Below are 71215 nucleotides of genomic sequence, written 5' to 3'. Positions count from 1 at the left end.
ATATTGGTAGAGAGCCCACCTGCAAAGCAGAAGTTTCAGGGTTCCATTCCAGGCCCTGCTGCTACTGTGTCACCATGAACCTCCAACTGTGATAGAGGTCACATAGGAGGAGCTAAATGTTTCCCCAGGATCAACTATATCTAATCATAATTAATGGGTGGGGGTGTCTACAAAGTTTTAAAGACAAATTCTTATAAAGAATAATGGAGTGTTGGTCTGAATTAATCAGTGGTTCTCAACCAATCCACATAGGTAGAAGAATAAAAGTCTGCACACCGATTTATGCTCCCAATGATAAAAGTTTACTTGTGGTAACATTTCGAGCCTAACGGCTCTTCATCAGACCTTCACAATAGCAGTGTAGACATGCATTTATCTAGTCAGTGTCATCCCACACCTGTGGGCCATAGACCAATCAGTCCCCAATCAGTGTCCCATGTTCAATGTCACCAATACATATTACATGTCTTGTATTTGTACCTCATACATCGTATACATTATATACCCAATTCTGTTCCCAAGAATTACAAATATACAAATACAAAAGGACTCAGGCCCTTAGGCCATCATAATGCTACCTAAAAGAGGCGCCACTTGTCTATTGTAGAGATTAGTAAACATGGGACAAAAACACCTTAATATACTAGTAAGACACCTCAGGGTCGCGCCAATTCTTGACTATCTGGCCAACCACAGTGTTTCTCTGACGATTCTAGTTGTTATCATTCTGGGGGGAGTTTGTTCATGTTTTTCTGAGGGTATCAACCCTAGGAGACACGGGGAGAACATGCAAACTCCACACAGAAAGGCCCTATCGCCAACCCCACCGAGGGTGTGAGCGATGGGGCCTAAACATGGAAATGTGGAGAACACTATATATGGAGATAGTCCAGTCCATCATGTCATAATGGGACTACCGTCATAGACAGTAGCCATTGTTAGGCCGGAGTCAATGGCTGTGTCTATGACGGTAGTTCCATATGACATATTGGACTAGACTATCTCCATATATAGTGTTATCCACATCTCCATGTTAGGACTCATATATGGGCATAAAAAGTATGTCATGTGACATCACTTCCTGTACAGACAGTCAGCCATTGACTCCGGATTAACAATGGCTACTGTCTATGACGGTAGTCCCATATGACATATTGGACTAGACTATCTCCATATATAGTGTTATCCACACTCCACATCTCCATGTTTAGACAGCCAATGACTCCGGCCTAACAATGGCTACTTTCTATGACGGTAGTCCCATATGACATGATGGACTGGACTATCTCCATATGCGTGTATGTGTCTACAGGAGAGGTTGAGGCCGATCGCCCCCCGCTACCCCCGCCTCCCCGTTTTTTGCTCCCAGACCACGCCCCCGACCGTCGCGATTGGCCGGCTGTACTCTGCTGTACTTCCTGGCCATGTCCTGTGTGTACTGTTGTTGTTGTCGCGTCGCACTAGTGCTGTCACGCGTAGAAGGATGTTTGAGAGAGATGAGATTCAATTTATTGTCAGTGGACAGTACAAGTACAGTACAGTACAGCGAAAAGTATTTTCACATCTCATACGCGGAGACGTTTGAATACGCGGAGACGTTTGGACTTTTGTCAAAATGAAAATGCGCGTGATTTACAACGCAGCCGACCGACCGATGACAATATTGTTGTTGGACCGTCGCTAAATACCATCTAATGATTTAAAATTAGCGTGGCATTACTGCCCACAGAAAAGCATGATATCGATGTTGCTTCATGTTTGGGGTTTATTTTCAGACAACAGAGTGTGACTGCAGGTTTGGGAAGAGAGGGAGAGGGGGGAAAAACGTCTGGAGACTGATGCTCTAGTCTAAAGTAGCCAGCGTGGAATCAGACTATTTTGAGTTCATTTTATTATTGTTATTATTAGTGGCCAAGGCCACGAAGTGGCAAATGGCCACTCATTGATATTGGACTTCATCATGTTTTTCTTCCGCCACTTTTTCTCTAGCGGCTAGACCGTGCAGTTGCTTTTTAAGAAACTCGGCAGTATGGCAGAGGACTATGCCAAACGGCTAAAACGCGAAGCTCGCAACAATCGGCCAAAGGGTGGCGCTGTAGGAAGCCTTCGAAAGTGCAAACTTTGAACTGGTGTAGCTCATGCCCTGTTTCAGGTACAGCAATGAAACCTGTATACACGTATGCGTCTCCTCATGCCGAACAACTTTTACGCTCTGACTTTTGACCTCTGACCTTTACCTCTCCCACAATTTTGAATTATATGAAAAACAGTCAAAATCTATCTCCTCCTGGGATTTTCGCGTAACGTGCGCGAAACTTTTTTTACATGAACTTTGGACCAACACGGTCATCGCACAGCGGCCGGATTTTCTTTAAAGCGAAACATTATTTTTTAATAATTCACTCAATGTTGCAGTTTTATGCAAATTATTCTTCTGCCTCTAAATCATACATGCAAAGTGACACGTTCATAGCATTTGGCAAATATGTAGAGGGTTAGTCCAAATATCACTGAAAGCAATCTTACTCCAATTGGCCAAAGGGGGGCGCTATACGAAGCGTTTGAAAACTCAAACTTTAAAGGGGCATAAGTCATGCCTCGTTTCGTTTGAAGACATGCAACTTGCTTACACGCGTGCCTTGATTCAAGCGGAAGACATCTGTGTCTTTGTTAAGTAAGCTCCGCCCTTAGATTTTCCGCAATTTTGAGCAGTTTGTAAAACACTTAAACCCGCTTTTATTCCGGAACTTTCGCGTCACGTGCACTGAACTTTTTTTACATGAACTTTGGACCAATATCTAAAGATCTGTCAGATCGTTTTTTTTTTATTGAAACATGCTTTTTTAATAATTCAATCAACATTGCAAGTCTTATGCAAATTATTCTTCTGCCTCTAAAACATACATGCAAAGTAAAATTTCATGATGAACTACTATAGAGGGTTAGTCCAAATATCACTGAAACCAATCTTACCCCAATTGGCCAAAGGGGGGCGCTATATCATTTTGAAAGAAGGCGTCAAGTACATTACATGAAACTTTTTTTTTTCTTATCTTTTTTTTTTAAATGACAGGTCCATTATGTGTGACTGCCGTAGTGTAGTGGTCAGTGCCTGTGCCTGATATTCGGATGGTTGTGAGTTCGAACCCCACGTTGGGTAGAGTTGATGTTAACATCCTGGATGCCCATGGCATGTGCGTATGTCAAACTCTTTAATGTTGACACGTCTGATCTAACTCCAGATCACGTTCATGTTTAAAATGAGCCCTTCTCTACCGGCCGTTTTGAGTAAAAGAAAATATGATCACTCGAAAATGTCAGAAATACTCAGATTACATTTACTCAGATTGATTTCACCCCAAGCCTCCAAAATATAAAAAAGAAATCAATAAAATCAAGGCACTCAGCCTACATAGAACTTTTTTTTTAAACAAACATGGTTAACAGATCCTGTGGCTGCCTAGTGTAGTGGTCAGGGCACATGCTTTACATGCAGAAGCTCGTTGGATCGAATCCCACCTGGGGCTTGTATAAGCATAAAACCATGACATAAATTCTGAAACCTGAAACAAGCATTATAATACAAACTGTCATGTCTACACCTATGTTGTGATTTCCAAGGATTGCAATGATACCATGTACCAGCTCAGTGGTCTAGTGGTTTGAGTGTCTGCCCTGAGACTGGGAGATCTGGGTTCAAACCCGGGTCGCGTCATACCAAAGATTCTAAAAAATGGGACCCAGTTCCTCCCTGCTTGAAACTCAACATCTAGGGTTGGATTGGGGGTAACTCCCTGCGACATACTAGTGTCATGACCAGGGGGTGTACTTGTACAACAAGTTACCTTGCGCTACAGAAACAGGAGATAGGCTCCTGCCCTATGAGATTCATAGCCTGGCCGATTCATATGGTCTTCATAGCTCAGCCAGGCTTACTATGTACATCATCAAACTGTCCAGGTGCATAGTATCACAGTTTTTTTTTTATGTCTGTTGCATATAGGCCTACAGTCTTTTGCATACATGTTGTGTAGAGGCCAATTTGTGCTTTTACCTATAACCACCGATTAGTGTAAAACTTTGTATGCATGAAACTTTTTTTTTTTTTTTTTTTTTTAAATGACAGGTCCTTTATGCGTGACTACCGTAGTGTAGTGGTCAGTGCCTGTGCCTGATATACAGATGGTTGTGAGCTCAAACCCCACGTCGGGTTGAGTTGATGTTAACATCCTGGATGCCCATGGCATGTGCGTATGTCAAACTCTTTAATGTTAACACGTCTGATCTAACTCCAATTCACGTTCATGTTTAAAATGAGCCCTTCTCTAACAGCCGTTTTTTTTTCTGTTCTGAGTAAAAGAAAATATGATCACTCGAAAATGTCAGAAATACATACAATAGATTACATTTACTCAGATTGATTTCACCCCAAGCCTCCAAAATATAAAAAAGAAATCAATAAAATCAAGGCACTCAGCCTACATAGAACTTTTTTTTTAAACAAACATGGCTAACAGATTCTGTGGCTGCCTAGTGTAGTGGTCAGGGCATATGCCTTTCATGCAGAAGGACGTAGGATCGAATCCCGCCTGGGGTTTATATAAGTGTAAAACCATGATATTTGGTACACTTCACAGTTTGGTTCCTTGAACAATGTCTGATATGGAGCCTTCCTAAAAATGTCCCCCAACCCCCCTTGATGCGTATTTTAATATCCGCCATTACTAAATAATGTATTTTGCATCATAAATCCTGAAACAAGCATTATAATACAAACTGTCATGTCTACACCTATGCTGTGATTTCCAAGGATTGCAACGACATCATGTACCAGCTCAGTGGCCTAGTGGTTTGAGTGTCTGCCCTGAGACTGGGAGATCCAGGTTCAAACCCCGGTCGTGTCATACCAAAGATTCTATATAGGCATACAGTCTTTTGCATACATGTTGTGTAGAGGCCAATTTGTGCTTTTACCTATAACCACCGATTAGTTTAAAACTTTGTATGCACACTTCCCAGAGGCCAAGGAAAAACCTGTGCCCTGCATTTTTCACATCTGCCATTTATAGCACCACCAGAAGGCCAACTTACAGTATGTAAAACACATTCTTCGATATTACTCCTTCAGATTTTATCCGAAAATCACACAAATCAGTACACAGTATCTCTACAGTGATGTAATCATGACGGATTTGTCAGATATCATATTCTATCTAATTGGCTAACATTGAATTCCAAGGTTTGCAGGATTGCTCCTTTTTGAACAAAATGTCTCAAATCATGAACGTAGCCTGCTATGTGTGTGAGATTTTGCACACACATTCCCACTAGGCCAAGGAACAGATGCCACCCTTCTCACATTGGCCTGTTATAGCGCCACCAGCGGGTCAACTTTAGCAAAACCCATTTTTGAGACAAAATGCCTCAAATCCCGCATGCAGCGTACGATTGCCGTGAAAGGCCCAAGAACGCGTGGCACCCTTTTCACTTTGGCCTATTATAAAGTCACCACTAGGCCAAAAAAAACCTACCTGACCTGCCGGAGTCCTGTTCGGAAGAACACTGCTTCTAGTTTTTCTTTGATGTCTTCTTTGCTTTCCCTTGATGCCTTTTTGCTTTCCTGCTTTTTATGCCTTGGCCACTTTATCGCTGCTTGCAGCTATATTTATTATTATGTTTGGGAAGAGAGGGGGGGGACGTCTGGAGACTGAAGTAGCCAGCATGGAATCAGGCTATTTTGAGTTCATTTTATTATTGTTATTATTATTAGGTTAACCCTAACCCTGAAAGGTAGATATATGAGCCATCAGAATTCCATCCATTCCTCCTCCTCCTATATTATTATTCTATAGGCCTATTGTCTGCATGACATCATTGTTAGTAGAGATGCTTGATGAGGCGTTACATTAGATCAGACAAATATACTTCAAAAGGTAAAGGTACATAATGTTCGAAAATAGCAGATCTACAAGCTCACAACGCGTCGTTGCAACCCCTGCTAAATACATAAATTGTACTGTGTGAAGTGCTCTCCTGAGTGACCACTTCATCAATGCAGTGGGAGCAGTGTGGGACTAAAAAGTACTAGAATAGTATACATTGTTTATATAGCATACAAACATAAATGAGGGGACATTAGTTCAGTTTTGATACACTTTAATGTAAAATTCACAGTAAAAATGAATGTGCAGTTACAACTGTTATACCAGGGCAGTGCAACAAAAAGTTTCAACTTCAAATAAACATTACTTGTTGGGACGTGGGTGATTAAATATAGTGGCAGTAAAAGTTAAAATGAATGTGCAGTTACAACTGTTAGTCAGTAGTCTAATACACCTACTGTAGTCTAATAGGAAATATACTATTACAAGTAGAAGTACTGAATTCAAAATGTACAAAAGTATAAAAGTATTGGCATCAATAAGTACTTAAAGGGCCACTTCACCTCTGGGACAACCCTATCTTATTTTATTGTTGTTTGGGACACGATCAACACAATCCTGAGTTATTTTTTTGTGTTCAATCTGTGTTTTTAGATATTTTAGTGTTTCAGCATGACTAGTGATGCATTTTGCATCATCAGTGATGCGTTTTGCATCATATGATGCAAAACCCAAACAACAATAAAATGATATAGGGTTGTCCCAGAGGTGAAGTGGCCCTTTAAAGTACCGAAAGTAAAAGTACAAAATGTTTGAAAATAGCAGATCTACAAGCTTGTAGAACGGCTATTTTCAAACATAGCCACGGTATAAAATAAGGCTAAAGTGGTTTATGTAGGCTATGTTTTATAATAATAACCTCAATGTTGAGCTTCAAGCCGAGTTTGGTGCCAACTATGTATATGCTGCTGCTGACAGAGCCACCTGCCCTGACCTTGGGTTTTCCCAGAGGTAAGCATTCTGCACATTAAAAGATTAAAAGTTTACTTAACCCTCCATTTGGTGTGAATGACAATGAACAGATTAATAACTTTTAGTCAGGCTTACTCAGTATTTCAGTGTCTTTCAGATAAATAATAAAATAAATATTAATATGTAATAATCATTACACATTTTTTTCTACAGGCTGCACAAAACGATGTATACAGCGGAATTTGGCATGAGGACAGGGCCAATCATGCTGGCTGCCCTTAAGAAACAAGTTGAGCAGTACAACGACACATGCAAGGAGACATGTGCCAAGCTCACCACGTCAGCTTCAGGGACCCCTATTGTTGCCATCTGCTCCCCCTTAATGAAGCGTGTGCATCAGACAGGTCACAGTGGTGAACTTTGTTTCATCGACTCCTCTGGAAATATGGACAGAGAGAACTGTCGTGTGTTTCTGCTTCTCACACACAGCTGTGCAGGTGGGTTGCCGCTAGGGATCATCCTCACTCAAAACGAAGATGAAGCAACCATTTTTGAGGGTCTTGAGCTGCTGAAAGAATTGCTGCCAGAGCAGGCCTTTGCTGGAAGAGGCCAAAGAGGGCCCACTATTTTCCTGAGTGATGACAGTGCAGCAGAGCAAGCAGCACTGCACAGAGCGTTCCCCGAAGCAATCAGGCTGCTTTGCATCTTTCACGTCCTCCAAGCTGTCTGGAGGTGGCTGTGGAACAAAGTGCATGACGTTGAGTCGCAGGACCGACAGTCTCTCTTCACCACTGTGAAGGACTTACTGTATGCCAATACAGTGGAAAGAATGGAGCAACTCTACCAACACGCCATAACCAGCACAGTTGTCAGGAGATATGTACAGCAGACATTGGGGTGCATTAGGTTACGAAAATGTAACAGTAAAATGTCTATGTCTACAGTAATTCATGCATTTCCTCACTATCTATTTGTTTTCTTATAACTGATTTCAGAAATGGGAAGTTCCTGATCTACTTTGAGAAGCTGTATAGCCGTCGGGAGTTTTGGGCTCTTAGTTTCCGGAACACCATGCTGACTCGTGGGAACAACACAAACAACTTTGTCGAAGCAGCTATGAGAGTCTTAAAGGACAAAATCCTGCTGCGTACCATGACCTACAACCTTCCAGTGCTCTTCAATATGCTGACCATCAGACTTGAGGGGCACTACATGACTCGCTTGACCAATGTTGGTATTAAGCGGTGGGGAGCCGTCCAAAGATCACGGTTCCTCCCAAGGACAAGCAGGCTCAAGGCATCTGACATTCGTAAGGTAAGTTTCCTCGTCATGAATGTCTCCTTTTTGCTAACTGTTGGCTTTCATGGTATGTGGTTTGCTTCTGTTTTTATTAATTTTAATTTAAAAATGTATGCTTTTTCAGATTGATGCAAGCCATTTTGTGGTGAACAGCTGCTCCACTCCAGGACAGACCTATGATGTGGATATGGAGTTGGAACTGTGTACCTGTCCAGTGGGGCAAACCGGGGCTCCGTGCAAACACCAGGCTGTGGTCTTAAAGACATTTCATTGCTGTTCCAATAACTTTCTGCCAGAGACAGAAGAACAGCAAAAGAAGCTGTTGAAAATAACAGGAGGTACGTATCTATATGCTATTTATATTCCCTCCAGGGTTCCCTCCGCCTATTTTCTCATTATTATTGCAAATTGTGGATATACGTGGATTTCAATTTGCAATTTCATCCACTGTTTCAGTTGATGTAACCAACTTGGGGAGCTTTCTGACTCCCATGAAAAAGAAGCCACCTGCACTCCATCAGGACCACTCCACTCCACCCCGTTCTGCTGTGCCGTTGTCTGCTCCAAGTGGTGACGAAGAGAATTCTGATCCTTCCATGGTACATGGCGAGGAAGCCGGCCCTGAGAATTCTACGGAACATCCTTCAGTGGTGCATGGCGAAGAGGGTAAGAGAAATACATTTGCTGGTTACAAGTACCTAATTACATGTAAAATATTACTATGCTATTATCAAATACTACAATATATTTAGGCTGATGGACATGTGGGAGCCTATTGTGTGTACTGGTTGTGTTGTAAAGTTTCACCTTTTTTTTCACAGAAACGCCAGACACTACACCGGACCACCACACCACCATGATGAATGATCTGCGTAGAGCCATGGCTTCCTTGGTAAATAATCCATCGATCGGTTCATCGGTTGCTACTCGCGATGTCGCTGATCTTCTCAAGCGGACACAAGCTGTTCTGGCTGCAGCTGCTGCCTCTGGCTCTCCTAAAGGAGCGACAGCCATCAGGCGAGGAGCGAAACGATCAGGCCCAATCATTAGATGTCAGCCAGGTTCATCTGGCCGTCGAGTGCCTGGTGGGTCGTGTAAGAGGCGTCGATCTCTGGCAACTCTGTCTGTGTCACAGTCACCGAGTAGCTGCAGCACTGACCATCCCTACTCTGCGAACAAGAAACGGCGACTTTTTCCACACCACAATTTGGCAGATTCTGTGGAGGATAATCACCCACATCCCAACAAGTAATGTTGTGAGGATGTGGAGTCTGAATTACAAGTGAATATGAGTGAATTATTCTGCCTGCCTTTTCTGCTTCATTTTCACATTGTGACACTGCTGCTGAAGATACTGCTAAATACACCTTTTTATTGTATATTTGTCATTTGTATTCCACTGCCCTGGTATAACAGTTGTAACTGCACATTCATTTTAACTTTTACTGCCACTTTATTTGAAGTTGAAACTTTTTGTTGCACTGCCCTGTAGGGTGACCAGATCCAAACTGTTCATTTGAGGGACAGAAGTACCACTTGTGTGGGACAATGTGGGACGGGCGGGCAGGGAGTTAATAGCAAATTATTACTTAAGTTGCTAATAAATGCTTATGCTTTGATGTCATATTCGACCATAGCCCTAATACTGCCTATTCATTGTTATTTACCCCCCTATAGGGGATATTTCTCTTGTTATTTTAATAACAGTCTTAAAAACATATCTTGCAGGTAAAAGAGACAATGAGAGATTTACATTACAATGGAATGCCCTATAACATTAATATACCCGGTAGTAGTCCAGTGTGGTCCAGTCTAGCTTGCTGTGAGCTCATGTTAAAGAGCTCTTCAGCAACAATCAGCGCACCTATATCAACACCTGCCAGTCACAATGTGGGACAGAGTCTCAATTTGGGGGACGCCTGAAAAGTCATGGAAATGTGGGACTGTCCCTCTCAAAGGGGGACATCTGGTCACCCTACTGCCCTGGTATAACAGTTGTAACTGCACATTCATTTTTACTGTGAATTTTACATTAAAGTGTATTAAAACTGAACTAATGTCCCCTCATTTATGTTTGTATGCTATATAAACAATGTATACTATTCTAGTACTTTTTAGTCCCACACTGCTCCCACTGCATTGATGAAGTGGTCACTCAGGAGAGCACTTCACACAGTACAATTTATGCATTTAGCAGGGGTTGCAACGACGCGTTGTGAGCTTGTAGATCTGCTATTTTCGAACATTATGTACCTTTACCTTTTGAAGTATATTTGTCTGATCTAATGTAACGCCTCATCAAGCATCTCTACTAACAATGATGTCATGCAGACAATAGGCCTATAGAATAATAACATAGGAGGAGGAATGGATGGAATTCTGATGGCTCATATATCTACCTTTCAGGTGGTGTAGAATTAGCATCAATACAACACCTCATTAATCATCTCTATGTATATACTAGGCTACCCATACGTTCAATTACAAGTCTTCTCTCCCAAGCTTGTCAAATAAAAAATGTAAATGCTTTATCTCTTGTGGTAGGCTATGGTGTGCAATTAGACCTATTTATGTGGTGGGCTGTAATGCCACGCCATTCACGTGGTACAGTATTTTTTTTCCCCCCACAGTTGGTCCTTAATAATAATAATAATAATAATAATAATAATAAAATGAACTCAAAATAGCCTGATTCCACGCTGGCTACTTCAGTCTCCAGACGTCCCCCCCCCCCTCTCTTCCCAAACATAATAATAAATATAGCTGCAAGCAGCGATAAAGTGTCCAAGGCATAAAAAGCAGGAAAGCAAAAAGGCATCAAGGGAAAGCAAAGAAGAATATCAAAGAAAAACTAGAAGCAGTGTTCTTCCGAACAGGACTCCGGCAGGTCAGGTAGGTTTTTTTTTGGCCTACTATAATAGGCCAAAGTGAAAAGGGTGCCACGTGTTCTTGGGCCTTTCACAGCAATCGGACGCTGCATGCGGGATTTGAAGCATTTTGCTAGTATGTCGCAGGGAGTTACTCCCAATCCAACCCTTGATGCTGAGTTTCAAGCAGGGAGGCACTGGGTCCCATTTTTTAGAATCTTTGGTATGACGCAACCCAGGTTTGAACCCGGATCTCCCAGTCTTAGGGCCGACACTCAAACCACTAGGCCACTGAGCTGGTACATGATATCATTGCAATCCTTGGAAATCACAACATAGGTGTAGACATGACAGTTTGTATTATAATGCTTGTTTCAGGATTTATGATGCATTATACATTATTTAGTAATGGCGGATATTCAAATACGCATCAAGGGGGGTTGGGGGACATTTTTAGGAAGGCTCCATATCAGACATTGTTCAAGGAACCAAACTGTAAAGCCTACCAAATGTCATGGTTTTATGCTTTTATAAACCCCAGGCGAGATTCGATCCAACGACCTTCTGCATGAAAGGCATATGCCCTGACCACTACACTAGGCAGCCACAGTATCTGTTAACCATGTTTGTTTAAAAAAGAAAGTCTATGTAGAATGAGTGCCTTGATTTTATTGATTTCTTTTTTATATTTTGGAGGCTTGGGGTGAAATCAATCTGAGTAAATGTAATCAGAGTATTTCTGACATTTTCGAGTGATCATATTTTCTTTTACTCAGAACAGAAAAAAAACGGACGATAGAGAAGGGCTCATTTTAAACATGAACGTGATCTGGAGTTAGATCGTGATCTGGAGTTAGATCAGACGTGTCAACATTAAAGAGTTTGACATATGCACATGCCATGGGCATCCAGGATGTTAACATCAACTCAACCCGACGTGGAGTTTGAACTGACAACCATCCGTATACCAGGCACAGGCACTGACCACTACACTGACCACTACACTACGGCAGTCACACATAATGGACCTGCCATTTTTCTAAAAAAAAGAAAAGAAAAAAGAAAAGGTTTCATGTAAATCTACAGTAGTTGTGGGGCTCATTTTAAACATGAACGTGATCTGGAGTTAGATGAGACGTGTCAACATTAAAGAGTTTGACATATGCACATGCCATGGGCATCCAGGATGTTAACATCAACTCAACCCGATGTGGGGTTTGAACTGACAACCATCCGTGTACCAGGCACAGGCACTGACCACTACACTACGGCAGTCACACATAATGGACCTGTCATTTTTCTAAAAAAAGAAAAGAAAAAAGAAAAAGTTTCATGTAAATCTACAGTAGTTGTGGGGCTCAATAAAAAGTTTCATGTAAATCTACAGTAGTTGTGGGGCTCATTTTAAACATGAACGTGATCTGGAGTTAGATCAGACGTGTCAACATTAAAGAGTTTGACATATGCACATGCCATGGGCATCCAGGATGTTAACATCAACTCAACCCGATGTGGGGTTTGAACCGACAACCATCCGTGTACCAGGCACAGGCACTGACCACTACACTACGGCAGTCACACTTAATGGACCTGTCATTTTTGAAAAAAAAGAAAAGGAAAAAAGAAAAAGTTTCATGTAATGTACTTGACGCCTTCTTTCAAAATGATATAGCGCCCCCCTTTGGCCAATTGGGGTAAGATTGGTTTCAGTGATATTTGGACTAACCCTCTACAGTAGTTCATCATGAAAATTTTACTTTGCATGTATGTTTTAGAGGCAGAAGAATAATTTGCATAAAACTTGCAATATTCATTGAATTATTAAAAAAGCATGTTTACATTTTTAAAAAATCCGATCTGACAGATCTTTAGATATTGGTCCAAAGTTCATGTAAAAAAAGTTCCGTGCACGTGACGCGAAAGTTCCGGAATAAAAGCGGGTTTAAGTGTTTTACAAACTGCTCCAAATGGCGGAAAATCTAAGGGCGGAGCTTACTTAACAAAGACACAGATGTCTTCAGCTTGAGTCAAGGCACGCGTGTAAGCAAGTTGCATGTCTTCAAACGAAACGAGGCATGACTTATGCCCCTTTAAAGTTTGAGTTTTCAAACGCTTCGTATAGCGCCCCCCTTTGGCCAATTGGAGTAAGATTGCTTTCAGTGATATTTGGACTAACCCTCGACATATTTGCCAAATGCCATGAACGTGTCACTTTGCATGTATGATTTAGAGGCAGAAGAATAATTTGCATAAAACTGCAACATTGAGTGAATTATTACAAAAATAATGTTTCGCTTTAAAAGAAATCCGGCCGCTGTGCGATGACCGCATTGGTCCAAAGTTCATGTAAAAAAAAGTTTCGCGCACGTTACGCGAAAATCCCAGGAGGAGATAGATTTTGACTGTTTTTCATATAATTCAAAATTGTGGGAGAAGTAAAGGTCAGAGGTCAAAAGTCAGAGCGTAAAAGTTGTTCGGCATGAGGAGACGCATAAGTGTATACAGGTTTCATTGCTGTACCTGAAACAGGGCATGAGCTACACCAGTTCAAAGTTGGCATTTTTCAAAGGCTTCCTACAGCGCCACCCTTTGGCCGATTGTTGCGAGCTTCGCGTTTTAGCCGTTTGGCATAGTCCTCTGCCATACTGCCGAGTTTCATAAAAAGCGACTGCACGGTCTAGCCGCTAGAGAAAAAGTGGCGGAATAATAATAATAATAGTGATGAAGTCCAATAACAATGAGTGGCCAAGGCATTGCCACTTCGTGGCCTTGGCCACTAATAATAACAATAATAAAATGAACTCAAAATAGTCTGATTCCACGCTGGCTACTTTAGACTAGAGCATCAGTCTCCAGACGTTTTTCCCCCCTCTCCCTCTCTTCCCAAACCTGCAGTCACACTCTGTTGTCTGAAAATAAACCCCAAACATGAAGCAACATCGATATCATGCTTTTCTGTGGGCAGTAATGCCACGCTAATTTTACATCATTAGATGGTATTTAGCGACGGTCCAACAACAATATTGTCATCGGTCGGTCGGCTGCGTTGTAAATCATGCGCATTTTCATTTTGACAAAAGTCCAAACGTCTCCGCGTATTCAAACGTCTCCGCGTATGAGATGTGAAAATACTTTTCGCTGTACTGTACTGTACTTGTACTGTCCACTGACAATAAATTGAATCTCATCTCTCTCAAACATCCTTCTACGCGTGACAGCACTAGTGCGACGCGACAACAACAACAGTACACACAGGACATGGCCAGGAAGTACAGCAGAGTACAGCCGACCAATCGCGACGGTCGGGAGCGTGGTCTGGGAGCAAAAAACGGGGAGGCGGGGGTAGCGGGGGGCGATCGGCCTCAACCTCTCCTGTAGACACATACACGCTCTCCATATATAGTGTTATCCACATTTCGTGTAGCCGCCCTGTACAGGAAGTGATGTCACAACTCGCTGACATCACACTGACATCACAGAGGATACGGAAGGACGGTCACGAGGATACGGAAGGAAGGAAGGAAGGAAGGACACTCAAGCGACACGATTCTTCAGAGTATATGCGACCTTCGGTCGCAATTACAATATACACAGGAGAGACTGTTATACTAGAGGAAATAAACAAACAGGGCAGTACTTCAATTGAAAAAAGAAAACACCAGATGTATAATTATGAACATCAGAAATAGACAACAAACACAAACACTGTGTCTGTCAGTACCCAGATCCATATAGGCCCAAATCCAGCAGAGACCCCCTATAGGAAGGGTCTAATATCGTAGTCCTCATTAAGGCCCTTAGGAGCTAGAGTCTGCAATGTGTGAATCCAAAAAAGTTCCCGTTTTAACAGCATGTTATTAATGTTTCCCCCTCTGCGTGGTAGTTGTATTGATTCGATACCTGTGCATCTAAGCATAGAGACAGTGTGTCCTGCTTTAGAGAAGTGTACAGCCACAGGGCTAGTGATAACATTGTTTCTAATTGTGCTGCGATGTTCTGCAATGCGGGTTTTTCAATGGTCGTGAGGTTTTCCCAATATACGCCAGCCCACAAGGGCACTTCAACATATATATCACATTGGCTGTTGAGCATGAAATTATGCCTTTGATTTTGAATTTCTTCCCTGTATGGGGATGGTTAAACGAGTTAGATTTGCGTGTTAAGTTACACTGTTGACATCGGCCACAGGGGTAATTTCCAGCTGGGTTGTCACTAAGAAAGTGTGAGGGTGCTGAGGGGGGGCAAATCAGCCCTCACCAGCATGTTACGCAGATTGGGGGCCCTCTTGTGTACCACCTGGGGGGGTTGGGGTAAACATTTTTTTAGCACGGGATCTGTGTCGATAATATACCAATGTTTCTTTATGGCCTTTTCTATATTGTTGGATACAGGTGAGTAGTCAAGAGCACAGAACACTCTGGGTTCGGTCTGCTTAGGCCGCTTACTGGTAAGGCACTCAGCCTGTGTAGTGCCAGAGAACCGTGATGCTGCATTCTTTATCCAGGCTTCTTTATAACCTCTCTTCCGGAAGCGTTCCTCCAAGTCCTTGGCCTGGGTATTGTAGTCTTCGTTGGCACTGCAGATCCGTCTGATGCGGTTGAACTGGGAGATGGGGAGATTCCTTTTGAGAGGGAGAGGATGATATGAGTCACCATGTAAAAGAGAGTTCCTGTCTGTGAGTTTTCTGTATAAATTCGTTTTCAGGCCATTGTTTTCCTTGATTATTAGAATGTCCAAAAAATTCATTTCCTTGACACTTGCATCCATAGTAAATTGTAGATGTCTATTTTGAGCGTTCATAAATTCATGGAATTCCTTTAGCAGGGGCTCTGTTCCTGACCAGATAAGGAAAATATCATCCAGGTATCTCCTCCAATTGGAGAAGTATCTTAAATATGGATTTACCTGGTGATTAAAGATGATGTCCTGCTCATAGAGTCCCACATATAGGGAGGCAAAGCTAGGGGACATCCTGGATCCCATGGCCACGCCTGACGTCTGTAAATAGAAGGAATCGCCAAATAAGAAATAGTTGGATATTAGGACATCTTTAATGAGACCCACTAAGCAAAGGGTACATTCGTATACAGGGACTCAATGTCCATTGTTACCAAAATGTCTGTTTCCTCCACCTGTTGGATTGATTTTATCATATTAATAAAATCCATGGAGTCTCGGGTATACGAGGGCAAAGTGGTTACTAGAGGTTGGAGGAAAAAGTCCACAAAGGCTGACATATTTTCAGTCAGGGAGCCTATATGGCCGAAATGATGGGTCTGCCTGGAGGGATCTCTGTGATTTTTTTATGTACCTTGGGAAGGGTATAGAAAACCGGCGTAATGGGAAAATCCACCTTCATAAATTCATGTTCAGCTTTGGTGATGATCCCTTGTTCTAATAAGTTATTCAGACCATCGTGGATAGATTTCTTGGTGTCTGCAATAGGGTTATTCTCCAATTTCTTATAGAATTTTTTATTTGCCAGTTGTCTCAATATTTCCCCCTCATAGTCATCCCTCTTAAGAATCATGGCACCCCCCTTATCGGCACTCTGGATAACTAATGTTTTATCCTTTTTTAAGTTATTTAGTTCCTCCAGTTCCTCTTTTGTCATGTTGTCAGCCAATTTGTATTCTTTTCTCTTACTGCAGATGGCAGCGACATCCCTTTCTACCAACTGGCAGTAGGTGTCTAGAGAAGAGTTTCTGAATTTATGAGGTATAAATTTAGATTTACCTCTCAACCAATCCACAACATCATCATATTAGAACTGGGAGTGGGGCGAAATCAGGAGAGAAAGACAAACACAAGTGTGTGCTGTAACGTAACACCATCCCCACCCTGTGTGTGTGTGTGTGTGTGTGTGTGTGTGTGTGTGTGTGTGTGTGTGTGTGTGTGTGTGTGTGTATGTGTGTGTGTGTGTATCCAAGGCGCTTTACAAAGATTGTGCATTACATTCACCCATTCACACACTGACACACATTCATTACATTCACCCATTCACACACACACACACACACACACACACACACACACACACACACACACACACACACACACACACACACACACACCTAAACGTCCTCAAGTGCTCTTGGCATGGTGCCAGACTGCACCCATCTCTCTGTGAGTCAAACCAGTCCAACAGCAACAGACCAGAGACAAACACACAGAAAGACAGGACCAAACACACAGAGACAACACACAGAAAGATAGGACCAAACACACAGAGACAAACACACAGAAAGACAGGACCAAACACACAGAGACAACACACAGAAAGATAGGACCAAACACACAGAGACAAACACACAGAAAGACAGGACCAAACACACAGAGACAACACACAGAAAGATAGGACCAAACACACAGAGACAACACACAGAAAGATAGGACCAAACACACAGAGACAAACACACAGAAAGACAGGACCAAACACAACACAGCTTTTCCTCCTCTCTAAGGCCTCCCATACATGACATGGATTCTAGTATAAAAACATTTTACTGCAAAAGTGGTGAAATTGATATAAAGTTATAAGCTAAACCCAAACTAAAAATAAGCCTTGGAGGCTGATCACTGATCACTGGCACACTGGCAGAAGAGTGAGAAAATCCTAGTCCACTCACATCTACAGTTTATACAAATGACATCCTGTAAGATGAGGGATGTCCTTTAAGCCTTGGTTCTCTAACCTTTACATGCCAAGGACCCCTAAATGTATGTTTGGCCGAGGACCCCCATCTGAAAATGATTTTGAACAGGGACCACTAGAAGAGAGCATTTGTGTTAAACACTTTTCACAATTATTCTAAATATTCTAAACATTTTCGATATGTTTTTTTTCCCAAATATTTTCAAACATGTACTGTACAAGCTGTGAGCTTGTAGCTCATGTTATTTTTGAATAGGCAACCTACCAATGGATAAAGTGGTTCAAATGATTATGATGCTATGTTGACTACTTTTCCTGGGGACCCCCTGGAACCCCCCCAAGGACCCCTGGGGGTCCCCAAACCTCACTTTGAGAACCAATGGCTTAGAACATCATTTTATGCCAAATACAGAGCCACAATAATTGTAACCTATTGTATACTTCTTCACAAATAGCAGATGTACAAGCTCACAGCACATCAAAAGCGTGTACATGTGCTATGTATATGTGCTTTTTGTATTTTGAAGAACAAAACAAAACATGCACAAACAGGCAAACTAAAAATAATGTTTTTTTGCTACATGATGCTGCACTGAGATGCCACCCTGTGGCCACATTGGGTAACTACACTTCACTGATCACAAGAATAATCAGTCAATGATGAAAGTCATGCAAACACCAACACACTGACTGAACTGAGACGGTTGGTTCTGGAGAATGAATAAATGGAAACACATGGACCTGTAAGGGTCCATTTAGAACCCACTGGAGGAACCCTGGGGGTCCCTGGTGTTGTAAGCTTGTAGATCGGCTATTTTTGGCAGAGAGGTTTGTAGAGGGAAAAGAAGAGCAGACTAAAGTATTTGACGGTTCAAGTGGTTAAATGTCTGAAACACATTACTCCAACTAAGGGGTCCCTTGCCTGAAAACATTGAAGACTCCCATGTGGATTAAACCAGGAACAGTGACTTAGATTCATTCCTCATGGATCTACTGGATCTACATGTGGATTAAAACCCTAACTCTAAGGGGCGGCATAGCTCAGGGGAAGAGAAACCGTTATTAGAGCATGAAGGGTTCCCGAAGGGTTCTCAGTTCGAATCTGGGCTCCCCCTGAGTTAATGTTGAAGAGTCCTTGAGCAAGACCCCTAACTGCTCCCAGTGAGCAGGTTGGTGCCTTGCATGGTTTCCTCCGCCACCGGTGTGAATGTGTGTTTGAATGGGTGAATGTAATGCACAATCTATGTAAAGCGCCTTGGATAAGAGCGCTATATGAATGCACCATTTACCATTTAACCCTAAACAGAGGCAGAACTTGTGTGATTCTAAACAAAACATTTACCTGACACCACTTGTCAGCAGGGTTGATGCGGTTCAGCACAGCCAATGAGAAAGCCGCGTTTTTTCCCCTAACCAGACTATGATTGGATGATCAGATTCTGACGTCTAGAAGTAAAATAAATGGACACATAGAGAAGAGAACATGTCAAAGTTAAAGCCTAAATTATACACTGTAGTTTGACCTGTCATTTGTCACCAATAAATCATTTTCAAGCTAACAACACTTTGCAATGTGAAACATTAAATTAAAGCTTAATACAGTATCTGATAAAGTGTGTAGTGAGTTATTGTAGAGTATTAGTGCTCTAGTTTAGGGGTCTTCAACAGGGGGTCCGGGACCCCTAGGGGGTCCTCAGAGTACAGGGGGTCCTCCAAATCTTTGTGTGACAGAAAATCCTTTTTTATCCTTTTTTATATTAGTAACCACTTGAACCATAGTGCCCATATTCTTTTAGCCGAAAATAGCAGATCTACAAGCTCACAACACCTCGCAGTGAGCTTGTAGATCTGCTATTTTTTTTTTTTTTGTTAACAAGGTTTGATGTAGAGGGGAACAAGAGCAGACTAAGTACAGAGTGCAAGGTCAAGTTTATTAAGTATTGAAGGTTCAAGTGGTTAAATATCTGAAAACACAAATTGACATGAATCCAAAATACACTGATGATTGTGCTGTCAAACAATGAAACTATGGAATCTATGAACAGATTGTGGGGGTCCCTTCTTCATCTCTCTCTCAACTAAGGGGTCCTTGGCCTGAAAACGTTGAAGACCCCTGGTTCTAGCCCACACAGTCTGTAAGTAAGTTTATTACTAAGTTTATTATTACTAATAATCTATATTTTACCTATTGCTGACTGTGCATACCATATGTTATCATAGACTTGGCTAAATCTGGCAACACTGTGATTACCTGCATTACACCTGCAGCCCACTAGGGGGAGAAGGGAACATATAGAAAGTGAGCGTAAGGCGGAGTTTCGCTCCAGATGACGTATTTCCCGTCGCCATCCTCGAGGGACGTCACTTATAATAATAATAATAATAAGTGCACTACAACGTTTACACAACCTCCATGACGATCCTATTACTGTATGTATTGAGATAGATTGTTGTAGGCTACAACAGTTATCATCAAAATAAACCATATCAAAGTGTGCGGGACATTTCTCTCTCAAAATAACAACTTTTCTAGTGTTATTTCTTATCCTGGTAAAGATCATGTGTCTGTCCCTTGTTCAGCCATGTCAGATATATTTTCTCTTTAAACAAAACCGTTTGCTCAATCTCATTGTAGGCTATATCCTATAGGCCTAATATATTCAATAGATATATTTTTATGACAGATTTACTGGCCTCAACCTCCCGTGTAATATGTATTAGCCTAGACACTTCAGTCAACTCTGCCACTTTACGCAGATCATCTGAGAGAGAACATTGTGGTCAAGCAAGGATCACTTTGTATTGAGAGAGAGAGAGGTGCGCTTTCTCTAATTATCCAACAGAAGAGAGAGAGAGAGAGAGAGAGAGAGAGAGAGAGAGAGAGAGAGAGAGACATGCTCAAGCCTATAATATATTAAATAGAAATATATGTGTTATGCCAAATTACAAAACGAAACCCGAGTGGCCCCGTAAATGGTCTTGTCCATTTCCGTCCCGTTCTGATTCCTTTTTTTTTTTTTTTTTTTGAGACTTGTGACATTGTCCTGAAATCCGTTTATTTCCGAGGTTCAGAGAGACCCGAGCATTTAGCTTATTATTAGGCTATTAAAAGTCCATGCGTGCCTCTGCCTTTCATGTGGTGAGGTCTACTCAATCTAACATACTGTCTGCAGCTGTGTGAACTGATTGACAGGCACTGTCAGAAGTCAGAGCGGTGTAAACTTTATCATAAATGTAGACTATTGTCAATGCTGCTGGTTGGTTGCCTATGAATCTATAATATTAACATTGAAACAAAAGCCAGGGAGAAAGGAATGCTTTTAGGCTATTTTCTATCTACAGAGGTAAGTCATTTTCCGTTTAGAGAGAGAAAGAGAGAGAGAAATGGTCGAGTGAGCTTCACTTTGTATTGTAAGACGGGACCTGTGTTGCATTGCCGATTAAAATATAATCTCTTTAGGCCTAAGCCTATTTATTAAATCACAATCGAATGTTGTTTACTTGCATAATGGGGACACTTTTTTTTAAATTGTAGGCTATTTTATATGTAGTCACTGGAAAATGTTTCAACATCTGATCTCTCAGTACTGTTGCTTCTTTTTTTTTTTTTTTTTTTTTTTCTTTTTTACTGGTCCCCCTCGGCAATGGCGCTGGTTTTGTAGGCCGATAACTCCAAATCGGCCTACAAAACGTCATACGCACGTTCCCTATACTGAATGAAGCAGTCTTGATTTTTTATTTAAAAATAAACCTACTGTATTCCTGTGTGTGTGTGTGTGTGTGTGTGTGTGTGTGTGTGTGTGTGTGTGTGTGTGTGTGTGTGTGTGTGTGTTCACATGTTGTGTTCAGATCAGCTATTATTAACAATGAGGCCAGTGAGTGTGGACAGTACAAAAACTATTTTTGGAAGAAATACATCAACAAATGGAATCAAATCTTACAAGTTACAATGTGGTCATTTATCCATCCATCCATCCATCCATCCATCCATCCATCTGATCTCACATTCATACACCGATGTCAGAGGAAACCATGCTTGGCACCAACCTGCTCACCAGGAGCAGTTAGGGGTTCAGAGTCTTGCTCAAGGACTCTTCAACACTAACCCTGGGGGAGCAAAGGATCGAACATCCGGCCACTCTACCCCTGAGCCACTGCTAAAAGGATAACACAAAAAGAACCCAGGGGGCTTGTTTCCACTGTGGTATATTGTACTCAATTCATCAATAATAGCCAGGCCTACATAATAGAAACAATACATACATACATGGAAATCTATGACAAAACATAAGCCTATGTGTAATATTAAATGAAATAAACCGTGGTATAATTTGTATATTAATATTAGTTTGTTGTTTTTGTATAGACAGAAATGCAATAATGTCTGTATTGTGTCTGTTATTGTATAGGCCTATAAACACAAGTATTATGTCTGTTGTTATGTCTGGCAGTTGTTGACTCACTGCTCTGACGGTCACCAGAACCCTGCAGATGTGGTGTCGGTGTGCCCCCTTGTGGACAAACTGTCACATTACAATACATATAGCCTGTATTACATGTTTTACATCATTTGAAATGGAATAGCCTGAATTTAAACCCTAAACACTATCCCAGCCTGTGTAGACAGACAGACAGACAGACAGACAGACAGACAGACAGACAGACAGACAGACAGACAGACAGACAGACATGTATGCATGCACATGTTCTGTAACGTAAACCACTGTGATTTGTATAGGCTGTATGTTAGGCCTTGGTCCAGGAACCATGCAGGAAGGGTTGGTAATTATGATGCATAGAGAGTGGAGTTGGTTGAAAACACAAACCTTTACTGTAGCTTTAAACAGGAACAAAACGTAAGACTGAAGGCCCCATTCCCACTGGATCAGATAACAGATTGAAGGCCCATTCCCACTGGGCCAGATAACAGATAAACAATCTCTTATTTCTCCATTCAAGTGGATGGTAAGATACTGATAAAACCATTGCACCAGCTGCTAACCCTAACGCTATAACTTGGGGGGGTGCGAGACCCCGGCTCAGAAAAGATATGGTTTGCCAGGGGCGCGCAACCCAAGACCACGGCAACACTGCTTGGAAGTGAAATATTCCTATAATGCTTTCCCAGCAAACATTTTGAGGTATATTAGACGTCTAATATGTGTTGTGAGGTGTTGTGATTATGATAATATTTTCACGTCAGTTCAAACCAGTGGTTCCCAAACGTTTTAGATCGAGAGCCAAGCATTGATATATGATATGATATAGTGATATAGTACTTTATTGTCAGTTCACACTGAAATTTGTCTTACGACACAGCAGTCATGTATTCAAAACATATATACAAACATTTGTAACACATCAAGGCATACGTGACACGCTGAGTCGCGGTGCAGCCCCTGTACCAGCGCACCAAAAATTATTATTATATTATTATTATTTATTTTTTACAATTAATCAAATTTTTCTATGGGATCTGTACTGGAGTTGTGACCCATAAAAACCCAAAACTGGGTTAAATTATTTAAAACACGTTTACTTAACACTATAGCTTTGGATATGTTGGGACATCTGGTCACCCTTATTCACATAGAATATGATTATACTTCAGGATGCTTTATAATAAAATAAACAAATATTGACTATTTTATAAAAAATCATAGTAGGGTTCATAGAGCATCATCATTAACGTCATAATGCATTTATTAAGTACACACATGATTAGACTTAATGAGCTTAACCTGAGGATTTAAGTATACCACTAAAACTGCAAAGATTCAGGGGTTCATATAAACATTTTATTTTATAAAAAATAAAAAAGATTTTCACATCAAAGGGGAATAGTCTGATAAAATATTTGGATGAAATAATTTGTTCATACAGACTGGCAGATCATATCTGATTTCAGACTTACATTATTCAGATAGAAGTTGGAGTGGTTTTACGATTGAGACACCGCCACCACTGAAGTATAAGGGAGAACTGAGTACTGCAGCTGCCAATGCAATCCTTATGAGCGACACCCCATTTGGGACACCATATACATAGAGTGACATATAACTGCATGAGTATACAAGCTACATTTACACATTGGTATTGCTGGATTCAGTAGAACCACACGTTTCACAGAGTCACTGCAAAGTAAACAAAGCATTTTACATAGATTTTAATTTCCGCCTATTGTAGGTATGTGTTGAAATGACTTTGTGATGCTTGTGAATCAGCTATTTTCAAGTCAGTGTTGATCTTGTCAGCAAATTATTATGTAGTCGTAGTCAGTCTTTTGAATACAATTCCATTTAGTTTTAGTCATATTTTTGTCATCTGATTTTATTTTAGTTTTAGTCGACTAAAATGTTATTTGGCGGCCATGATGGCATGCCTGATTTTATACTTGGTTGTGTGCTGAAAATAGCAGATCTACAAGCTCACAACATGTCGCGCTGCGTCACGTTGTGAGCTTGTAGATCGTCTATTTTCAGAGAGCAACACCCGAGCGCAACCAAACATACAATGACTTGTCTTTTAGTTCTACTGGATCTCTTCTCCACTAATAGTCCCTCCCTGACATTTTAAGAAATTGACAATTCTATATTTAGTCTTAGTTTTAGTCATCATAGCTCAGTGTTTGTTTAGCTTTTATTTAGTCAGTGAAAAAAGGAAGTCGACAGACATTTTTCATCATATTTTTAGTTGGTGAAATCAACACAACTTTAAGTACATTTTGATGCCAATACTTTTGCACTTTTACTTGGAATTCTGGACTTTTACTTTTAGCAGAGTATTTCTATGTTGCAGTATTGACTGTACTGTAGACATAGAAAATATAAATATATACATAAACTATGTTGCTGTTGGCTGGAAACCTTGGATGTCCAAAATGCTTCCTGTGTTCAAACACACATCCATAACAACCATATTGGTTGATGTCAACTCATCAGAGACATTATCTGTCCTCACAAAGACACACTGAGGAGAGTTCACCCCATAGCCTAAACCCAGGGTAGAGTGGTTCACTGAATGTGGACTGGAAGGTATAAAGGTGTTTCAGTGAGTCAGACGACACCTCATAGAAGGACAGAGTCCCGGCAGCATGGTCTACATACACTGCTACTCTGTTGGAGCCAGAGGGATCAACAGGGAGGATAGAGGTCCTACTATTGTGAAAGACCATGTAAAGGCCTCCCCCACAGTACAGACTCCAGGACAGATCATTGTCCCCAAGTCCATTAGGACCCTCTCCTCTCCTGCTGATTCCTCTGTAAGCCACTCCTATCCTAACCTGTCCACTCGTCTCTACCTCCCAGTAACAGCGTCCAGTCAGACCCTCTGTACACAGAACCTGATAACACTTATCATCAAATCTGTCCTGATGATCAGGGTATGACTGAAGCTCCTCCCCCACTGGCCGAGTCACCTTCCTGTTGCTCTCAGACAGACAGAGTGTTCTGCTTGCTGTGTTTGGATCCAGTGTGAGACGATGGAAGTCTGATGAGAGAACAAGACAGGAAACATTACAAATATTTAATATTTAAAAAGTATTACAATATTCAGAGAGAGAGAGAGAAAGAGAGAGGGAGAGAGAGAGAGAGAGAGAGAGAGAGAGAGAGAGAGAGAGAGAGAGAGAGAGAGAGAGAGAGACATTGGTTTACAGTAACTGAGTACACAATAAGTTAATGTTGTGTAGTTAAGGTACTAATACCTGAGTATTTGTATTACTGGATACTTGTGACTTTCACTACATTTCAAAGACACATATTGTACTTTTAACTCCACTACATTTGTAGGAAGAGAAAACATTTATTTATTATGAATTATTATGCCCTGTTTTTAAGTAAAAATTGCTTGTAAGAACGTCTATTTTCATTATGATTGATAGGCTATTAGTGTTGATTTTGTCTAAACTAAAACTATGACGAAAAATGTTCGTCAACTTTTTTCACTGTGGAAAACTAAATAAAAACTAAACACACATTTAAGATAATATGGCTAAAACTAAGACTAAATTTACTGACAATTTTGTAAAAATAAATAAAAGTAGACTAAAATGTTAGGGAGGGACTAGTGGAGACGAGATCCAGTAGAACTAAAAGACAAGTCATTTTATGTTTGGTTCAGCTCGGGTGTTGTGCTCTGAAAATAGCAGATCTACCAGTAAGACTCCCTAATGGGGAGATAATTGACCGTCAGGTCACATATATACACCAGGGGCCGTGGAGTGGAGCAGTAGCTTGTAGATCGGCTACCTTAGACTATTTTCCCATATGTTTTTCCAAGCGGCGTGGGGGTCTGCGGGGTCCGCCTGGGTACCCCCTAGATGCCAGCCCCGTTTCTCGCTGGAGGCCCGAGTTACGGCCTTTTTAGCGGGCTGCAGTGGCGGGGGTCCACAGGTAGGTGGCGGGGGTCCGCCGGTAGGTGGTGGGGGTCCGCCGGTAGGTGGCGGGGGTCTACAGGTAGGTGGCGGGGGTCTACAGGTAGGTGGCGGGGGTCTACAGGTAGGTGGCGGGGGTCTACAGGTAGGTGGCGGGGGTCTACAGGTAGGTGGCGGGGGTCTACAGGTAGGTGGCGGGGGTCCACAGGTAGGTGGCGGGGGTCTACAGGTAGGTGGCGGGGGTCCACAGGTAGGTGGGGGTCTACAGGTAGGTGGTGGGGGTCTACAGGTAGGTGGGGGTCTACAGGTAGGTGGTGGGGGTCTACAGGTAGGTGGTGGGGGTCCACAGGTAGGTGGCGGCGGACGGCCCCGACTTTACGGCCAGATCAAGTGGAATACGTCCTAACAACAGGGCTCGGGCTGAATTTTTAAGCTCAAACACACACTCTCACACAGACACACACACACACACACACACACACACACTCTCACACAGACACACACACACACACACACACACACACACACACACACACACACACACACACACACACACACACACACACACACACACACACTAGGCTTGGAACAGCAGCATGTTGGTTTACACAGCAGTCTTTGACAGTGGGAATGTGGGATTAACCAACGCTACAATCTTTGACAAGGAGGCTATAGCACTGCAGCCGACATGAATGACACAAGTCACTGCCATGAATACTTTGGGATATTAATTTAAACTATATCCGTGCGCGTTCATTTGGTTACAAGCAATAATTCCCCATGGCCATGATCTCACAGGCTCGCCACATTAATGACAGATATCCTGGAAACTAAAGGTCATCTGAATGCAGTGGTTGCAGAATGAATGAGGCTCTAAGCATTGATGGATGAAGACTGGCTGGTGTTGAGTGATCTCCAGGTGGCATAAATAAATCCACCGCGCCCACGGGGAAGATGGTGCTCTGTGGGCACAGGTGGAGCGTCGGGTTTCATCATTAACTCCAGCATGTACAGTAGCTACTGTATACATTGAGAGACCCCACGGTTATGTTTGGGCACGTTTGAGTGCTTAAACTATAGCAATCATGTACCGGTATTCCGCACTGGCTGGCCATCTCCCCGGTGGGCCGTGGACCCTCAAATAAATCATCCACAGTGTGCACTGGGCTGGGCACAGCCAGGTTTGGACCTTCAGGTTTTATCCTTAATAAAGGATTCACGTCACTATAAATTGGAGGCTCACAGTTCCCGAAAATGCTCTCGCATGCGTTCGTATCTATGCTTGTTCTGAGCCAGATCTGCAATAGACTGTTAGTGTTAAAGCACTTAATGTAGATTGCTTCCATATCGCTAGATTTTGATTGCTTGTCATTGTAACTTGGAAATAAAATCAGCGTACATGTCCATGATGTAGCTGGTTATATATTTTTATAAAATGTTATATTTTCACAGGATTATTTCTTAGTGTGTTAGATATGCATTTCCGAGTGAATACATGTGTCCATTGTCTGTCAGATAGTTAGACAATGCTGCCCCGCATGTCTACAATGGAATAAGAGGTGTAAGATGAATCCTACACCACCTCTGAACTTGACGTAAGATCTGATCCCACCCTACGCCAACGTCAAAGTCACGCTGAAATGATAAATGAAGAGACTTGCCTAAATTTCGGTGTACGCCAACATTTTTATCTGCACCACATTGATAAATGAGGGCCAGTGTGTTTGGGGACATTAAGCAGAATGTGTGGCAGAAGGAGGGTTGAACATTGCAGAAGGTGTGTCAGGTAGAGGGAGCTAGTGTTTTGTAAACAAGCATCAGCTGGTGTGAAGGACCAGGCCAAGAGCAGAGAAACCTCCTGCATTCACTGGAAGCTCTACTGAAGAGCTTTCAGGACAGCATCCAGGGAGGGAGGGGCCAACAGAGGATAAAACACTGTATACAAATACAGACAGACAGACAGACAGACAGACAGACAGACAGACAGATACTCACATCTCTTAAGGAGTTGAGTATTAGTCCAGAATTCTCCTCCATGTTTCACTCTGTAGGAAGTAGAACAACAATGCATCAATGTCTGACTGTCTAACACGTCTCCACTACCTGACACTACAGTGTTTCTGCTACTAGTGAAATGACGGGAATTTGCAAAAATTGTGGGAACTTGCAAAAGAAAAATATGTGTTTTGATTAGAAAAGGTGATTGAAAAGGTGACCACCCTTTTCTTAGGCTACTGTCGTATACCTTTATGAACGTGGCAAAGCTCAGTTTACAAGGAGTGCAATGAATGTTGCAATTTAAATAGTCAATATTTTAACAGAGCAGATAATATATAGACATTATGTTTTATTGAGCAAGGGAAGAGATCTTCTGCCTGCACAGTGTCGATTCTCTCACACACACACACACACACACACACACACACACACACACACACACACACACACACACACACACACACACACACACACACACACACACACACACACACACACACACACACACACACACACACACACACACACACACACAGGAGCACTGTTTTTTCACAGCACAGTTGTGTGTTCTGTGTGAACGACGGTTGAGGATGACTTTATAAACTTTATGTGTAAAAAAAATGCAGTGGTGGAAAAAGTACTCATATTTTCTACTTAAGTAAAAGCATGAATACTGCATTGTAGAAGTACTCTGTTACAAGAGCAGTCCAGAATTCAACATTTACTTGAGTAAAAGTACAAAAGTATTGGCATCAAAATCTACTTAAAATACTAAAAGTAAAAATACAACATGTTTGAAAATAGCAGATCTACAAGCTCGTAGCTTGTAGCTTGTAGATCAAATAGCCAAGGTATAAAATAGGGCTAAGATGGTTTATGTATGTTTTAACATGTTATAATTTAGATCAGCAAAGTAACTAGTAACTATAGTTTTCAAATAAACGTAGTGGAGTAAAAGTACAACATTTGGATCCCAGATGTAGTGGAGTAGAAGTAAAAGTATTGGAATTTGGAAATACTCAAGTAAAGTACAAATTCCTCAAAACTGTACTTAAGTACAGTACTTAAGTAAAAGTACTTAGTTACTTTACACCACTGTAAAAATGCAGGGTTAATGAAATCATGCAAGCCCAGCTTATTTACGTATTTTGCCTGGATATTTTACTGCAACAGATTATACACATAAACATGAATCTTCAGCAGGTGTATGACTGTATAAATGGGGTGGGAGGAGGGGATTGTTGGGGCAGACTAGCACAATAGACGTTATGCCATTGGAACATGAAACAAGGGAATCACTGCACTAACCAACATGGACACAGTCCAAGTCTACTCACTGCAGAGACTCCAGTCCAGAGAAGTTCTTCAGTCCAGACACCGGCAAGACGTTGAAGTTCAAGTCTAATTCTCTCAAATGAGAAGGATTAGATCTGAGAGCTGAGGCCAGAACTTCACAGCTTCTCTCTGACAACCAGCAGTTCATCAGTCTAAATGAGAAATAAAACACACAATGTTTGATTGTCTGCTATAAAATACATTATTCTGAGAACCTGCTTACAACCACCTATTAAAGGACCTGGTCTGGATGGACTGTCTGGGTTTTAGAATAGAAAACCAGACAGAGTAACATGAACTAAATAATCTTTACTTAATCTCGCAACAGACAGGAAACAGCAACATGTTGAAAACAGATGATCCAGCAAAGAGACTGAAAACAGAGTTTCTAAATGGTTAGTTCCAATACTTAATTCTGATTGGCTGGTTTCTGATTAAACCAGTGTCTAAATTACACAATAATCCACACCTTGAATCAGTTTATATCAAACCCAGGTGCGTTATTTCTTTCCACAGTGTTGTGAAGCTGAACTAGAGAAGGGAGCGCTTGATTTTCTCTCAAATCCTGCCGTGCGGGGCTTATGCTATTGAAAAATAGCAGATATACAAGCTCACAGCGAGGCACCAAGTGCCGCGCTGCGAGCTTGTAGATCTGCTATTTTTGAAAAGTTGTGAACATGTGTGCAAATCTTTGAATATACTGCAAGTATTTTTAAGCGAACATTTGAAATAAAATGTAGCTTTGTTTGCTAAATATTTTTAGATGGGTGGTCCATGGCCAAATACATATCATTTTGGGGGTCCTTCACATGAAACAGTTTGAGCACCGCTGACAGAAACATAGGTTTTAAAGAAACTATTGACAGACTTGCACAAATGTTCATGATTAGAAGAAAATAGAAGTTCTACAAGCTTGCAGCACGGCACTCTGTGCTGCACTTGAGCTTGTATACAGTATCTGCTATTTTTCAACAGTCAATAGCACAACATAACGTGTAATAATGCGTTCCCAGTCTAAATGGGTTAAACCCCTCCCCTGAAGAACATTCATGGGGGGCCCACAGTGAATGCTTGAACCCAGGGCCCAGGATTTGGTGCAACACCCCTGCTCACAGCACAGCTTGTCTCAAAGGGTGGCAGGGCTTTCACAGTCTGGGCCCCTCAGCTGTGGAACTCCCTACCTGTTGACCTACGACGTGTGAATTCAGTGTCATCTTTTAAAGCCCTTTTAAAAACCCACCTCTATGTTCAAACCTTTTCTAAAATTGTTCCTGCCATTTTTATATATATATATATATATATATATATATATATATATATATATATATATATATATATATATATTCTCTCAAATCCTGCTGTGCGGGGCTTATAAGCTCCACCCACACACATAGGACTGTAACTGAGTGCCTCTGGGCGGGGCTTGTAAAAACACCAAGCGCCCCTACTATAACCCATTCTGATTGCAACAGGTGTTTCTGCAGCCTGGCCGGGAACTACTTTCTTGTAGCTGGGAACTACTTTCTTGTAGCTGGGAACTACTTTCTTGCAGACCTTGTAGTGAATTATTAGTGAAATAGAACAGTTTTAGTTGGTACATGTCTATGATTTATCATGTTGACATATTGTAGACTGTTAGTGTTAAAGCACTTAATGTAGATTGCTTCCATATCGCTAGATTTTGATTGCTTGTCATTGTAACTTGGAAATAAAATCAGCGTACATGTCCATGATGTAGCTGGTTATATATTTTTATAAAATGTTATATTTTCGCAGGATTATTTATTAGTGTGTTAGATATGCATTTCCGAGTGAATACATGTGTCCATTGCCTGTCAGATAGTTAGACAATGCTGCCCTGCATGTCTACAATGGAATAAGAGGTGTAAGATGAATCCTACACCACCTCTGAACTTGATGACAAGTTTAGTTTACTTTATTTACTTTACTTGATTATGTCAACTTTGTATATTTTATACTTCTACTGCACTACATCTATAGAGGCAAACACTGTAATTTTTACTCATTAATTAGTTGAAAACTTTAGTAACCATTTACTTCAGATCTGATTTAGATTATTGCAATATACATAAACCAGCTATTTTATCACCTATTATACACTTTTTTTTATTTCGACACATTTTGAAAACATAAAAAGGGGGCATTCTGCATAATGAGTATTTGGTAATAAAGTGTATTTATTACTTTTACTAGTAACAGAGCTGCATTGTGATATTGCCATTTTTACCCTGATACAGACAGAGTCTGTGGTTTGAGTGAATTTAGTGAACATGTACATACTGTAGTTACTGTACCTCCTCATTATCCCAGTCAATGTGTGTTACTATGATATCAACATTATTCATGCCACAATATTCATATTATAATCACATGATAAATCACTGATGGAAATAATGATTGTAAATTAATCTCACCGTAGAGTCTCCAGTTTACAATGAGGACTTTTCAGTGCAGCACAGAGTAGATCCAGGTCCAGGTGGTTGGAACTTAAGTCCAGGTGTCTCAGATGGGATGGATTAGAACTGAGAGCTGAAGACACAACTTCCATGTGTTCCTTCTGGAGGTCATCGCCAAAGCCAACAAGTCTGTAATTAGAGGTGGTCAATCAGACCACACGCACACACACACACACACACACACACACACACACACACACACACACACACACACACACACACACACACACACACACACACACACGTCAAGTCCATTTATTTATAAAGCAGATTTAAAAACAACCAGGTTGACCAAAGTGCTGTACATCATGAGAACGCAGTAAAAACAAATACAATACAAAGCAAAAACAATCGAAACATTTGTAAACATTTAAAACCTTGTCAGAACAGCTACAAAAACAAAACATTTAAGATATAAAACAATGACAGATAAAAGGCACAGGGAGGGAGGGGTCTAGGGCTCAAATGCTAGGGTGAAGAGGTGTGTTTTAAGTCGGATGGAATGCTGTTCCAGAGAGCTGGGCCAGCCACAGAAAACGCTCTGTCACCCTTTTACCTTAGAATGGCTGTTGTAACTTTGAGGGGTGTGTGTGTGTGTGTGTGTGTGTGTGTGTGTGTGTGTGTGTGTGTGTGTGTGTGTGTGTGTGTGCGTGTGCGTGCGTGCGTGCGTGCATGCGAATCACTGTTGATTTAACTATCATTTTTTGTTATAGTGTAGTAGTGTGAAGGTACAGTCCATTGTTTCAGTTCTAAGTTTTCTATTCACATGACTACTAACCGAGCCTTTCTGCTGTTCCTCACAGCTGGGATGAGTCTCCGTCGCCCCTCGTTTGATGTGTTGTATTTGTCCAGGTCCAACTCCTCCAGAACATCCTCTGACATCTGCAGCATGTGGGCCAGAGCTGAACACTGGGTCAGAGACAGTTCTGTCTTTGATCTGTCCCCTGACTTCAGGTACTCTTGGATCTCCTGATGCACTGAGTGGTCGTTCATCTCCATCAAACAGTGGAAGATGTTGATACATCTGTCAGGAGAGGAAAGGGGATCATTCATCTCCTTCAGGTTGTTGATGGCTCTCTGGATGCTCTCTGGACTGTTCTGTGTCTGAACCAGTAGACCTCCTAACAGACTCTGGTTGGACGGCAGTGAGAGACCATGAAGGAAGCGGAGAAACAGGTCCAGGTGACCATTCTTACTCTTTATGGCTTTACGGTTGGCTGCGTCCAGGAAGTCCTCCAAGGACTTGTCACTGGTGTAATCATTTCCCCTTCTGTCACGTCCCAGGAATGTCTTCAGTACCTCCATGTTCTTCTGTGTGAAACAGTGGAACAGGTAGACTGCAGCCAGAAACTCCTGGATGATCAGATGAACAAAGCAGTAGACTGCTCTCTGGAAGAGCACGCCCTCTCTTTTGAAGATCTCTGTGCACACTCCTGAGTACAGCGAGGCGTCTTTCACATCCAGACCACACTCTTCCAGGTCTTCTTGGTAGAACATGATGCTGCCTTTCTCCAGATGTTCAAACGCCAGCCTACCCAGCTTCAGAAGAACCTCCCTGTCCTTCTCCATGATCTGCTGTTGATTCTCTCTCTCTTTTCTGTTTCTTTGCTTGTTTATTTTTTTCCCCTCATGAGGCTCATCATACTTCAGCTCCTTCCTCTTTGTCTGGACCAACAGGAAGTGGCAGCACATGGCAGTCAGGGTCGTGGGCAGCTGTCCTGTCTCGTCTGTCTTCACCATGTCCTCCAGAACGGTAGCGCTGATCCAACAGAAGACTGGGATGTGACACATGATGTGGAGGCTCTTTGACGTCTTCATGTGTGAGATGATTCTGCTGGCCAGCTCCTCATCACTGAATCTCTTCCTGAAGTACTCCTCCTTCTGGGGGTCTGTGAACCCTCGTACTTCTGTCACCAGGTCAACATATGCAGGAGGGATCTGATTGGCTGCTGCAGGTCTGGTGGTTATCCAGATGAGAGCCAATGGGAGCAGATTCCCCTCGATGAGGTTTGTCAACAGCCCGTCCACTGATGATGTCACTGTGACATCAGTGATGATGTCATTGTTGAAGTTGAAGGACAACCTGCTTTCATCCAAACCATCAAAGATGAGGCCAACCTTCCAGACAGCGAGCTGCTCTGCTGTGACCTTCTTCAACGTTGGATGGAAAACATGGATCAATGAGAGAAGACTGTGCTGCTGATCTCTGACCAAGTTCAGCTCCCGGAATGAGAAGGGAACCAGGAGAATGACATCTTGATTTTCCAAACCCTTTGCCCAGTCCAGAGCGACCTTACGCACAGAGAAGGTTTTTCCAATGCCAGCGACTCCCTTGGTCAGAACTCTTCTGATTGGTGTCTCTCTGCCAAGGAGGAGGGGCTTAAAGATGTCACGGCAGTTGATTGGTTGGTCTTGGAGGGTGTTCTTCTTGGAGAGTGTCTCAAGCTGGTAGACCTCATGTTGGTTATTAACCCCTTCACTCTCTCCCACTGTGATGTAGAGCGCTGTGAAGATGCTGCTGAGGGAGGGCACTTCAGTGACGTCTGTCACACGATCCAGACTGTTCAAAGTGATCTTATAAACCTTTAAATCCTCCTGCACACTGACACCTGCTATGAGAAGACAATGAAGACATTTTAAACATTCAGTTGAATTTATAACTTTACATTCTTACAACTGTTTAAACACATTATTAATGTGTTAAATATCATACATTAGGGAACAATAACCAATATAAAACAAGTAAGACTCCCTAATCGGGAGATAAGTGACCGTCAGGTCGCATACACAAACTTTAGAAGGCAATCGTAGCCAATCAGGAGGGAATATGACTTTAGAGATACTGTGTACCCGCCGCTTTGCGTGAATTTAGGGCAGAATCTGTAGGAGCAGTGTTAAAAAAAATGTTTTGCAAAAATCGTCCTGATGGTGGCACTAGAAGAGGGTCATGTGAGAAATCAAAAGTGGCAAAAGTGTGACATGACGTTACAGCCTGACAGACAGAAAGACTGACAGCCGGTGGAGTTTTGATAGTAACTGCGACCTGACGGTCGCAATAATAATGTTGAATTGGGCGATTGATGTTCCCTTGTGAGATAATAAAGATATTTATCTGAATTGTTTTGGTACAGAGTTGATATTTGACAATGTTTATTTTATTTATTTGTATTTGTTGCTATTTAAATATTGTAAATTGTGTCCAGTCTTACTGTGTCCACTGTTGGTCTGAGTGGATGTCTTCAGTCCAGGTGTGGTTGTGAATGTCTCTCCTGAACATCTGGACGTCTGCTCAGTCCTCTTCCTCTCTCTGTGGAGATGAAGAACTTTATTAGGACTATATGCCCCATCTTAGCTGCTCTCCGTAGTGGGACTGAGTTACCAGGGCCCAAGGTGGAGGGGCCTTCATTATTTTATACTTTAGCTATTGAAAAATAGCAGATATACAAGCTCACAGCGAGGCACCAAGTGCCGCGCTGCGAGCTTGTAGATCTGCTATTTTTGAAAAGTTGTGAACATGTGTGCAAATCTTTGAATATACTGCAAGTATTTTTAAGCGAACATTTGAAATAAAATGTAGCTTTGTTTGCTAAATATTTTTAGATGGGTGGTCCATGGCCAAATACATATCATTTTGGGGGTCCTTCACATGAAACAGTTTGAGCACCGCTGACAGAAACATAGGTTTTAAAGAAACTATTGACAGACTTGCACAAATGTTCATGATTAGAAGAAAATAGAAGTTCTACAAGCTTGCAGCACGGCACTCTGTGCTGCACTTGAGCTTGTATACAGTATCTGCTATTTTTCAACAGTCAATAGCACAACATAACGTGTAATAATGCGTTCCCAGTCTAAATGGGTTAAACCCCTCCCCTGAAGAACATTCATGGGGGGCCCACAGTGAATGCTTGAACCCAGGGCCCAGGATTTGGTGCAACACCCCTGCTCACAGCACAGCTTGTCTCAAAGGGTGGCAGGGCTTTCACAGTCTGGGCCCCTCAGCTGTGGAACTCCCTACCTGTTGACCTACGACGTGTGAATTCAGTGTCATCTTTTAAAGCCCTTTTAAAAACCCACCTCTATGTTCAAACCTTTTCTAAAATTGTTCCTGCCATTTTTTTTATATATATATATATATATATATATATATATATATATATATATATATATATATATATATCTGCATGTGTCTATTTTAAAATGTGTGCCTACTTTTTATTCACTGATCGTTTGTTGTAGATTGTCAATAAATACATATCATGTTGTTCTTTTACCCTGCTCTGTAAAGCACTTTGTGATGTCTGGAAATATGCTTTATAAATACAATCATTATCATAATCATTCTTCACTGATTGATGGATGTTTCTGTACTGTTTGGTGTTGGTATAAATATACAATAACAGGGTCCACTCTGTCATGTCATTATATTATTGTGCACTTTTTGTTTGACTGGTTTAGACATTTATCTTTTTGTTTATTGATCTGTAACTGTTAGTTATAACATTAATCTCCATTGCTTATTGTTGGAATTCTGCCCAATTCAGCATCGAAGTGTGATGTCACTTCCGTGAAATGGCGTGAAATGTCGCCCTCTACGGGGTTCATGCTGGTATTGTTTTGTATTCAAATCGCCATTGGTGAATTTGCGATCACCGCATATAAGAACTGTGTTAAAAATATAAACACACCATGTGCGCGGACATGCTCTCAGCGACAGTCTGTCCCAGACACGAGTGTCTCTCTGTAGTTTCCAACATTTAGGACAGCGTTGATTACATTTTCTCTGACAACAGGCTATATCAGATATGAATGAATATCATAAACTATGCAGAACCCCCCGCTGACAGAAACGCGCACATGGTGTGTTTATTTTTTTAACACAGTCCTTATATGCGGCCATCGCAGATTCCCCAATGGCGATTTGAATACAAAACAATACCAGCATGAACCCCCTAGAGGGCGACATTACGCACAAATGACGACATGGCTTCGTTTCTCTATTCTTGTCATTTTGTGTTTTTGGACAGTAGAGAAGTATGAACAATAAGGCCATCACACGCTTAGCACTCAATAATAAATGACACTGATCATCCTCTGTATCAATAACTATATCAATAACACTGATCATCCTCTGTATCAATAACTATATCAATAACACTGATCATCCTCTGTATCAATAACTATATCAATAACACTGATCATCCTCTCTAGCTCTACTTCCACCTCATGCCATCAGGGTGAAGATACAGAACCCTGAAGTGGTACAAGGTTGGTTCATCATTAGTTTTGTTTCCTCAGCCATCGCTGCACTAAACAAACTGCTTCGCCCCTGTCGATAGGATGGTTTTCTGTGTACAGTGGAGACCTGATGTTCTGTCTTGTGATATGTTTGTGTTGTGTTATGTGTTGTTTTTTTTTCTTTTTTTTTTTTTTTAAAGACAGCGACAAATTTCACTTCGGGGACAATAAAGATTATTTGTATTATCATTAGTATAAAGTAGTAGTTACTGTGGTCACAGCAGTATCTTTATTTATTTATTCAGAGATGTCTTCATCTACAAGCTCGCAACGTGGCACAAAGCGACACATTTTGAGCTTTCTGCTATTTTCACTAGTTTGGTCCTGGACTCCCGGGCAAACGTCTAATTTCTCTTTTGGGTCTTGGGCTTAAAGGTTGGAAACCACTTATGACAGGTATGTATGTAAACTACCAGCTCCTCTCTATAGAGGTATGTATGTAAACTACCAGCTCCTCTCTATACTAAAGATGGTTGAGGTTTCCTCTCTTGCTCTCACTTTAAACTCCCACAGAGTCATGGTAAACTACAGTAGTTTATGAGCAGGCAGAGTAGTTTTGCTCAACACATTCATTGCTCTGAACGTGTTAACATGTTAAGAAGCTCATGAGGATTGACATACTGTGTGTGTGGAGGTCCAGGTTCACTGAAGACAGGAGGCATTCCCATAGACGCGTCACTCTTCATAGACACACAGCTGGGTGTTGGAGACTCTGCTCTGTGGTCAACACTTCTGGAATCACAACAATATTCATACAATGATCATGTGAATGAAAGAGTCTGTTTGTTATAGATTCTGTATTGTTACATTGTATTTTACAAGAGAGTAAAACTCCATCTTGAAGTAACAGGAAAAACATTGTGATAAAATATCACTGGAAAGCAGTAAAATGTATAAAAATAGAGCCATACAGTAGATCAACATGAGTGTACACTGTACATAATATCAGGGTTGTACCCGAACACGCTCAATGAACGATCGTTCATGAACACGTTCATATTTTGGGCGAATGTGAACTGAACGTTCTTTGTTTCCGTTTGATGAACGTTATTGTCATACGTGTCCATTCTGACGCTGTGAATGGTAATCAACAAACTATACAAAAAAGGAAGAAATGGTCAAATTAGACAGATTGTCAAATAGAAGCAAGGATGTTGAAAATAGACGATCTACAAGCTCACAACACCTCACATCTCAAGGCATTGTCAGCTTGTAGATCTTCTATGTTCACTCTATTTACTGTATATATGGAACCAAGTGAAACTAAATGTAATGCCTCAACTACTACATTACATTACTACATTACAAGTCAGGGTATGGGGTCCCCCGATTCAAATATGATTATTTTGGGGTCTCCATTTCAAATACGATTATTTTGGGGTCTCCAGTTCAAATACGATTATTTTGGGTTCTCCAGTTCAAATATGATTATTTTGGGGGTCTCTGATTCAAATATGATTATTTTGGGGTCTCCAGTTCAAATACGATTATTTTGGGTTCTACAGTTCAAATATGATTATTTTGGGGGTCTCCGATTCAAATATGATTATTTTGGGGTTCACGGCCTGAAAAGGTTGAGAACCACTGCTATGAATACAGCATGAAAGGGGATTATTAGACTGTGTCTTGTTTTTATCCATTATTTGCACATTATTGTCACATTACTTTGTTGTTTTATAGCGTTGTGTATATTGTATAGTGTTATAGTTTGAAGACTTTATTAGAAGTTTGCATAGTGTGTATTGTATAATAGGAGGATTGACATACTGTGTGTGTGGAGGTCCAGGTTCACTGAAGACAGGAGGTGTTCTCATAGACGCATCACTCTTCATAGACACACAGCTGGGTGTTGGAGACTCTGCTCTGTGGTGAAGACTTCTGGAATCACAACAATATTCATACAATGATCATGTGAATGAAAGAGTCTGTTTGTTATAGATTCTGTATTGTTAAAACCTCGACCAGCTGTCTGTCTGTCTGTCTGTCTGTCTGTCTGTCTGTCTGTCTGTCTATCTGTCACACGTCACACATCACACTTTTCCCCTGCTCATATCTCCGCAACCGTTGCCCCGATCCATGCCAAATTTTGCACACACACTCCTTGCCTGCCAAACCACAAAGCATCAATGCTCACATGACCCTCTTATAGCGCCACCATGAGGCCAGTTCTTGCAAAACACATTTATGGACACAGCTCCTACAATCTTTGGCCAAAAATCACGCAAATCGGTACACAGTATGTCTACACTCATGTCATCAACATGGATCTGTCCCATTTAGCGCCACCTTCAGGCCGATTTTTTTTTAAAAACACTTTTTTGGACACTACTCCTACAGATTTTGCCCTAAAATCACGCAAATCGGTACACAGTATGTCTACACTCATCTCATCAACATGGATCTTTCCCATATAGCGCCACCATCACATTTTTGGACACTGCTCCTACACATTTTGCCCTAAAATCACGCTGCGACCTGACGGTCGCTTATCTCCCGATTAGGGAGTCTTACTGGTTAGACAAAAATGGAGAACAGTAAAAGTATAGTCAATACAATATAAATGTAGTACAGTACAAGTACAGTTAAACACCCTGCCTAAAAGGAACATCTCAAATAAGACCTTTTACAGTCTTTTTTATTTTTGAAAGCCCTCAGTATTTAATTAATGGACATAATGAATAGCAAGCAAAGAAAACATTCAATAATATCACAGTTATAAAAACACTATATGTACAGGATTGGGGAAACAAGGGGGTGGGGCTAAGGTAAAGGTGGGGGTGCTCACTTCTGGCCTGTCTATGGGAGAAGTGACAACTACCTCCTTCTCTGGCCTCCTGAAAGGTGAGTTTTCACCTGTCTATGGGAGAAGTGACAACTACCTCCTTCTCTGGCCCCCTGAAAGGTGAGTTTTCACCTGTCTATGGGAGAAGTGATAACTACCTCCTTCTCTGGCCTCCTGAAAGGTGAGTTTTCACCTGTCTATGGGAGAAGTGATAACTACCTCCTTCTCTGGCCTCATGAAAGGTAAGTTTTCAGGGCAGTTTTGAAGGATGCCAGCGAGCTACATGTTTTAAGGGAGGTAGTCAAGGAATTCCACACCTGGGTGGCAGTGTTGTAGAAGGAGAATTTACCCATATCTGTCTTATGGATTTGTGTTATCAGGTCATTGTGTGCGCTCCCTCTGGTGTTGTGGTTGTTAGGGTTGGGGGCGGTAACCGCCGTACCACGCTATACCGAGTTCTACCGCGGTGTCAGTGTGCTTACCGCGGTAAAAAAGACAAAAAAAGGTATATTTTTATTGGAAAACAAGCGAGTTTTAAAACGGTGGAGAAGTGAGGACCGCATGCGCTCCATGCCGCTCTGCTCTGGGCCGTGTACCACATGTTTGGAAGCCACATGTCACTCAGACACAGACCTGCACACAGTGCACAGGGCAGGAGAGTACGGAGCACAACTATGACGGAGCAGCATGAACTTTCTCTGTAATCCACTCGACACAAGGATGTTAATCTTGTGTTGTGGCATATCTTTTTTTTATTCATACGGATTACTGGCGGAGCGCGGGCCGCGTGGACTAAAACCGAAAATGAAACTATTTTACTTTTTCCACCGCGTCGCACGTTGTGCCCCGTCCGGCGGCGCGTCTGCGATTTTATAACCTTTTCTGTCAAGTCTTGTAACTAAAACCTGTATACAGCAGCACTCAATCACTGCGATTTGAGAGTTGAGACGTGAGGTGAGTTTACAGAATCACTGTACACAATCTGACTACCCGTCTTCTTCTGGTTTGTTCACACAGCTGTTTGTGTCTGAAAAGTCCAAGTAGCTAGCCTACGTTACTATGGTAACCCGACAGTGCAGATCTAAAAGCTCAGAACGCGTCGCGGATGTTTAACTCTGTCTTCAACGCAGAGCCATCTTAGGCTAGCAAAATGTCTGGGAGAAACATGGGTCATGGGCCCCAGGTCGAGAAGTAGCCCAATCAGTTTGTTTTGGGAGGTTTGGAGCTTAGTCTTTAGTGATTCTTTGATGTTGGAGTACCATGAGGTGCAAGCGTAGTCAAAGTGGGACTGAATGAGGGCCCCAGCAAGAGTCCTGAGGGCACTTTTGTTGACAAAAGTGGAGATTCTGCCCAGGAATCGTATTCTTGTTCTCTGATAAAATATCACTAGAAATGGGAGTGTTTCTCTTCTCCCGCGGCTCCCACATACAGTAAGCTACAGTTTAAGAAGCTCAGGAGGATTGACATACTGTGTGTGTGGAGGTCCAGGTTCACTGAAGACAGGAGGTATTCCCATAGACGCGTCACTCTTCATAGACACACAGCTGGGTGTTGGAGACTCTGCTCTGTGGTCAACACTTCTGGAATCACAGCAATATTCATACAATGATCATGTGAATGAAAGAGTCTGTTTGTTATAGATTCTGTATTGTTACATTGTATTTTACAAGAGAGTAAAACTCCATCTTGAAGTAACAGGAAAAACATTGTGATAAAATATCACTGGAAAGCAGTAAAATGTATTAAAATAGAGCCATACAGTAGATCAACATGAGTGTACATAATATCAGGGTTGTACCCGAACACGCTCAATGAACGATCGTTCATGAACACGTTCATATTTTGAGCGAATGTGAACTGAACGTTCTTTGTTTCCGTTTGATGAACGTTATTGTCATACGTGTCCATTCTGACGCTGTGAATGGTAATCAACAAACTATACAAAAAAGGAAGAATTGGTCAAATTAGACAGATTGTCAAATAGAAGCAAGGATGTTGAAAATAGCCGATCTACAAGCTCACAACACCTCACATCTCAAGGCATTGTCAGCTTGTAGATCTTTTATGTTCACTCTATTTACTGTATATATGGAACCAAGTGAAACTAAATGTAATGCCTCAACTACTACATTGCAAGTCAGGGTATGGGGTCCCCCGATTCAAATATGATTATTTTGGGGTCTCCAGTTCAAATACGATTATTTTGGGTTCTCCAGTTCAAATATGATTATTTTGGGGGTCTCTGATTCAAATATGATTATTTTGGGGTCTCCAGTTCAAATACGATTATTTTGAGTTCTCCAGTTCAAATATGATTATTTTGGGGGTCTCCGATTCAAATATGATTATTTTGGGGTTCACGGCCTGAAAAGGTTGAGAACCACTGCTATGAATACAGCATGAAAGGGGATTATTAGACTGTGTCTTGTTTTTATCCATTATTTGCACATTATTGTCACATTACTTTGTTGTTTTATAGCGTTGTGTATATTGTATAGTGTTATAGTTTGAAGACTTTATTAGAAGTTTGCATAGTGTGTATTGTATAATAGGAGGATTGACATACTGTGTGTGTGGAGGTCCAGGTTCACTGAAGACAGGAGGTGTTCTCATAGACGCATCACTCTTCATAGACACACAGCTGGGTGTTGGAGACTCTGCTCTGTGGTCAACACTTCTGGAATCACAACAATATTCATACAATGATCATGTGAATGAAAGAGTCTGTTTGTTATAGATTCTGTATTGTTAAAACCTCGACCAGCTGTCTGTCTGTCTGTCTGTCTGTCTGTCTGTCTGTCTGTCTGTCTGTCTGTCTGTCACACGTCACACATCACACTTTTCCCCTGCTCATATCTCCGCAACCGTTGCCCCGATCCATGCCAAATTTTGCACACACACTCCTTGCCTGCCAAACCACAACCACAAAGCATCAATGCTCACATGACCCTCTTATAGCGCCACCATGAGGCCAGTTCTTGCAAAACACATTTATGGACACAGCTCCTACAATCTTTGGCCAAAAATCACGCAAATCGGTACACAGTATGTCTACACTCATGTCATCAACATGGATCTGTCCCATTTAGCGCCACCTTCAGGCCGATTTTTTAAAACACTTTTTTGGACACTACTCCTACAGATTTTGCCCTAAAATCACGCAAATCGGTACACAGTATGTCTACACTCATCTCATCAACATGGATCTTTCCCATATAGCGCCACCATCACATTTTTGGACACTGCTCCTACACATTTTGCCCTAAAATCACGCTGCGACCTGACGGTCGCTTATCTCCCGATTAGGGAGTCTTACTGGTTGGACAAAAATGGAGAACAGTAAAAGTATAGTCAATACAATATAAATGTAGTACAGTACAAGTACAGTTAAACACCCTGCCTAAAAGGAACATCTCAAATAAGACCTTTTACGGTCTTTTTTATTTTTGAAAGCCCTCAGTATTTAATTAATGGACATAATAAATAGCAAGCAAAGAAAACATTCAATAATATCACAGTTATAAAAACACTATATGTACAGGATTGGGGAAACAAGGGGGTGGGGCTAAGGTAAAGGTGGGGGTGCTCACTTCTGGCCTGTCTATGGGAGAAGTGACAACTACCTCCTTCTCTGGCCTCCTGAAAGGTGAGTTTTCACCTGTCTATGGGAGAAGTGACAACTACCTCCTTCTCTGGCCCCCTGAAAGGTGAGTTTTCACCTGTCTATGGGAGAAGTGATAACTACCTCCTTCTCTGGCCTCCTGAAAGGTGAGTTTTCACCTGTCTATGGGAGAAGTGATAACTACCTCCTTCTCTGGCCTCATGAAAGGTAAGTTTTCAGGGCAGTTTTGAAGGATGCCAGCGAGCTACATGTTTTAAGGGAGGTAGTCAAGGAATTCCACACCTGGGTGGCAGTGTTGTAGAAGGAGAATTTACCCATATCTGTCTTATGGATTTGTGTTATCAGGTCATTGTGTGCGCTCCCTCTGGTGTTGTGGTTGTTAGGGTTGGGGGCGGTAACCGCCGTACCGCCGTACCGCGCTATACCGAGTTCTACCGCGGTGTCAGTGTGCTTACCGCGGTAAAAAAGACAAAAAAACGTATATTTTTTATTGGAAAACAAGCGAGTTTTAAAACGGTGGAGAAGCGAGGACCGCATGCGCTCCATGCCGCTCTGCTCTGGGCCGTGTACCACATGTTTGGAAGCCACATGTCACTCAGACACAGACCTGCACACAGTGCACAGGGCAGGAGAGTACGGAGCACAACTATGACGGAGCAGCATAAACTTTCTCTGTAATCCACTCGACACAAGGATGTTAATCTTGTGTTGTGGCATATCTTTTTTTTATTCATATGTTATGTTGTGCTGGCTGTACTGGTTACTAGTGTAACAATGAGAGCTCGGACAACGACGTGCTGTCAATATGCTGGCTTTATTCAACTAACGTGTCATACAGGTCATTCTGCATTAAGGCCACTAGGCGGCGGTGATGTATCAGTTACACAACTGAACCCATAACACTACATCCCCCTTTCTGAGTATAAACAATAAATGGAAATGTTTGTTTTTACTTAACTTTGTTTTTTCCAATACACATTCCCCCATTCAACTTAAATTAGATACATTTCAGTTATTCACTTTACTTAGTTTAACTTTACCAAATTTAACAACTACAGTATGACATTCTCTTTTTTTTTTTACTTATCAAACACAAAATCAACCAGCTTAATAATATCCAAACAACATTAACCTATCTATGAAGGCGGGGTAGACTGCCCAAACCTTCAGCTGAGTGTGGGGATTATTCTGCCCCAATAATCACTCAGACAATCGAGAGTACCTGCTAAGTAACCTCAAAGTCTTTCAGGTACCCCGGTGGTCTTCTCTCTCTCGCCGGGTAGCGTCTCCCAGCCTCCGGACTCGGTGGACGCGGTTGGCGCAGCTCCGCTGGTTGACGCCCCCCTGGATCGCCGTCTGGTAGGATGTCTGGAAGATCAGCTGGTCTGGTGGGACCCACGGGTGTGCTGACAAGGTGGCTGCGATTCCGGCGCAGGATTCCCCTGGGCGTCTCGATGATGTAGGATCGTGGCATGTCCGACCTCGCCAACACTGTCCCCTTCTCTCTGGTGTCTGCGACCCACACATGATCACCTTGTTGTAGACCTGGCAGATCATGTGCTCTGTGTCTCCTGTTGAAGTTCATCTGCTGTCTCTGTCTGCTGTTCTCCTCTCCTTCCTTCAGTTTTGGGATGTCTGCCCATTTCGGATCAAGAGAGGATGGGATGACAGGAACAGTAGTTCTAATCCTCCTGCCCATGAGCAGTTCTGCTGGACTGTACCCATTTGCTAATGGTGTAGCTCTGTAAGCCATCAGTGCCATGTATGGGTCTTCTGCTTTGTCCAGGAGATCTTTGATTGTCCTCACAGCACGCTCTGCCTCTCCATTACTTTGTGGAAATCTGGGACTAGAGGTGATGTGAGTGAATCCCCATGCGGCTGCGAATTGCTTAAAGTTATCAGAAGAGTACTGGGGCCCATTATCACTTTTCAGAATAAACGGGCAACCCCATCTAGAGAAAATGGATTTGAGGTGTTCAATTACTGCTACTGACGTGGTTGAAGTGAGCTTAGCAATCTCCATGTAGCGAGAAAAGTAATCTACTACTACCAAGTAGTGGTTGCTCCTCCACTCAAACAGATCAGTTCCCACTGTAGCCCATGGCCTGTCTGGAAACTCGGTCGGCAGTAGAGTCTCTTTGAAGTTAACCCTCTCCCTTGCACAAATGTCACATCTCTCCACCATCTTCTGTAGCTGCATGCTTAATCCAGGCCACCAGACTGACTGTTTGGCTCGCTCTCGGCACTTCGTTATGCCCTGGTGTCCTACATGCAGTTTCTGTAGTATGTCAGTTTGCAGTGACTTTGGTATAACTAGTCTACTACCTTTCAGTAACAGTCCATCTTGCACCGTAAGCTGGCCTGCAAACTGTTGGTAAGGTAGGAATGCTCTATCAAGTGAGAATCTGTCCGGCCACCCCTCAGTGCAGTACTTTCTCACTTCTCTGAGCATGTCATCATTCTCCTGGTGTCTCTTAATCTCCTCCAACTTTTTATCTGTTGCTGGCAGGCTAGACATTATCATGTTTACATACAGGTCTAACTCTGTCTCCTGCTGTGTGTCGCTCACTCTCCCCACGGGTGCTCTAGACAGGACATCAGCAGTGGCTATGTTTTTACCTGCAACATGGGAGATGGAATATGAAAATCTCATCAGTCTCATTCTGAGTCTCTGTATACGAACAGGCAGCTCATCCAGGTTCTTCGCTCCCAGCAGTGGCACCAGCGGTTTGTGGTCAGTCTCTACATGGAATGTGATTCCCACCAGGAAGTCTGAGAATCGCTCGCACGCCCATGTAATAGCCAAAGCCTCTTTTTCAATTTGTGCGTACCGCTGCTCTGTGTCGGTGAGCGCTCTGGATGCATATGCGACTGGTTTGAGTTGGTCATTTTGTCTCTGCAGTAGTACTGCTCCCAATCCAAATGATGAGGCATCAGCTGAAACCACTGTGTCTGCTTTGGAGTTGTAGAGTGCTAGGCCTGGAGGTGAACTGAGTGTCTTTTTGATGTCATCAAAAGCCCTCTGTTGCATTGGTCCCCAGGTCCACATATTCTTTGCTCTCAACAGATCACGGAGTGGCTGTGTTTTGTCAGCTAAGTGCGGGAGGTATTTTCCAAGGTGATTCACCATCCCAAGGAATCTCCTGACCCCACTCACATCAGTTGGTTCTTTCATGTCAGTAACTGCTTTCACTTTATCAGGATCTGCTTTGACTCCTGTAGCATCAATTATCTGACCAAGGAATTTCACACGGTCTGTGGAGAATACACACTTTTCAGGTTTCAGTGTGACACCTGCTTCTTCCAGCCGTTTGAGTACTGCGTGCAGGTTTGTATTGTGAAGGGCCTGTGTCTGTGCATACACAAGTATGTCGTCCATCTGGCATATGACTCCCTCTAAGCCTTCTAGGATCTGAGACATTCGCTTTTGGAAGTGCTCAGGTGCGGATGAGATTCCAAAGCACAGCCGATTAAAGCAGAATCTGCCAAATGGTGTAATGAATGTCGTGAGCAGTGCAGACTCCTTGGCTAAGGGAATTTGCCAAAACCCAGAATTAGCATCGAGTTTGGAAAATATTTTTGCCCCCTCTAATTGTCCCAGTGTGTGTTCAACTGCGGGAAGCATATGCCTCTCTCTCTTTACTGAGTCATTCAGTTTTGTTAAGTCGACACATATACGCACCTCGTTCTGGTTTGGTTTAGGAACGGTGACCATACCAGCGCACCAATCTGTTGGTTGTTCGACCCTGGAGATCACCTCCATTTCTTCCATTCGTGCAAGCTCCTGCTTCACTTTGGGCATAAGCGGTAATGGGACTCTCCTTGGAGTTGTCAGAGCAAACGGTTTTGCATCAGGCTCGAGCTCTATTTTATATTCCCCTTCTAGTTTGCCTAATCCTGTAAACAGCTTAGGGAATTGCTCTTTCACTGCTTTGGTGGAGTCCAGTGATATGGTCTCCACCCTGGCCACTAGTCCCAGCGCCACACTTGCTGCGCGCCCCAGTAGGCCAGACTTCAGGGTTGTGACCACATAGACATCTTGTACAGTGCTCTTGCTATTTGTTTTCAGAGTCGCTGTGAATTTTCCTGCCACATGCAGACGGTTCCTCCCAGCTCCATAAAGGGCTCTGTCTGATTTTATCAGTTCTGGAAACTGTCCATGTGCCTGGTACACAGATTCTGGTAGAGCGGTTACATCAGCACCTGTATCGATTCTGAATTCTGATTCATGGTCATTCACTTTGATCTTTACTCTCCATGCTTCCTCTGTTTCCTGTGCACTGACTGAGCCCAAGAAAGCTATCTCAGTTTCCTCTTCACTGGTGGCATGGACCTCTCTGACTGCCCCAGACCGGCACACCTTTGCATAATGTCCTTTTTTATTGCAATTCTTACAGGCTGCATCTTTGGCTGGGCATTGCTGTTTGCTATGTCTTGGTGTTCTCCCACACCACTTACACCACTGTGTGTCCCCCTGTACCTGAGACTGAGGTTGCACATTCTTCCTTTGAAATTGCATTTTGCCTTGTTGCTGTGGTTTGTTATTTCTCTCTCTGTTGAATGGGCGCTGTTGCATACGAACACTGTCCATATTGGCTCCTGTGGTCTCCGCTTTGAAGTTGCTTTTAAGCATATCCTGCTGCTTTTTAACAAGTTCACTTTGGCGGACACGAGTGACAGCTTTAGCCAAGGTTAGATCAGCATCCATTTGAAGTTGCTCAGACAGTCTTTTGTCCCTCAGCCCTACAACTATTCTGTCACGTATCATCTCGTCATGCAGCTGTCCATAACCACAGTGCTCAGATAAACAGTGCAGTGCTGTAATGAAGCTCTCCACAGATTCTCCAGCCTCTTGCTGTCTCATGTTGAATTTAGCTCTTTCAAAAATCACATTTCTGCGAACCACAAAATGTGTGTCCAGTTTTGCTTTAACTGTATCATATTTACCAGCCTCCTCAGCTGTCATGCTAAGTGAAGTTATCACATCCTCAGCTTCGTCCCCCATTGTATAGATGAGAGTATTCACCTGATTTCCTTCTGACTGTTGGTCTAGGCCAGATGCAATCCTGAACCTTTCAAATCTTCTGATCCACTTGGGCCATTCCTCTGCCCTTGTGAAATCAAAGTGTGGTGGTGGCTGCAAGCGTTCCATGGTGGTGATAGTTCAATCTGTGGTTCCCCTTTTCTCTAGGCGTCCACTCACTCCTCACTCACATGTGGTAGCCTGTTAGCCACCTAGCTTCTTAGCCTGTTAGCTCCTCAGTGTAGCAGCCAAGCTGTACAAAAAATAATAGTCCTTGCAGGTCCTTGCTCACAAAAAACGTCTCACAGGCAGTTTTTGTCATGAACTCCGTCTTCTGACACCATGTTATGTTGTGCTGGCTGTACTGGTTACTAGTGTAACAATGAGAGCTCGGACAACGACGTGCTGTCAATATGCTGGCTTTATTCAACTAACGTGTCATACAGGTCATTCTGCATTAAGGCCACTAGGCGGCGGTGATGTATCAGTTACACAACTGAACCCATAACACTACACATACGGATTACTGGCGGAGCGCGGGCCGCGTGGACTAAAACCGAAAATGAAACTATTTTACTTTTTCCACCGCGTCGCACGTTGTGCCCCGTCCGGCGGCGCGTCTGCGATTTTATAACCTTTTCTGTCAAGTCTTGTAACTAAAACCTGTATACAGCAGCACTCAATCACTGCGATTTGAGAGTTGAGACGTGACGTGAGTTTACAGAATCACTGTACACGATCTGACTACCCGTCTTCTTCTCGTTTGTTCACACAGCTGTTTGTGTCTGAAAAGCCCAAGTAGCTAGCCTACGTTACTATGGTAACCCGACAGTGCAGATCTAAAAGCTCAGAACGCGTCTCGGATGCGATGTGTTGTGAGCTTGTAGATCTGCTCCTTTCAAAGCCATACCCGCTGTGATGTACGGAGAAGTATAACTCGGGCAGTCAGGCTGTGGAGAGGCGACTTTTGGGAAGATGATTGCAATATTTTGGCTTATCGCCGAACCTTAATTAATAGATACGGGGGTGCGGTAATTACCGCAGTACCGGCGGTAAATGGGAAGACGGTAATCGCGGTAACAAAATGACGATACCGCCCCAGGCCTAGTGGTTGTGATAAAGTACTATATCATATCATATTGTGGGTGTCGCTAACTTTTTGGAGATGTTTGGTCAGATATGCGGGTACTTAGGGGATGGAGGGCAGATTTACGTTGACTATTTTTAAAGTCACTCCCATTTTTAGTTGTTTAACTCTGTCTTCAACGCAGAGCCATCTTAGGCTAGCAAAATGTGTGGGAGAAACATGGGTCATGGGCCCCAGGTCGAGAAGTAGCCCAATCAGTTTGTTTTGGGAGGTTTGGAGCTTAGTCTTTAGTGATTCTTTGATGTTGGAGTACCATGAGGTGCAAGCGTAGTCAAAGTGGGACTGAATGAGGGCCCCAGCAAGAGTCCTGAGGGCACTTTTGTTGACAAAAGTGGAGATTCTGCCCAGGAATCGTGTTCTTGTTCTCTGATAAAATATCACTAGAAATGGGAGTGTTTCTCTTCTCCCGCGGCTCCCACATACAGTAAGCTACAGTTTAAGAAGCTCAGGAGGATTGACATACTGTGAGTGTGGAGGTCCAGGTTCACTGAAGACAGGAGGTATTCCCATAGACGCGTCACTCTTCATAGACACACAGCTGGGTGTTGGAGACTCTGCTCTGTGGTCAACACTTCTGGAATCACAACAATATTCATACAATGATCATGTCCTGAATGATAATGCAGATGATGTCCCCAAGTGGAGGAAAGTTCAGATCATTTCCCAATTCCCCCCCCCCCCCCCCCCCCCCATCTCCAGCCTCAAAATAAATCGCCATTATATTAACTATTTGATGTTAAATTGTTCTTGATTAATATGCAAAAATCACGATACAGTAAGTTAATATGATGGCAGAGCAAGCACTAGTCTGCACAGATACTGTAGCAAGTCTTTGCACAGAGTAATATTGCAATGAATATTGCGGATTATTTTAATCCTTTAGGGGATGTTGATGTTGTCATCTGCCCATTTGTCAATTTGGTCAAAAGAAATTGGTTGAACAAAACTCATATTTTGGGACCATCGCTCCATTGTTTACAATGGTTTGTAATGCAGGCTGCCACCCCATGTGGTCATGTGATACAAGATGGCCGCAGTGTGAATAAGGTCTATGGGCTTTGCTTTGGACTTTCTTAAAAAGCCATAACTAATGTTGTCAAATAATTGTAGTGGAGTAAAAGTAAAATCCAAGATGTAGTGGAGTAGAAGTAAAATTGGAAATACCCATGAATACCTCAAAAGTGTACTTAAGAACAGAACTTAAGTAAATGTACTTAGTTACTTTACACCACTGCCATTGTGTGTGGAGGAGGATTGTCTAGGGTGACCATATTCTGAAAATCCAAAAAGAGGACACACACACGCACACACGCGCGCACGCACGCACACACACACACACACACACACACACACACACACACACACACACACACACACACACACACACACACACACATATATATATCTTTTTTTCTTTTCTTTTTTTCCCAAAATAATTTATAGTACTAGTTTACAGCTCAATTATGTTATTAGTTATGTATTCATTTTTGAGGGGGTTCCAATTGGACCCTTTACAAATCTATAGGCTAGAGAATGAGATCCACTGATAAAGTATGCCTTTTGACTCCTGTATGAACGTTCAGCTTTGTAACGAGAGGTAACCCAAACCGCCGTTCTGCTTTACAAGGTTGTACAAAAGATTCTGTCAATTTAGTTAGCGGAAGAGCTCTCACCTCGCACAGACTGTCTTGTAGACTACTTTGCAGTGTTGATATGGGCTTGAAGCAGAATATTTTTTATTTGTAAATGCCTAAATAGACACAGAAGAGTACCAGCTTTGCTGGCAGAACGCTCTGCTTCTCATTGTTGGTCACTGGCACTTTGTGTGCATTTCATCAGTGAAACAGCATTAATTGCGTTAGCAGAGCGATGCTGCCGACTGCCGAGCTCGCGCTGCTCTGCCTCTGATCTGAAAGCGAGACAGGCTGAGGGAGGGGCGTGTATCAAAACAGCGGCGCAGTTCGGCCAGTGGGGAACGAGAGGGGCGTCTCCACTGGCCGAACTGCGCCGCTGTTTTGATACACGCGAGGGAGGGATCGCAGCGCAGGCAGAGAGTAGTATGAATAATACACGTTCCGGGGTTAGGGGTGGAAACTCGCCTCTCACAGTGTGTTTCCAAACGAACCATTGAACTTGCATTGTAAATGCTCGTGCTTTAACTGTGATATGCGCGAAACCCCGGACATTTGAAGGAATTTATAAAACCCCCCCGGACAGGCCGGACAGCCCCCTAAAAGAGGACATGTCCGGGCAAAAGAGGACGTATGGTCACCCTAGGATTGTCTTACTTTAAGCGTGGAGGTCCAGGTTCATCTTTAGACCCACAGCTGGCTGTTGGAGACTCTGCTCTGTGGATGAGATGTTTGTCTCTTCCCTCCTCCTCCTCTCTCTCCACACACTCACTCATCTTTGGTCTTTATTTAACCTGTCAAGGTTAGCAGAAAATAGTAAATGATTAATGAATGAATGTACAAAACACACACACACACACACACACACACACACACACACACACACACACACACACACACACACACACACACACACACACACACTTCTAGAACAGTGTCAGTAATATTTCAATCTCATTCTGTATTATTAATACTAGAAGCTTGGGCGGCCCAGCGTCTAGTCGGCGACCTGGCCAACTCGGGAACGATGTAAATAGGGAATGAATGCCCCGCCCTTTAATGCAAACCCCATTATACCTGTTGTCATAGGACCCGTTTTGACCATCTGTTTGCCTGTGTCCATTTATGCCCATATATGGAGATATCTGTTATCTGTCTGTCTGTCAGCGTCCATTTTATGTCCATATATGGAGATCACTGCAGATATAGTTCTGGGTCCATTTTATGCCCATATGCCCATATATGGAGATATCTGTCTATTTGCGTCCATTTCATGCCCATATATGGAGATCTCTGTATCTGTCTGTCTGTGTCCCTTTATGCCCGTATATGGAGATCTTTGTGATTCTGCGTAAATTTTATGCCCATATATGCCATTTGCGTCCATTTTATGCCCATTTATGGAGATCTCTGTATCCGTCTGTCTGTGTCCCTTTATGCCCGTATATGGAGATCTTTGTGATTCTGCGTCCATTTTATGCCCATATATGCTATATATGGAGATATTCAGAGATTTTTTGTTGACTCATGTAATGTAAATAGGGAATGAATGCCCCGCCCTTTAATGCAAACCCCATTATACCTGTTTTCATAGGACCCGTTTTGACCATCTGTCTGCCTGTGTCCATTTATGCCCATATATGGAGATATCTGTTATCTGTCTGTCTGTCAGCGTCCATTTTATGTCCATATATGGAGATCACTGCAGATATAGTTCTGGGTCCATTTTATGCCCATATGCCCATATATGGAGATATCTGTCTATTTGCGTCCATTTCATGCCCATATATGGAGATCTCTGTATCTGTCTGTCTGTGTCCCTTTATGCCCGTATATGGAGATCTTTGTGATTCTGCATACATTTTATGCCCATATATGCCATTTGCGTCCATTTTATGCCCATTTATGGAGATCTCTGTATCCGTCTGTCTGTGTCCCTTTATGCCCGTATATGGAGATCTTTGTGATTCTGCATCCATTTTATGCCCATATATGCTATGGAGATATTCAGAGATTTTTTGTTGACTCATGTAATGTAAATAGGGAATGAATGCCCCGCCCTTTAATGCAAACCCCATTATACCTGTTTTCATAGGACCCGTTTTGACCATCTGTCTGCCTGTGTCCATTTATGCCCATATATGGAGATATCTGTTATCTGTCTGTCTGTCTGTCGGCGTCCATTTTATGTCCATATATGGAGATCACTGCAGTTATAGTTCTGCGTCCATTTTATGCCCATATATGGAGTATCTGTCTGTGACTCCAACTGTGTTGCAGACACAGTGCCGGTTCCCCCTTTAATGCAAACCTCATTATACCTGTTGTCATAGGACCCGTTTTGAACATCTGTTTGCCTGTGTCCATTTATGCCCATATATGGAGATATCTGTATCTGTCTGTCTGCGTCCATTTTATGCCCATATATGGAGATCTTTGACCATCTGTTTGCCTCTGTCCATTTATGTCCATATATGGAGATATCTGTATCTGTCTGTCTGCCCATATATGGAGACATCTGTCTATTTGCGTCCATTTCATGCCCATATATGGAGATCTCTGTATCTGTCTGTCTGTGTCCCTTTATGCCCGTATATGGAGATCTTTGTGATTCTGCGTAAATTTTATGCCCATATATGCCATTTGCGTCCATTTTATGCCCATTTATGGAGATCTCTGTATCCGTCTGTCTGTGTCCCTTTATGCCCGTATATGGAGATCTTTGTGATTCTGCGTCCATTTTATGCCCATATATGCTATATATGGAGATATTCAGAGATTTTTTGTTGACTCATGTAATGTAAATAGGGAATGAATGCCCCGCCCTTTAATGCAAACCCCATTATACCTGTTTTCATAGGACCCGTTTTGACCATCTGTCTGCCTGTGTCCATTTATGCCCATATATGGAGATATCTGTTATCTGTCTGTCTGTCAGCGTCCATTTTATGTCCATATATGGAGATCACTGCAGATATAGTTCTGGGTCCATTTTATGCCCATATGCCCATATATGGAGATATCTGTCTATTTGCGTCCATTTCATGCCCATATATGGAGATCTCTGTATCTGTCTGTCTGTGTCCCTTTATGCCCGTATATGGAGATCTTTGTGATTCTGCGTACATTTTATGCCCATATATGCCATTTGCGTCCATTTTATGCCCATTTATGGAGATCTCTGTATCCGTCTGTCTGTGTCCCTTTATGCCCGTATATGGAGATCTTTGTGATTCTGCGTCCATTTTATGCCCATATATGCTATATATGGAGATATTCAGAGATTTTTTGTTGACTCATGTAATGTAAATAGGGAATGAATGCCCCGCCCTTTAATGCAATCCCCATTATACCTGTTTTCATAGGACCCGTTTTGACCATCTGTCTGCCTGTGTCCATTTATGCCCATATATGGAGATATCTGTATCTGTCTGTCTGTCTGTCGGCGTCCATTTTATGTCCATATATGGAGATCACTGCAGTTATAGTTCTGGGTCCATTTTATGCCCATATATGGAGATATCTGTCTATCTGCGTCCATTTTATGCCCATATATGGAGTATCTGTCTGTGCCTCCAACTGTGTTGCAGACACAGTGCCGGTTCCCCCTTTAATGCAAACCTCATTATACCTGTTGTCATAGGACCCGTTTTGAACATCTGTTTGCCTGTGTCCATTTATGCCCATATATGGAGATATCTGTATCTGTCTGTCTGCGTCCATTTTATGCCCATATATGGAGATCTTTGACCATCTGTTTGCCTCTGTCCATTTATGTCCATATATGGAGATATCTGTATCTGTCTGTCTGCCCATATATGGAGACATCTGTCTATTTGCGTCCATTTCATGCCCATATATGGAGATCTCTGTATCTGTCTGTCTGTGTCCCTTTATGCCCGTATATGGAGATCTTTGTGATTCTGCGTAAATTTTATGCCCATATATGCCATTTGCGTCCATTTTATGCCCATTTATGGAGATCTCTGTATCCGTCTGTCTGTGTCCCTTTATGCCCGTATATGGAGATCTTTCTGATTCTGCGTCCATTTTATGCCCATATATGCTATATATGGAGATATTCAGAGATTTTTTGTTGACTCATGTAATGTAAATAGGGAATGAATGCCCCGCCCTTTAATGCAAACTCCATTATACCTGTTTTCATAGGACCCGTTTTGACCATCTGTCTGCCTGTGTCCATTTATGCCCATATATGGAGATATCTGTTATCTGTCTGTCTGTCAGCGTCCATTTTATGTCCATATATGGAGATCACTGCAGATATAGTTCTGGGTCCATTTTATGCCCATATGCCCATATATGGAGACATCTGTCTATTTGCGTCCATTTCATGCCCATATATGGAGATCTCTGTATCTGTCTGTCTGTGTCCCTTTATGCCCGTATATGGAGATCTTTGTGATTCTGCGTACATTTTATGCCCATATATGCCATTTGCGTCCATTTTATGCCCATTTATGGAGATCTCTGTATCCGTCTGTCTGTGTCCCTTTATGCCCGTATATGGAGATCTTTGTGATTCTGCGTCCATTTTATGCCCATATGCTATAGGAGATATTCAGAGATTTTTTGTTGACTCATGTAATGTAAATAGGGAATGAATGCCCCGCCCTTTAATGCAAACCCCATTATACCTGTTTTCATAGGACCCGTTTTGACCATCTGTCTGCCTGTGTCCATTTATGCCCATATATGGAGATATCTGTATCTGTCTGTCTGTCTGTCGGCGTCCATTTTATGTCCATATATGGAGATCACTGCAGTTATAGTTCTGGGTCCATTTTATGCCCATATATGGAGATATCTGTCTATCTGCGTCCATTTTATGCCCATATATGGAGTATCTGTCTGTGCCTCCAACTGTGTTGCAGACACAGTGCCGGTTCCCCCTTTAATGCAAACCTCATTATACCTGTTGTCATAGGACCCGTTTTGAACATCTGTTTGCCTGTGTCCATTTATGCCCATATATGGAGATATCTGTATCTGTCTGTCTGCGTCCATTTTATGCCCATATATGGAGATCTTTGACCATCTGTTTGCCTCTGTCCATTTATGTCCATATATGGAGATATCTGTATCTGTCTGTCTGCAATCCATTTTATGCCCATATATGGGGGCATTCATTTTATGCCCATATATGGAGAACGCGCGTGCCCGTGGGACGAACGGTTCTCGAGATATGCGGATTACATACATACATACACACTCACAGAGATTTTTTGTTGACTCATGTGGCGTACGTGATGTCAGAGCCTTTTATGAAGTGATGTCACAATGAGTCAGAGCTTTCGCCGATTTCCTCCGGAACAGCCTGATGTCAACAATCAACCCCGCATAAGGAGATTCCGAACGTTTCGCGCCGGTTCGGGAAAACCACGCGTCGGGTCGGGTCGAGACCCGGCACTGCACTCCGTGCCGCGGCGGGGAACGCGCGTGCCGAATCTGAAGCCGGTGGGACGAACGGTTCTCGAGATACGCGGATTACAGACAGACACACAAACAGAGACTTCTCGCATTTATAGATAGATGACATTGACATAGGATGATACGTTGAAATATTAACTGTGAGCTGCTATGAGGCAACAATATCACCATCATAATGCTGAGACTACAGTAGATGAACAACAATATCACCATCATAATGATGAGACTACAGTAGATGAACAACAATATCACCATCATAATGATGAGACTACAGTAGTTGCAGATGCATGCAGTAGCTCTTGTCAACCAACAGGTGTCCTACTGCACCACAGAATTGAAATATCACAATAGAAGAACAGGGAGACACTCGACACTTACACTCACAATGAAACCAACAAGGTTTCAGCCGAGTGGGAAAAGACTGCAGAGTGCAACGCTGAAGCAGCAGGTTTTCCGTCATAAAAGGTCATAAATAATTATACCAAATACACACGTCACTTATAGGGTTAAATAATAACATAATTGTGGGCTCGCCAGTAACTGGCGAGCACACTTTAGATATTGTCATTATTTATTTATTTATCTAGTATACTGTAGACGGGATCTTCGGTTCCGTTCTACTCCTACATACTTAGTGAGAAAATGAAAATAAAAACATCAATGTGTTCAGTTTACAGTGGCGAAGTGTGCTATTATTTTCTATAGCAATCGGCCAAATGGTGGCGCTGTAGGAAGCCTTCGAAAGTGCGATCTTTGAACAGGTATAGCTCATGCTGTGTTATACATACAGCCATGAAACCTGTATACACTTATGCGTCTCCTCATGCCGAACAACTTTTACCCTCTAACTTTTGACCTCTGACCTTTAGGTCTCCCACAATTCGGAATTATATGAAAAACAGTAAAAATCTATCTCCTCCTGGGATTTTCGCGTCAAGTGCACAAAACTTTTTTCACATGAACTTTGGACCAATACGGTCAAACTGTCTGGTCGGATTTCTTTTAAAGTGAAATATAATTTTTTAATAATTCAATCAATATTGCGGTTTTATGCAAATTATTCTTCGGCCTCTAAATCATACATGCAAAGTTACACGTTCATGGCATTTGGCAAAGATGTGGAGGGTTAGTCAAAGTATCACTGAAACCAATTTTATTCCAATCGGCCAAAGGGGGGCGCTATACGAAGCGTCTGAAAATTCAAACTTCAAACGGGCATAAGTCATGACTCGTTTCGTTTGAAGACATGCAACTTGTTACACGCGTGCTTTGACTCAAGCGGAAGACATCTGTGTCGTTGTTAAGTAAGCTCCGCCCTTCGATTTTCCGCCAATTTGAGCAGTTTGTAAAACGCTTAAACCCGCTTTTATTCTGGAATTTTCGCGTCACGTGCACAAAACTTTTTTTACGTGAACTTTGGACCGATATCTAAAGATCTGTCAGATCGGATTTCTTTAACATTGAAACATGCTTTTTTAAATAATTCAAACAATATTGCATTTTTATGCAAATTATTCTTCTGCCTCTAAAACATACATGCAAAGTCACATTTTCATGACAAAATAGTGTAGAGGGTTAGTTCAAATATCACTGAAACCAATCTTACCCCAAATGGCCAAAGGGGGGCGCTATATAATTTTGAGCAGTTTGTAAAACGCTTAAACCCGTTTTTATTCTAGGATTTTTTTTGCAATTTGCATGAAACATTCTACACGCAATCTAAGGACCTTTATCTAACATGCCTATGAAGTGCACACAAAAAAATTATAAAATTATAATAATACATATAGCTGCAAGCAGCGATAAAGTGTCCAAAGCTAAAAACACCTCAAATCATGAACACAGCCTGGGATGTGCGTGAAATCTTGCAAGCACATTCCCAATAGGTCAAGGAACAGATACCAACCTTCTCACATTGGCCTGTTATAGCGCCACCAGCGGGTCAACTTTTGCACAACACATTTTTGGAACAAAATGGACCAATCTTTGACGGCAGTAACGTCAAAGAGAGCACCGCCTGCGATCTTGACATTTTGTGCTTTTATAGCCATTGTTTTCTGGCTTGAAGCGAGCCCACAATTGTTTCGAAGGAACAATATTTTTCTAGTTATGTCATAATGTTCTGCTCTGTCTAAATAAGTATTTTGCTGGTGACATCAATCATAAGATTCATAACCAGATTAACCACAGAGAACAAGTACAGACAGGCAGACTAGACAACAGGGAGTGGTAGCTTTAGTAGAAACCAGAAGCATAAAGTAGCCTATAAACTGTTCCTGTGAGAACCAAGTGGTTCTAGTAGTGAATATTAAAACAACAACACCTACTTTACGTTAGCTTTTGGTCCTTATTGTGTTTTGTTTTGTCTTCCTCACATGTTGTCCTCACTGTCAAGTTCACAGTTGTTGTCGTGTCTCAAAATGGCTCCCTGAGATACGCTGTGCCTTTCATTTCCTTATAATGTGACGTTGACCCGCCTCTACAGCTCTAGGGCTACAGTCAGTTAGATCAGTGGTTCTCAACCTGCGGGTCGGGACCCCCAAATTATTTGGGGGGGTCCCCAGACGTTTAGCTAAATGTTAACATTGTTTTCTCTCTCAACAGTTAACAGACCAACATACATCATAACTTAAAATGTATGTTGGTCTTATAATTTATAAGTGTATCTCACATTTATAAAGTGACAATTTAAAGACTTTAAAGACCTTTTTAGTACCTCTGGTCAAACATTGGTCAAATTGTCAAATATTAGAGGCAGACATTGTGAAAATAGCAGATCTACATGCTCACAGAGCATGTAGATCTGCTATTTTCACAATGGAACAGATCGGGTCAAACCAAATGGGTAACACTTTACTATAAGGTACAAAGTAATACACTTAGTTAATGCTTAACTAACACTTTATTACTGATTAACTAATGGATCGGTTAATCATGAATTAATCATGAGAAATCATCAAGTAATGTTGGAATAGCTATTACTTAACTAACTTAATCTATCAGTAGTTAAGACTAAGTTAGTTAATAGTTAGTTAACATCAACCATATTATGGATGGTTTGTAGATCTGTTTTTTCTGGTCCAATATGGGAGACCCCTGGAAGTTTTAGACCAACCAGTATCACCGGGTCAACGCACCAATCCTACCCGCCTATGAAGCACTCATCCTGGGCATAGAATTGACCAGAAATAAACAGATCTACAAACCACCCATAATATGGTTGATGTTAACTAACTATTAACTAATATAGTCTTAACTACTGATAGATTACGTTAGTTAAGACAAGTAATAGCTATTCCAACATTACTTGATGATTTCTCATGATTAATTCATGATTAACCGATCCATTAGTTAATCAGTAATAAAGTGTTAGTTAAGCATTAACTAAGTGTATTACTTTGTACCTTATAGTAAAGTGTTACCACTAAGGGTAATGCCAACTGCCAACTCCTATAATTCCAAGTGCTTGTGCAGGGGGGTCCCCAGTTCAAATATGATTATTTGGGGGGTTGCTGCCTGAAAAGTTTGAGAACCACTGAATTAGATGATATCATGTCATCTATTCTACACAGAGGAACCAACACATAATAGTCAGGGAACGAGGTGGGCAAATCCCACATGTCTCATACAGTCATACTCTCATTCCAACCCCCAAGTTATTATGTTATGAGTAGCCTATGCTATGATTGTAGTCAGTGTTTAAACACACAATAGAAGATCATTGGGCTGACTGACGTGAGGACAGGGTTCACCCTGCATGAAAACATGCTGAAATACAACGCCATGCATTTGTTGTCTTTTGTACTGTAGGAACACTGTAGCCCAGTGGTTCTCAACCTTTTCAGACCGCGACCCCCCAAATAATCATATTTTAACTGGGGACCCCCCACCCTGAACCGTTACATTTTGTATAACACGGTTTGATTGGGACAACAGCAGATCTACATGCTCACAACGCCTCGCAACGAAACATTGTGAGCATGTAGATCTGCTATTTTCACAATTTCTGCCTTTAAAATTTGACAATTTGGCCAATGTTTAATTTGTCATTTTAGAAGCATTAAAAAGTCCTTAAATTGTCACTTTAGAAGTGTGCAGATACCCTCTCCTTATGTTGGTTTGTTTACTGTTGAGAGAGAAAACAATGTTTCACATTAAGTTAATCATCTGGGGACCCCCCTAAAATAATTTGGGCCCCCCCTGGGGGTCCCGACCCACAGGTTGAGAACCACTGCACTAGCCTGTTCACACAATAGACAGACAGACTGGCAGACAGACAGACAGACAGACAGACAGACAGACAGACAGACAGACAGACAGGCATGTCAGACACACAGACAAGAGAGTCTTTTCACCGCAGTTTATGACTCATTTCGCCTACCCCCAATTCTGCTGTCAGACTGTCCATGTTTGCATATTATCTCTTTGTCATTTAAGTATTATAGTGACTGTGACAGTGGTGTTACCTGGCTGTCAAACGGTGACCATTAGTCCTACACATGGCTATGCACTCCATAGTAACCACATCAATAGTTTTAGGCGAATCTGCCTGACACCAATAAAATAAACAGAAGCAGATTTACAGTGGAAAGGGGAGGTGAGGATGGGCTTAGATAGATGTCGTTCATATCCAGTCTATATTCTTAATCGTATTTACGGTGTTATAGCCATATTTTGAGCGGTGCCACCGTTTGCCACCTCTCCTCAGCATGTTACTAGGACAACGACCGACGCCGTCTCGAGATAAACTGTTCTCGAGATAAACTATAACCGGCATGTATCTTTCTCACTGACTGACTGCTACTACTGCTGCTGCTACTACTGCTGCTGCTGCTACTACTACTACTGCTGCTGCTGCTGCTGCTGCTGCTGTTGTTGTTAATGTTATATTTCCGCCCCTGCCCAGGTTTTGAAGATGCATTCAAAACGGTCGTGAAGTTCTATTAACAACTCGGCCATAATTATGATTAGGCTAGATATCGTTCCTGGCCAAGGTTTAGCCTAAACGTCTATCTCTGACATTCTCTGTCGCTATACTCTCCCAAAACTATAACTGACATTCCAAAGTGCAATTCTCCTCCTCCAACAACATGGCTGTAGCCTACCAACTAAAACATAAAGTGAAGTGCAGTCAGTGATTACACTAAACTAAAACATAAATATAAAGTACAGTCAGTGATTACCCTAAACAGGTAGCAGTCCCTCCGTAACGTCGCGGGTGTTCCAAAATATTCCATAGGCATGTAAAGACGAGTTGTTGGGTTATCCAGTCTGTGCGTGTTTCCTTTCTGCTCCGACTCTGCGACAAGCACTTTAAACACCTCCCTCCCTCTCCCTCTCTCTCTCTCTCTCTCTCTCTCTCTCTCTCTCTCTGTGTGTGTGTGTGTGTGTGTGTGTGTGTGTGTGTGTGTGTGTGTCTCCCCCCCCTCTCTCTCTCTCATGGCCATTGGCCAACTGCTGCTGAAGACACGTGATTTACAGTAAAGTAGAGAGAGGGAGGGAGGCAGGGAGATTTGGCACATCAAAGCATTATGATTATGAATACCACATAATAATAAACTAATGACAGAGTACAGCATCTTGCAATGGGCCTGGTGTACAAGATACACTACACCTCCAAGATACCCTTGTACCTGACAAACTACTTCTTAAAGGTCAAGGATGTTCACGATCACAACACCAGAGGCAGCTGCACTAATCATGATCAACCTAAATTTACCACTAAACAAGGCTCTAATTTGTTCTTCTGCTATACCACCAACATGTGGAACGCCCTACCGCAGGCCTTAAAGGAGAGCAAATCCCTAGCCTCCTTCAAATTGTTCTGAAAAGTCACCTTCAGGCCTGACTAAGCCCCCATCTGTTGTTTTTATTGCCCCGTTTGCCTTGGCATGACAGGGGTGAAAACAGACCCATCCCAAGGGAGGATAACACGGGAATCGGCTGTTTTTTTTTTTTTTTTTTTTTTTTTTTTCTGCTTTTGTAATTGATGTTATCCTAAGCAAAGTAGGCCTACTCTGTTCTATCCTTCTGTCTTTCAATGTTATATGAGATACATAAAGCGGTTCCTGTGGAAATAAGCCATAAAGCTTACTAGGATCTCCTTTTACGTAATTTACCTTGTACCAGTGATTTGTGCTGTCATGAAACTGTACTTTTTTCTATTGCAAACTGCTAATAAACCCTTCAATCAATCAATACCGTAGATAAAATAACACAGCATTTTTGTAGTGAAAGTCAACATTTTGGAATTATTGACATGACTTTGTGAAGGTTGTAGGTTGTAGGTTGTAGGTCAGTCTACTGTCCTATCAAATAAAGCCCCTCCCCCCCCCCCCCCCCCCCCCAAAAGAAAAAAAAAAAAGAAATACATGTGCAAAGAGTTGAGGAGGAGTGGCTTATTGTCTGAAACCCATTGCTCATGAGGGTGAGGAGTGGACATGTGTGTGTGTGTGTGTGTGTGTGTGTGTGTGTGTGTGTGTGTGTGTGTGTGTGTGTGTGTGTGTGTGTGTGTGTGCGTGTGTGTGTGTGTGTGTGTGATAATTAAACAAAGTAAAGTTGATCAATCAGACAGACAATAATGAGTTGTCTCCTATACAGCATGTTGACTAGAAGTTATTAGATATTAGTAGTAATTATAGGCTAAGTACGTACTTATACTTACTTTACTTATAAATTATTAAGTACTTATACTTACTTTACTTACTAGTAAGACACCTAAGTTTATATAACTTCTAGACTAAAAATGTCAGTGCAGTGTGAGGGACCTCCATACATGGGCATAAAAGGCATTTGTTTATTTGTTTATTTGTTTATTTGTTAGGATCCCCATTAGCTGTGCCCTAAAGCACAGCTAGTCTTCCTGGGGTCCTCATATAAAAACAGTACATACATTTAAAACATACATTTGAAAACATACATACATTTAGTCAATCATACAAAATAAATGTATAAACATATATAAAACCAATTAAAAAGCATTAAACGTTCCTCCAATACATTCTAAAACAGATATTTTCCCAGGTGTTTCTTTATTGTCTTTTTGAACAGTGATTTCTCACCGGCTGATCCAAATGCATGGTGATGATGTTAGTTCTGAAAGGACACTGGAGAGCAAGACGTGCTGCCTTGTTCTGCACTAATTGGAGTTTGCTTAAATCTTTCTTTGCTGCATTTGACCATATAATTTGGCAGTAATCAAGTTGTGAAAGAACAAGTGTGTTTAGTACCATCTTCATTAGATCCGGTGTCAAATATGTTCTGCATCGCCTTACCACTGCCAATGACCTGCCCATTTTCTTTACAACACCATCTATGTGCTTAGACCATGACAATTTGTCATCAAGGGTGATGCCCAGGAGCTTAGTTTCCTTTACTTGTTGAATGGGTATTTCATTTATAAATAGTCTGAGCTCTGGCTCTGTCCTTAAAGCATAATTTGAACCAAATACTATGCTTTTTGTTTTGGATGTATTAAGTATCAATTTATTTTCCAGGATCCATTTTCCAATTTTCTCTAGCTCACTATTCAAAATAATATTTAAATCTGCAGATGTTGTTGCTGATGCATATACAGTAGTATCATCTGCGTACATCGTTGATTTGGCATTTTTTAGAACAAGAGGTAAATCATTTGTAAATATGGAATACATAAGTGGCCCCAGGCAGCTCCCTTGAGGAATTCCACATTCCATAGACCTGTTATCTGAGAAACTCCCATTAAAGAAGACACTCTGCGCTCTATGTGTCAGATAGCTTTCCATCCAAGCAATAGCAGATTGTTTAAATCCATAAGTCTCCAGCTTTCCAAGAAGGAGCTTGTGGTCAATTAAGTCAAACGCAGCTGTAAAATCTAATAGAACTGCCCCACAAATCTTTTTGTCATCCAGATCTTTATACCAGTCATCTGTCATTTGCTCTAGAGCTATACATGTAGAATATCCCTTTCTATACGCATGTTGGAAGTCAGTAATTATATTATAATTATTATGGCATAAAAGGCATAAAAGGCATTGTATGTAGCCGATGTGGCATCCATATATGGGTATGCCCATATCAAGTAGGGGAACCACACTAACATAATCCCTATTATGCCCATATATGGAGATCCCTGTCTGTAGAACCAGCCACACTGGTTAGACTGACATGTATAGTCTATTAGGTTAGACTGACAAGTCTGACATACATATTGGCATTCACAGAGTATCAATATTAAAAATGCTATATTTGATGTTGACTTGGATTGTCATTGTTGACTAAATCCATAAGGAAACGTTTTTATTTAACTAACAAGTGACTGTGGAACTGAATTATTACACAATATTAATTTCTGATCCAAACTCAAATAATTAGTAGTGAAAATAGCCGACCTACAAGCTCTGTCTGCTCCTTTACATTACAGACAGACAAATATTACATTACATTTTCATTGTTGTCATAATTATTACAGTTTCTTAAATGTTTCTTTCAAGAAAAGCTCATGGAGGGAAACTTTAAGGAAGAGAGGAGAGCAGTCTTTTCCTGCCTCTCCTCTGTCTGCAGCTGAAACAACGGTGTCGGGTGTCACTAACATGTGAGGCACTGCAGAGCAAAACACAACGTATGGCATAACTTTCTTACTCTGTGTGCAGTTATTGTGCATGCCATGGCCACGCACTCAATTATTATTATATACAATTATTATATTGTTTTAACATTTTAACATTTTGACAGTTCTAGTTTTTACAACTATGCCTAAACCTAACCTTAAAGGAGTATTTCACCCCTAACATGACTTTTTTTTTTTTTTGGTTGTTGCACACACTTCTCACGTAAAATCTCAAAGCATCAACCTATAACATACAGATGTCAATTACACATCACCTTGTCGAAACACTACACAATGTTCAGTTGTTGCACACACTTCTCACGTAAAATCTCAAAGTATCAACACACAACACACAACTATTCAAAACTCTACACATTCAAGTCTGATGTCAATTACACAAGCACCTTGTTGTATAAACACTATTGCACAACTGAACATTGAGACAGGAACCAGAGACAGTGATGGGCACAAAATACAAAAAATATTTGAAATACAAAGATACTATCTTGGTGACACTATCCTGGTCAATATTAGACCAAGTACTGACCAAGTATTTAGATTTTTTTCAAAATACTTTTTTATATTTTTTGCCCATCTCTGACCGGAGGCATGATGCCTAAATCTACTGTAGGCTAAATCATGTACCCAAATAAAACTTTTTGTATGCATATTTGTGTGCTGTTTTATGTTTGACTATATAAAAAAAGTAGGCCAACACTGAGTAATTTTACAAAAGGAGAAATAGCTCATTCTCCAGAGTCAATGTCATTCATATGGTGTGTTCCAATTCAATGGTGTGTTTTCAATTTTGCACTCCAGTGTGCTGTAAATGCTTGGTAGTGTGCAGCAAATGCTTAGTTGTGTGTACTGAATGAATGGTATGTGTCATTTGAAAATATGGCGTGTGTACCAAATGAAAACACAAGTCCATTTTGTGAACACAGTTACACTAAGACACCATGCTTGTCCTGTCCTGTCCTCTCCTCTCCTCTCCTCTCCTCTTCTCTGTGATATATTGGTAGAGAGCCCACCTGCAAAGCAGAAGTTTCAGGGTTCCATTCCAGGCCCTGCTACTGTGTCACCATGAACCTCCAACTGTGATAGAGGTCACATAGGAGGAGCTAAATGTTTCCCCAGGATCAACTATATCTAATCATAACTAGAAAGACTGTTCCTTCGAAACAGTGTGGGCTCGCTTCCAACCCAAAACAATAATAGTAAAAGTGTCAAGTTCCCAGGCAATGCTCTCTTTCATTTTACTGACGTAAAATGGTAATGCAAATACAATGTAGACAAGCAGTGTTATTACATGAACTTAAAGGACCAGGTCACCTTTGGGACAACCAGATCTTATTTTATTGTTGTGTGGGGACACGATCAACACAATGTTGAGTTATTTTTTGTGTTCAATCTGTGTTTTTAGATATTTTAGTATTTCAGTATGCTACAACTGGTCATATGATGCATTTTGCATCATATGATGCATGAGATGATGCAATATCATGCTACAAAGCATCATGACCAGTTGTAGCATGCTGAAATACTAAAATATCTAAAAACACAGATTGAACACAAGAAATTACAGGATTGTGTTGATCGTGTCCCACACAACAATAAAATAAGATCTGGTTGTTGTCCCAGAGGTGACCTGGTCCTTTAACGGTATGGGGGGTATACGTTTTAGCATGAAAATATCCACCTGTTTCCGCGAGAATTTACTGTAGCATTATGTGTGGGACACATCCGGAGAACAGCAGACATACAACCTCACACCACCTGCACAATGCACGATGGGACGTTGGAAACGTGTGGATACTACCATGTTAAGTGCCAAGCAGGAGGCACATGCTCAGCAAGGTTTACTTAACTTACCGAATAAAATGTATTCTCATTTTCTGAAAATAGCACATCTACAAGCTCATAACGTGTCACATTGTATGTCAGATGCACAGTGTGTGGTTACTGTATGTTTTGTATTAATACAATCTGCAGGAGATACTACTATGATAGATAAATAAAGAAATAATTAAGATAACAATAAAAACAATGTGGACGGGTAAACAAACAAGTTCGAGACCAGTAGCATGTTGAGAACTGAAGTTATGGCTCTTTAAAGCCCGGCCATTTGGGAATTCGCAATGCTCCCCCTGGAAACAGCTCAGGGACCCACCAGAGGTCCCCGAACCACACTTTGGCAACCAGCCATGGACCCCCTGGAAACCTTTCAGGGACCCTCGGGGGTAACCGAACCACACTTTGGGAACCAGCAATGGACCCTCAAGGACCTCCAGGTTTCCCTATGTTTTGTATTAATTCTAAAATCTGCAAAGTAACAAGTAACTGAAGCAGTCAAATACTGTAATTGTAGTGGAGTATAAGTAACAAAAATGGAAAGTAAGATATGATGAAAACATAATAAAAATGGTGTCATTCTTTAGTGCTGAATTGTGCCGTAAATTTTATAATTTGTGCTGCTATCATTATTGAGATATTCTACACGACACCACTGTTCTGCTGCTATCTTCTACAATGAAATACTGCTGCACCGGCAATCAGTATACTGCTGCTAAATCTGCTAATTCATAACCATATAAATATTTATATATATAAATATATATAAAAGCACAATTGATGATTTCAACTGCACAAATTAGAGCACATCCAGCTCAAAAAATGTAGACCATTTTTCCCGATTTGTAGCCAAACAATTGGGGTGCAAGCCTAAGCAAAACTATAACTTAGAATAATCCCTTATTCTTTTTAAGTAAAATTTCTAAAACACTACAAAACATGTCTCAAAGACAAATACAAGCAAACGTCTCCACAGTAACAGTTGTTTGTGTGTGTGTGTGTGTGTGTGTGTGTGTGTGTGTGTGTGTGTGTGTGTGCGTGCGTGCGTGCGTGCGTGCGTGCGTGCGTGCGTGCGTGCGTGTGCGTGCACATTGTAGATCAACTTCATAGCAGTATTAAGTGGTCCATCTATGTTTTTTTATTAATAATAAAATCTGCAAAATAACAAGTAACTGAAGCTGTCAAATGCTGTATTTATAGTAGAGTATATGTAACAAAAATGGAAAGTAGAATAAAAGTACCTCAAAATTGTACTGTAGGTACAAGTACTTGTATATACTTGAGTAAATGTACTTGGTTACTTTGCAGCACCACTAGCCTTACATTAAGACGTATCTGCCGAGACTTTCGCATTGTCACTGCAGGGCCGACTTATGTAAGGCTACATCACCACAGAACAGCCAATGACAGCCAAGCCTTTAATCACAGCTGTGTCAATCAGTAGAGTGTAGAGGGACATTTATTTATAGTTTTAACTATAACTATAGTTTTATACATCACACAGCTTAGACATTTGGATCAAATCAGACAGCAGACCTGTGTGAACACATTGATATGAATAGCATATCTGAAGTGTGAATATTGCAGCCACAGCGACTTAATATAAACATGGGTCCCTTTCCCCTGTCTCACTCTCTCCCCACTCACTAAACCCATTGAAAATGCATTGGGTGCTTAAAGTTAAACATTTTTATTTTTTTATAATTAAACTACAAAACATTTCAAAACCAAAAGTACAAGCACACGTGTCCTCAGTAAGCTGAACACATAAAAATTTGAATGGTGTTTAAAGGTGTAAGCGTTTAGGAGATGAATCGCGCCAAAGTTTTGAGGAGATACTGACTGACTGACTGACTGACTGACTGACTGACTATAAATAATGAAGATAACATACGTGTGCTCGCCTTCCAGGCGAGCCCACAATTAATGGGTGGGGGTGTCTACAAAGTTTTAAAGACAAATTCTTATAAAGAATAATGGAGTGTTGGTCTGAATTAATCAGTGGTTCTCAACCAATCCACATAGGTAGAAGAATAAAAGTCTGCACACCGATTTATGCTCCCAATGATAAAAGTTTACTTGTGGTAACGTTTCGAGCCTAACGGCTCTTCATCAGACCTTCACAATAGCAGTGTAGACATGCATTTATCTAGTCAGTGTGTCATCCCACACCTGTGGGCCATAGACCAATCAGTCCCCAATCAGTGTCCCATGTTCAATGTCACCAATACATATTACATGTCTTGTATTTGTACCTCATACATCGTATACATTATATACATACATATACATAACCAATTCTGTTCCCAAGAATTACAAATATACAAATACAAAAGGACTCAGGCCCTTAGGCCATCATAATGCTACCTAAAAGAGGCGCCTCTTGTCTATTGTAGAGATTAGTAAACATGGGACAAAAACACCTTAACATACTAGTAAGACACCTCAGGGTGACATGCGACCTCGGTCGCGCCAATACTTGACTATCTGGCCAACCACAGTGTTTCTCTGACGATTCTAGTTGTTATCATTCTGGGGGGAGTTTGTTCATGTTTTTGTGAGGGTATCAACCCTAGGAGACACGGGGAGAACATGCAAACTCCACACAGAAAGGCCCTATCGCCAACCCCACCGAGGGTGTGAGCGATGGGGCCTAAACATGGAAATGTGGAGAACACTATATATGGAGATAGTCCAGTCCATCATGTCATAATGGGACTACCGTCATAGACAGTAGCCATTGTTAGGCCGGAGTCAATGGCTGTGTCTATGACGGTAGTTCCATATGACTTATTGGACTAGACTATCTCCATATATAGTGTTATCCACATCTCCATGTTAGGACTCATATATGGGCATAAAAAGTACATCATGTGACATCACTTCCTGTACAGACAGTCAGCCATTGACTCCGGATTAACAATGGCTACTGTCTATGACGGTAGTCCCATATGACATATTGGACTAGACTATCTCCATATATAGTGTTATCCACATCTCCATGTTTAGACAGCCAATGACTCCGGCCTAACAATGGCTACTTTCTATGACGGTAGTCCCATATGACATGATGGACTGGACTATCTCCATATATAGTGTTATCCACATTTCGTGTAGCCGCCCTGTACAGGAAGTGATGTCACAACTCGCTGACATCACACTGACATCACAGAGGATACGGAAGGACGGTCACGAGGATACGGAAGGAAGGAAGGAAGGAAGGACACTCAAGCGACACGATTCTTCAGAGTATATGCGACCTTCGGTCGCAATTACGACCTTCGGTCGCAATTACAATATACACAGGAGAGACTGTTATACTAGAGGAAATAAACAAACAGGGCAGTACTTCAATTGAAAAAAGAAAACACCAGATGTATATGAACATCAGAAATAGACAACAAACACAAACACTGTGTCTGTCAGTACCCAGATCCATATAGGCCCAAATCCAGCAGAGACCCCCTATAGGAAGGGTCTAATATCGTAGTCCTCATTAAGGCCCTTAGGAGCTAGAGTCTGCAATGTGTGAATCCAAAAAAGTTCCCGTTTTAACAGCATGTTATTAATGTTTCCCCCTCTGCGTGGTAGTTGTATTGATTCGATACCTGTGTATCTAAGCATAGAGACAGTGTGTCCTGCTTTAGAGAAGTGTACAGCCACAGGGCTAGTGATAACATTGTTTCTAATTGTACTGCGATGTTCTGCAATGCGGGTTTTTCAATGGTCGTGAGGTTTTCCCAATATACGCCAGCCCACAAGGGCACTTCAACATATATATCACATTGGCTGTTGAGCATGAAATTATGCCTTTGATTTTGAATTTCTTCCCTGTATGGGGATGGTTAAACGAGTTAGATTTGCGTGTAAAGTCACACTGTTGACATCGGCCACAGGGGTAATTTCCAGCTGGGTTGTCACTAAGAAAGTGTGAGGGTGCTGAGGGGGGGCAAATCAGCCCTCACCA

The 71215-nt window shown here is 41.8% G+C and overlaps 1 protein-coding gene across 1 annotated transcript; it reads right to left on the bottom strand.

Moving 5' to 3' along the window:
- Positions 1 to 15232: 15232 nt before the first annotated feature.
- On the bottom strand, positions 15233 to 46607 carry LOC308290108 (protein NLRC3-like; the record flags this gene model as incomplete). The annotated part of the gene is made up of 7 exons (XM_080731883.1): positions 15233 to 15316; positions 15410 to 15641; positions 29382 to 29531; positions 31815 to 31985; positions 32635 to 34416; positions 44812 to 45193; positions 46178 to 46607. The coding sequence occupies 7 exons, from the start codon at positions 46605 to 46607 to the stop codon at positions 15233 to 15235; spliced, it is 3231 nt and encodes a 1076-aa protein (XP_080588009.1).
- Positions 46608 to 71215: the final 24608 nt, after the last annotated feature.

This window comes from Nannobrachium achirus (assembly GCF_963921795.1).
Source record: "Nannobrachium achirus genome assembly, chromosome: 1".
Lineage (NCBI taxonomy): Eukaryota > Metazoa > Chordata > Actinopteri > Myctophiformes > Myctophidae > Nannobrachium > Nannobrachium achirus.
This window is presented reverse-complemented; position numbering and strand designations above follow the sequence as displayed.